General features: G+C 38.5%; 1 protein-coding gene across 1 annotated transcript; it reads right to left on the bottom strand.

Annotated features, from left to right (window-relative positions):
* Positions 1–8,134: 8,134 nt before the first annotated feature.
* Positions 8,135–53,903, bottom strand: LOC139745495 (uncharacterized). Its single transcript, XM_071655917.1, has 12 exons — positions 53,828–53,903; positions 30,863–30,946; positions 26,691–26,917; positions 24,468–24,737; positions 23,845–24,087; positions 23,049–23,203; positions 17,398–17,630; positions 11,849–11,910; positions 10,779–11,024; positions 10,091–10,235; positions 8,796–8,938; positions 8,135–8,401 (listed from the first exon to the last, which is right to left on the bottom strand). Exons 1-12 carry the CDS (start codon positions 53,898–53,900, stop codon positions 8,135–8,137), a joined length of 2,148 nt encoding a protein of 715 aa, XP_071512018.1. The 5' UTR covers positions 53,901–53,903.
* Between the last annotated feature and the right edge of the window lie 9,064 nt (positions 53,904–62,967).

Below are 62,967 nucleotides of genomic sequence, written 5' to 3'. Positions count from 1 at the left end.
AATGGGTCGGTGGGGGGGGGGGGGGGGGGGGGGGGGGGTGTTATCCGCTTCCGATTTTGATAAATGGTATGATAAATTGCCATCTAGAATTCAGATAGACCTACTTGCATTACGTGTTTCTATTCTGTTGTCTTATGTGGAATTAGGTGGTTTCTCCTACAGTACTATTGTCGTGGGGGCAATGCTGTCCGTTTTATCTCTTCAAACTTTTCAAAATAATGTAGGCCCTGACCACTGCTTGTCCAACATTAATTTTCTACTGACATTATCTCATGAATGCTGCTTTTCTTTTATTTTTGTAATCTGCTGATCTTTTTCTCTTTTTTTTAATTGTCATTTCGACATAGGACCTATACACTCACAGTTGTATAGGGTCTATTGATACACATTTTCCTCGGTAGACGTAGGCCTATTGTTGTTGTTGTTTTTATGAAAATTATGTTAATACCTATTTCAGACATAACTATAGGGAGCATCAGTTCTCCTTTTGCCTAAACAATAGTTGATTTTTATATGGACTGACCATGCTGGCCATAAACGCACCTGACTCCTATAGATATTGCATAACATATTGAATCATCATTTCTTCTATATTTGGAAGTCCCTATAGTCATGGCCGACGTAAGTTACAGTGTCACTGAGGTCTAAAAAATACCAGTATTCTTCAAATCTTATTAAAGATTATACACTGCAAAAAGTCCGGTGTTAAATAGTGAACACCGAGCTGGTGTTAAATTTTCGGTGCTCATTTATAGTGTTAGATTAACACCTCCGGGTGTCATTTCCAAATTTTAAACTATTTTTTGAAGAGTTTCTTAGTAACTGCACTTCTTGTTGATTTTTAATTTAAACAAGACGATCAAGAATTTTACATCAAAATACTAGATTTTTGAAAAAATGTGAAAATAAATTTACACCAAAGTAACACCAGCTGGTGTGGTCTCTTATTGAAGCTGGACGGGTGTTAAACCATTGATATTAACACTAACAAATATCAAATCAACACCATGTGGTGTCATTTTTGAATTAACACCAGTACAGTGTCAAAATAACACCAGGTACAGTGTCAAATTGACACTACGAAGTGTCAGGTGAACACTTTTCAACACCATCACAGTGCATTTTTAACACCTGTCGGTGTGGTCCTTTATTGAAGTTTGATCGGTGTTAGATTTAACACCCGTGGTGTTAAATCTAACACCGATGTTTTTACAGAGTAGGTTCAAACTAGTGTATGATTTTCAGCATGCGTGTTTGGGTGGAAATGAGCTTCGTGGCAGAGGTCAGCGCTCTCCGAGTGCTTTTTCTAGTTTGAAATATCATGGTTGTAATCGCGTTTGTCCCCCTCCCAAAAACAAACAAACAAACAAACAAACAAACAAACAAACAAACAAAAAACCTGCCATGGCTTTCTGCAGTGATAGCCTTAAAAGTTATGAATCAAGCGAAATACATTTTGGGGGTATGACACTTTAACTTATTACCTACACTTGACATACATCCTGCAGAAAACATTTGATTTGTTTCAGTGGTCACAGAGAAATGTGGATCTTTGTAAAGTATGTCGTACATCCATCCTCTCCAAGTTTTGCTTGACGGAGACGCATTATCCATTGTGCTCACGTCTTGTTCATTGTCTTCACACACACACACACACACACACACACACACACACACACATACACACACACACACATACACACACATACACACACACACACACACAAATACTCTTTTGAAAAAAAGTGACTTCTTGTTTCTATTCCTTTTAAACTAAAGAAATGAAAAATGAAATGCATAAAAATGATGCAGATTTATGAGGTTTGCAAACATGAGTAAAGAGTGAAAATAAATGATTAAAGAAACATAATTGGAGACTGGATTTATGCATTTTCCATGTTGGCTTTCTGCTTTTTGTTTTCCTGTTCTTTTCATTTACCTCCCCCCCCCCCCCCCTCTCTCTCTCCTTCATCAATGATAATAATAATAATGACAGCAATTACATTTGTATGTTCACATATTGACGTAATGTTATGCGCGGAATTTAAATTCACGTGTTGGTTTTTCTGTCATGCAGTTGTGGGCAAAATATTTTTCATTCATAAGGATGCCAAGCGCATCCAAGTGCTAAACTTGGGAGAAATTGCCCCATGATAATTATGTTCTACGAAGATCCATAGATTATACTTCTCCATGACCACTGAACCAAATCGAATGGGGCTTTCTGCACGATGTCGGTGTATAACAAGTTATTTGTTTAATACTCTGAAATAGCATTTAGATTGTTTCATTACTTTTAAAGGGGAAGGCTAGTAACTGATCTGTGGGAATCAGTGGAAATGCTGGGAGATGATTGTTCCAATCTTTATGGGATTCATTCAAGAGTTCATTGTATATCTATTGTTGTGTGAAAATGATTTGCTTCAGAACGGTCTCATATTCAAGTAATGTGCAGTTTAATGCTTCCAGGTTAGCGTCCCTGGTCAGTGACGGAGCATTATTGGCGTGTGTTAGTGTCAGTGGCGTATCTAGGGGAAACGGCGCCCGGGGCAAGCGCGAAAATTGCGCCCCTAATTTCTGAAAAAGTGTTCAACCCCAACCCCATCCCGGTAGGGACTTTAAACAAAGTCTACATGATATGCTTTTTTCAAGCACTTAAAAGGGGTCTTTTGAGGGTGATTTAAATGTAGCGAATTTTGATAAATTTTGACGAGCGAGCGCAGCGAGCGAGCCGAAAATTTTTGTATTTCAGCTTACAAAACATGGAATTCTTGCCATTTTTTGCTTATCAAATCTTACAATTCTAATCAAGATACAGTGACGGCCTTATAGATAACGATTTATACCAACAAACTGAGGACTTTAAAAAATTAGTGCGCGCGAGTGAGCCGAAGTTTGTATATTTCTGCGTCATCATCACGTTTTGTTCTTATCTCTCTTTTTTTATAATAATATATATAAATTTTGGCGAGCGAGCGCAGCGAGCGAGCCGAAAATTTTTGTATTTCAGCTTACAAAACATGGAATTTTTGTCATTTTTTGCTTATTAAATCTTACAATTCTAATCAAGATATAGTGACGGCCTTATAGATAACGATTTATACCAACAAACTGAGGACTTTAAAAAATACTCTGAATTAGTGCGCGCGAGTGAGCCGAAATTTGTATATTTCTGCGTCATCATCACGTTTTGTTCTTATCTCTCTTTTTTTTTTACATTTTGGCGAGCGAGCGCAGCGAGCGAGCCGAAAATTTTTTGTATTTCAGCTTACAAAACATGGAATTCTTGTCATTTTTTGCTTATTAAATCTTACAATTCTAATCAAAATATAGTGACGACCTTATAGATAACGATTTATACCAACAAAGTGAAGCCGAAATTTGTATATTTCCGCGTCATCATTACGTTTTGTTCTTATCTTTTTGATTCTTTTTTTGCGCCCCCCCCCCCCCCGTATGTTCGAAACCGTTAGCGTCCTCTTTTGATCCAATCGGCGATCGCCTTCAGAACGAAAGAAATTGCAGCCGCTGCTCAGTGAAACATTTTGCCTGCTAAATATTAGATGACATGTGTGAACACAATAGACATTGTCATTTTGTCCGCGTCGTCACGTTTTGTTTTTACCTTGTTTGATTTGGTTTTCTGCCCCCCCCCCCCCCCCCATCATTCTCCCTCCCCCCCCCCCCCTTTCCGGGCGAGTTTTTTTTTTTCTTCGCTTTTTTTTTTTCGTTTTTTTGCGCCCCCAAGGAGTGGCGCCCGGGGCACGTGCCCCCCTTGCCCCCCCCCCCCCCTAGATACGCCACTGGTTAGTGTGTCTTCATTCCCTCAGTTGTAGGTTCCTTTGGAGGCAAATAACATATACCACATAAAACTCAAACGCTCATAAGGGAAGCAAATACACGTAATCAAACCAAAATTAAACACAAATTAAAAGTATGATGGCCAAAATTTACTGGTTCTCTACAATACCTTGATCACTCCGGAGATACAGCTAAAGGAATTGGATTATATGTCTTTCCGCAACTTCATCACAGGAAAAGAGTATCCTTCGGCACTGATTATTGAATGGTTATACAACCATGTATTTATTGATATGAATGTGAAAAAAAGAAAAACACCGTATATAAACAAGAGCATAAAAAGCGTCCATGATATACATAAAGGAATTATTGTTATAAGCTACACTATGCTACACTCATATGATATGCCAAATATGAAACCATGAAAACAAGCCTGTACAACGAGTGATTACCATAAGTCCACACATCTATACCATTTGCAGCTATTACACGGTAGCGATGTGCCACACAAGTCTTGCCAATCTCCATGGATTGTACTGACCATGATCATACGACGAATCTGTTTGCAAAGCTTCTTCACAGCAAAAATACACAAATGTCATCAACGCCTCAATACATTTTCCAGAACTTGTCAGCGCGTAGTTACTGGACATTAATGTGACAGAGAAAACTCTTACTCTTTGATCCCAAGCCCCCCTTTTTTCGTTGGTTTTGGATAAATCAGCCATTTCGAAACCGATCTTAAACACATTAAATTTGTATTCCTGATAAGAGTCGTGTATTTAATTCTGTAATATTTCACGAGCGGTTTCATTATCTCCCTCTCTCTCTCTCTCTCCCTCTCTCTCTCTCTCTCTCACACACAGACACACACACACACACACACACACACACACACACAAACACACACAAAATCAAATTTGACGCCCCATATATCCACCAAATTTATACCATCCCTTTAATTGGGATATTCACTGCGAGATTGTTCAAATTTCACAAAGATGTTTCAATAAAAGTTTCGTTTGTTGACTTACAGATATATACTAGTATATATTTATATATCTGTGTCATTGTTTGAATTTCGCGATAGTCAGTGATTGACTGTTAAAGCTGTACAACAAATCAAGAATAATAAATTGTGAAATCGTCGGTCATGAATATGAGAAATAGAGAAAAGATTTCCATACTAAGTGCAGCACATTTGACATTTAGAAACGCAAGTTTATATATTTCTTTGTGTACAAACTTCACAATGGGATGGTTCATGACCTTTTGCATGATAAGGATTTCATTATGCATGTCACAAAAATGCCACTCTCTCTCAAAAAAAAAAAAAAAACTGTGTTCGCTTGCAAGTTACTGTTGCATGTACAATCATCAAAAGAGATCAAGACCAGAGTGTAACGTATAGTGCCATATGGGGATTTCATCACAAAAACAACCTTCAGGGCTGCAACATGCTGGATATCCCCACCCTCCCCTCTTCACTCAGATGGTAATTCTGCATACACCGCATCCGCATTCCCGATTTTTCGGAAAAGGGGTATATTCTAGGCGCTCAATTCGGGGGGGGGGGGGGAATCCTTGAATAGGGGGACTTTTGCTCTTAAATGTTCTTGACTTATTAGGGGTGGTTTCCAAATCTTTCCCAACAACAAACAGTGTCCCAATCAAGATTAGTTGCAAACCCTAGTAAAATGTCAAAATAGGGGTAATAGGGCTTCTTGGTGGTTGCCCCAATTCTCCTGAAGGTGTTTTCTGTGCATGTTTTGCTGCAGAGCACACCGGGCTGGCCTTCTTTTAGCAGGGAAGTACATCTTTTCTGGTGAAATTTCTAGAGATATTCTACTCCACGCGGAGTAAAAATGCAGACACCCTTCACCTCGGAACCCTTCTTTCATTTTGCTATCTTCCCTTCCCAAAACCTGTGGTAGGGGGTAATTTTGATGGCTTCCCTTCCAAAAACCCGTAATAGGGGATATTATCACAATCCTGACCCATTGATCCGTAAAGGGGTATCTCTGAAGGATCTAGAACAAGTATCCATCATCATAATACATGGTTACAGTCTGAGTGAGGGGGAGGAGGGGCACGACAAAGAAAAAAGAGATTGGTAGGTGACAGGGCAAAATGAATAGCAAAAATAAAAAGAGAAATTTAGATATTTACATGGATGACAAATGAATAGTAAACACACTGTAAAATTCCCAAATAACCTGATTAAAGGTGAAATTCTATTCTCCATGATCAAGTGGAAATAACAGACTATAATGTCTCAAATTCGTATACCGATTCTCTTAATTGACGAACATAATGGAACACGGGGTGTAAATCACAAGGTTGGTGTTTCAAATTCCCTAAACTGCAGTGATTGTGTCTCCACCCCAAAAACAAACAAACAATCAAACAAACAAACAAACAAAAACAAACAAGTAAAAATCGGATTTCCACATTGATAACTGTCAATGCGACTAAACTGTCTGAATGCTGTCTCTGGATCTAAAGATATAACATCTTACCCATATTTTGCAGAAAACCCCACTGGATTTAGATAAGTGGTTGCAGAAAAATGTGGGTCAAGAACGTAATTGCACCAACATAGTGCTGAACGATATCACATCAAACAAAAACAAACAAAAAAATCAACAACGACAGCAATACATATACTGTATGTTATGGACAATATTGCAGCCCCCTCAAAATATAATAGAGGATAACTTAGACAAGAAGATGAAATCAATAGTTTTCTTCATTCTTGTTTCAATTGCTATAACGTGATTAGTGATATTTTCAAGTTGAACCTTTGTTTATTACGTCACATCCGTTTGAAAGTCAATAGATGCTTTAATGTTTCATACCAGTCACCGTCCTGGAAAGTGCGGGCAACTGAGGAACACGACATTGTTAAGATTTTCCTTTTCTGAAAATTATCACAATAATTCGAGAAATCAGACACAATAGTACATGTATCGTGGACAAAAGGCCTAAAACATCAAATAATACCAAGAGGAGATATAAACGAAAGAACTGCTCTTAAAGCCAAGAAAGCAAGATAGTATACGAACAATGACAAATATAAGGACGTGAGAACCAAACACACAGCTGAAAAGAAGGATGAAAACCCGTTGGCTTTTACAAAATCCAAGTTTATGATAGTGTTGAAAATGGCTTGAATAGAAAGACGAGGAGGGCCTATAATAGAGGAAAATATTATCTCAGACGCTGTTTCAGCCAAGAACTTTCAAATGATAATAGATTTAAAAAAAAATCTTCAAAATTAGCAATATTCATGCAGCAATACAGTAGCAAAGCATTACATTGACTTTTTTTTTCTTTGTCGCTTTACTTGAGCGTGAAATTATTCTATTTTGTTGTTAATTTTGCTCAAAATAATCACCGTCTGCCTTTCGTTAGATAGAAAATAAGATGTTACACGTCATTTTCTGTGTATATTGGAGTGACCACAGAATTGATTATTATTTTAGTATTTGTTTTAGAATGGCTTATCAGCTCCGCACATTGTAACCGAGCGTCATTGCAAACACACTTAATGTATGAACACATACAAAACAATAATTGTAGAAGTATCTGTAATTATACTAAATATTTCTGAGGGAAAGGATAGGCAATGATTGCGGTAATACCACTGTAGTGTTATCGTAAGCTGTTCTACCTCATCACCAAACAAACTTTCAAACAAAATAAAACTTAAGGATAATTTTGCAGCGAAGATGACTATTACGTACATAGATTTTGCACTTTGTAAATTGATGATGATGATAATGATGATGATGATGATAATTATAATAATGATGATAATATTGATAATAATAATAATAATAATAATAATAATAATAATAGTAATAATAATAATAACAATGATAATAATAATAATAATAATGAAAATAATAACAATAATGATAATAATTATTATTGTTATTATTATTATTATTACTATTAATATTATTATTCACACGTTATAATTATTATTATCATTAGTATCATTATTATTAATATCATCACATCATTATTATAATTAGGTATAGTCAAAACTCCTACATCCTATTTTCGAACCATTTTTTCTGAGTCTCAATATTCGCCTCACTAATCATCATATCCTATAGAAACCTAACCCTATGTCATACTGGTCCTGACAACTGTTTTCAATTCCTAGACCTAATTCTAATGTTGCACTCTTCTTCTAACCATGAAGCCCTATAATCATACACACCATGGTTCGTGTGGTAGCACGGAATGAGATTCGAACATTACACTTTAAAGAGGCAGAGAGCTAATGATGCATAATGACCGAGCGCCTTGCGCGATAAAACCATCATAGTTTCGTCGCCGATTGCGGGTCGCTGTTGGGTACTCTCGAAGCCTTGCCCCGTCCGTTGCTTTTGTTGGATCTCTGGACGATTACGACGAGGACGATGACTATGATGAGAAGGACTGCTATGACGACGGAGAGGACGATGACGATCAACGATTGAGCGGAGGAGGAGGATGGTCCGTAGTAGTTGCCACATCGGGGAAAGTCTTTGGGTACGGGGGGAAGGTCAGTTTGGTTGCCGACTCGGACAACCAGACCCATTCCAACCTGGACCACGGTCAAGAGAAAAGTACTGTAGTTTTCATCATATCGGACATGATTATTGGATTGAGTGGCGAATAACTAAATTCTACCCCTCCCCCTCTACCCAAACACCACTACCTTAAGCGTTGCCATAACTACACCTATACATTCGTGTGAAGTTGTCATGGTTGTAGCTTTATGAAAACATAGTCGTCACCTAGTTTTAATATTCCTAGCCATCTCTTTTCTCGATTATGTCCATCATGATACACACGCCATACACCTTATGTCAGCGAATTTGTAATTGTAATGTTTTTATGTACAGTATATGCCACAGCAATTTAGTCTTAGGACTACCAGTGTGAAGTTGTGTGACATACGTTTACTACATGTACTGTTATATGAATACATAACCTACCTCAACGTGGAACTCAAGATGGCAGTGTAAGAACCACCAGCCGGGGTTGTCGGCCACAAACTGGATCACGGTGTAACCAGCGCTTGGGGTCATCACCGTATCCTTTTCAGGCGGACTGTTGAAGTTGCGCTTTATCTCGCCGTCTGCAGAAAGACAGGTAAATTATCAAAATATATGCTATTATTCATTGGATATTAGATTTCTTTATCTCTTTACATGGGAAGAAGAATATCACTGGTGTTATAAATATCAGCGACGATGGTTCTATGAGGGACTCGATCAGTTGCACTGAGTGGTAGATCCTGCAATATACAGCAAAGTGTCGTTGACGCTTGTCAAAACAAGATGGATGATGAGGCTTAGATGCATTGCGACTACTGCATTCCATGCTTATCAAAAAACGAACGACTTGTTTTGCTGAAATCAATCGTGAGATATCGCAGTTTGGCTGCCCTGCACGCATTTCATTTACTGTATTCTTATCTATTGGACTTCCTAGGGTATAGCGACATCAGATACAAAGGCTTGTCGTCTGAACGTAACTATTGAGGAGACCTCCACCTAGCTGTCAATCAGGAGTTCCAGGTTCGACGGAAAGTGGTGTCTAGAGAGGAATAATCAATCGACAGGTCATCGTGTCGATTACCGTTGATTTCGATGCAAACACAGAAAGAAAATGATAGTAATCACAATCATAACGATGGCAATGATGATGATAATGATGATGGTGAAGTTGGTGATGATGGTGATGATGATGATGATGGTGGTGGTGGTGATAATGATGTGATGGTTATGACGACGATGATGGTGCTAATGACGATGGTGATGAGGGTGATGATGATGGCGATGAGATTTTGATGATAATAGTGATAATGGTGTAATGGTTATTGTGATAGTGATGATGGTGATAATGGTGATGATGATGGTAATGATAGTGATAATGGTGTATTGCAGATGTTGGTGATGATTGTGATGATGATGGTAGTGATAATGGTGATAATGGTGATGGTGATTATGATGATGGTGATGGTGGGATGGTAATAATGATCGTGATGTTGATGATAATGATAATGAGGATGATGGTGATAATAATGCAGATATGATGGTGATGATGATGATCAGTGATGATGATGATAATGGTGGTGGTGGTGATGATGATGATGATAATGATAATGACGATGGATAAGATGAAGATAGATAAGCGGTGATGATGATGGTATTAATGGTGGCGATGATAGCGATGATGATGATGATGCGTATGTTAGTGATGACGATAAAATAAAATATCAACTCACTTTGGTCCATCATCTTCACCGCTTCCAAGGATGTGTTCGTGCCCAGCTTCGCCTGTGCCACCACTCTGAAGGCGTGGCCATGGAGATGAAAGGGATGGACGATGTCCAGATCTTTGCTTTCGTCTACCAAGACGATTTCCAGCGTCTGCAAAGAGATTTGTGACATCCATAGCTCTCGATTCCAAACGTAGCCTAGTACTAATCTCAGATTTTTATCGCCACTTACACTTTCAACTACTTGCCCTATAATTACACTCCACTGCACAAGTAATGTTTCGAAAATTCGAGAATCTTTGCCGGTAATGTTAATAGTGTGTTAGTAACATTATTTGGTGTTTGTTGTTTTTATAAGGATCTATCTTATTACTGTTAAATCTATTCTGATCTCATTTCACTTCCCCCTTCTTTCAGATCAGCCTTCATTGTCTTTGTTGCGTATTGTCTAGTAGTATATTACTCTTATCCGATGGGTTTGATCGTAAATGGGCTAAGCGGCTTTTTGAACATTGTTAGGTAAGTTCATATCAACAGATCCAATGTAGAGCCAAATAAAACCTTTCCAGCGATACCTCATTAGTTACATATACCAACATCAACTAGGAATGTTTTTGAAGTTATGATTTAAAATATCTCATCTTAATAAAAATGACGTGAACTCATTTTGCCAGCTAACTCATCATGTTTTTACCTGTCCCAGCTCCACTTGGATGTATTGCGGACACGAGCAGTATTCGCGTGAACAGCGCTCTCTATCGACAGAGTCCACTTCGCATAGCTCGTCAAGCATCGTCTGTTCGTCAAACTGCGACAGCGGCGGTATGTCGAGGAAGTGGAAGGAGCGGCGATTGATCTGCGCCGAGTGGTACTCGCCGTATCCCGGCCCTGTCGGCCCCAGTGGGTAAAGGTCTGGTTTGTTAAAGTGGACATTGTTGACCTAGTGGGAAGAGGGGGGAGGGGAGATAATCAAATAATTTTCTTAGGGACATGAGACAGTGACCACAACGAAATCATATTACAATAAAATATCTAGACCCAATTTCACGAACGTGGTACAATCTTGTCTAGGTTTAAAGACCGCAGTTTTGTATGGGGCACCAAGTGTCGCATGGCCTATTTCGTTACGAAATCAGTCATTTCGTTGACGAACATGACTGATGGACAAGATTGTACCACCTTCGTCAATTCGGGCCATTGTGTCAGATGTGAATCCCACTCCGATATGTAAAATGAAAAAAAAAAAAAAGTCGTTTACTAAGAATCTACGAGCGTTTTATTATTTTGCTCGGGACGCCAGGGTGTTGCATATGCATATTAGGATAATCCTGAGTGTTGATGGGGATTTTCGTTTGCTTGTTCGTCTGTCTATCTGCTTGTTTGTTTGTTTGTTAGTATTTTCCTTAATTTCCTTTTGTGCTCATCATCGCCATCGTCACCTTTTGTGCTGATCATCGCCGTCATCAAAATAAAAAGTTGGGAGTCGGGAGTGTTTTTCTCTCTGCCACAGCGCTCCCATGCACGGACGTGACGGAATGATATTTGAGAAATACTCATTTCCTTGAAAGAGATCGTTATTCTTGACATAACGGCAGTGTTGCAGAAAGTGAGTTTGATTTCAATAAAATGATTGTGTAATAAATGAATCATGACTACTGTACAAGTAAGAAGCATATTATACACAGCGAGAGAGAGAGAGAGGGAGAGAGCGAAGGAGAAGGAGGAAGAGAGATTTTGATAACGCGAGGAACTACCTATACTCACCGGATTAAGGTCGTAGGAAACGTAAACTGTTCTCTTGCCTTTTTGAGGAATGCTGGCGTTTTCTAGAAGGAGATGAGAGCAGGGAGATGCTGAAAAGTATTTTGTAATACATGTTTGCATTAAACACATTTATTGACATGGTTCCGCCTTCAAAGTGGTGCGGTATTTGTGACGGCCGTACACAAGCTTTAACAGGATGAGGAGAGATTTTTTTCCAAAAGGTGTCCTGCATTATAATGACGAGAAGACTAGACGGCGGCTACACGTTGTAGATTAGAGAGAGGAGGGTGGTCTGATTGAATGGATCCCTATTTGCTGCCCACTGATTTACACTCGAAAACTACGACTAAACCAGCTGCTATAATATGATAGACCGGATCTGCATGGGCGTCACCGGGGGGGGGGGGGGGGGGGGGGGGGGGGGGGGGGGTGCGTTGGGTGCGAACGCACCCCCCTTCAGACCAAAAAAAAAAAAAAAAAAAAAAAAAAAAAAAAAATCAGTTTGTGAGCGACCTCAACGCCGGACCCTAAATAGTAATCATTTTTTTTTTAATCTATTTCCTTTTTTTTTTTTTGGAAATTATGCATCGGGGACAAAAAAAAATCAAAAACAAAAGAAATTGTGGGCAAAAACAATTCGCAGCCCTGGTTCTGGCAGAACTGATTTTATACATATCTACTAGTATAAGTGTGTATACAGTGTTTACTATTAAGATAGATTTTGGACATCCTTCCCATGCTTGGTCACTTCGACGCCACCTCGCTGGTCATGAACATAAACCGACACCCTTGACTACCAGTGGCGGATCCAGGGGGAGGGGCGCACCGGGCGTTCCCCCCGCCCCCTCTTCATTTCCAAAGCGAAAAAGATATAGCTACAAACGGCAGTTTTTGGACTGTAAAATGTCAAAATTTTCAAGCTCGCTCGCTCCGCTCGCTGGCATTTCGTCGTAATGCCATTCTCCTGAAGTTGCTGCCAGGAATTGCCGGCAGTTCCATCCGGTGCACCCCCCCCCCCTTACTGTAGAAAAAAAAAAAAAATATATATATATATATAGCTACAAACGGCAGTTTTTGCACTGTAAAATGTCACAATTTTCAAGCTCGCTCGCTCCGCTCGCTCGCACTTAAATTCTCCTGATATTGCTGCCAGTCATTGCCAGCAGTTGCGCCCGGTGCGCCCCCTGAATTTCGAAAGCAAAAAAAAAATTATAGCTTCAAACGGCAGTTTTGGGACTGTAAAATGTCAGAATTTTCAAGCTCGCTCTCTTCGCTAGCTCGCATTTAATCGTTATGCAATTCACCTGATGTTGCTGCCAGTAATTGCCATCAGTTGCGCCCGGTGCGCCCCCTCCCTTGATTTCCAAAGCGAAAAAATATGGCTAAGAACGGCAGCTTTTGAACTGTAAAATGTCAACATTTTCAAGCTCGCTGGCATTTAGTCGTAATGCCATTCTCCTGAAGTTGCTGCCAGGAATTGCCGGCAGTTCAACCCGGTGCCCCCCCCCCTTACTGCAAAAAAACGGCAGTTTTTGCACTGTAAAATGTCACAATTTTCAAGCTCGCTCGCTCCGCTCGCTCGCACTTAAAGTGGAAGGCTAGTAACCGATCAGTGGGAATCAGTGGGAATGCTGAGGGATGATTGTTCCAATCCTTGTGGGATTCATTAAAGAGTACATTATGTATCTACTGTCGTGTGAAAATTATTTGCTTCAGAACGGTCTCAATTTCAAGTAATGTGCAGATTAATGCCCCGTCACTGACTAGGGACGCTTACCTGGAAACATTAAATTGAACATTACTTGAATATGAGACCATTCTGAAGCAAATAGTTTTCACACAAGAATATATATTAATTTACTCTTAAATGAATCCCACAAGAATTGGAACAATCATCCCTCAGCAATCCCACTGATTCCCACTGATCAGTTACTAGCCATCACCTTTAAATTCTCCTGATGTTACTGCCAGTAATTGTCAGCAGTTCCGCCCGGTGCGCCCAACTCCCTTAATTTCCAAAGCGAAAAAATATGGCTAAGAACGGCAGTTTTTGGACTGTAAAATGTAAAATTTTCAAGCTCGCTCTCTTCGTTTGCTCGCGTTTAATCGTTATGCAATTCACCTGATGTTGCTGCCAGTAATTGCCCGCAGTTCCTCCCGGTGCGCCCCTCCCTTGATTTCCAAAGCGTAAAAATATGGCTAAGAACGGCAGCTTTTGGACGGTAAAATGTAAAATTTTCAAGCTCGCTCGCTCCGCTCGCTGGCATGTAATCGTTATGCTCTCCTGATATTGCTGCCAGTAATTGCCAGGAGTTGCGCCCTATGCGCCTCCCTTAAATTCCAAAGCGAAAAAATATAGCAACAAACGGCAGGTTTTTTTTTTAACTGTAAAATGTCAAAATATTCAAGCTCGCTCGCTCCGCTCGCTCGCATTTAATTGTTATGCCTTTCTCCTGATGTTGCTGCCAGTAATTGCCGGCAGTTGCGCCCGGTGCGCCTTCCCCCCTTTATTTCCAAAGCGAAAAAATATTGCTCCAAATGGTAGTTTTTGACTGTAAAATGTCAAAATGTTCAAGCTCGCTCTCTTCGCTTACTCGCATTTAATCGTTATGCCATTCACCTGATGTTGCTGCCAGTAATTGCCAGCAGTTGCGCCCGGTGCGCCCCCCTTAATTTCCAAAGCAAAAAAAAAAAAAATAAATAAATAAATAAATAAAATAAATATGGCTACAAACGGCAGTCTGGGGACTGTAAAATGTCAAAATTTCAAAGCTCGCTTGCTCCGCTCGCTCGCATGTAATCGTCAAGCCATTCTCCCAATATTGCTGCCAGTAATTTGTCGTTTCACACCGTCATTCCATAATCCATTTATAGGGGGACAACCCCCTCCCACAACCCCCCCCCCCCCCTCCCCTTGCTCGTTCCGCTTGTTCGGGCTCGGTCGCGCTCATGACATCAGTGTAAGAATTATTACTAGAAATTTATTTAAATTATACCATTTATAGGCAAATTGTTTAATAACAAATTACTTCAAAATGCACTGATACCGTAAACAAGTGGGACTGTTTCAAGTCGATAAAACACGCAAAATACCTGCATCAAATTGCACCATTTACAACATCAAAATGCAAAAAGTGCTCACCGTGGGAGGGGGACACTCCCTCCCACATCCTCCCCCTCGCTCACTCCTCTCGCTCTTGATTGGCCGCGTTCATGATATTCAGTGTAAATATTAAAACAGGAAGTTAATTGGATGATACTTTTTTTATAGGCAAATTGTTCGATAATAATCTACATCAAAATATACTGCTTTACTTTAAACAAGTGGGACTGCCGCAAGTCGATAAAACAAGCAAAACATGCACCAAATCCACCCTCGCTCTCTCCGCTTGCTCGGGCTCGGTCGTGTTCATGACATCAGTGTAAGAATCAATACAAGAAGTTTATTGAAATGATAATAGTTTATAGGCATATTGTTCAACAACAAATTCCATCAATGTACTGCTACCTGAAACAAGTGGGACTGTTTCAAGTCGATAAAAACACGCAAAAAGCCTGCATCAAATTGCAATATTTACAACATCAAAATGCAAAAAGTTTTCACCGTGGGATGGGGGAGGGACATCAGGCACTTCCACACCCTCTCCCCCCCCCCTTGCTCGCTCCCTCGCATACTATCAACCCCCCCCCCCCCCCCCCCCCAAGATGAAATCCTAGCTAGCCGGTGCCCTTTCCCCGCTTGGTTTCCCTCAAAAACAGTAAAAGTCTAGGCATTGAGAGCTTCATATATTCCAAATGTCTGTCAAAAAAAAAAAAAAAAAATCTCGTTACGTTAGGGTCTAAACGCACTCCCCTTGAAAAAAAGCCGGTGACGCCCCTGAACTGTAATGTAGGCCTACTCAGATTTTATGCATGTTTTGTTCACAAAAGTTGACCTTAACAAGCAAAAAAAGTTTGCAGGAGGCTTGTTCGGCCTAGCAGCAGCAGCAGCAGCAGCAGCAACAACAACGACGACGACAACAACAACAACAACAACAACAACAACATCTGCTACTACTACTATATACTGCCATTAATAACATGAATAATAATAATGAAAATAGTAATAATAATAATTACAATAATAATAGATAACATATAGCTTAATACTGACGTTTCTAAGCACTTTGGTATACAGAAAAATAATGAATTAAAATACAGTATTATGTATATAACGACAATATAAAAAAAAAATTAGGATTGAAAAACTGACTAAGCAAACTAAGCAAATTCCTGCCTATCACATGCCTATGGAACTTAATTTGAGGGTGCGAGGAAAAGAAATTGATAGTTCGTTATTTGACTGCTGAAAAAGATACATTCCAATAAATTACAGAAACGGTCTATTGCCCTTATGCGAATATTTTAATCGAAGTATCTATTGGTGATACAGTTGTTCACATATTCAAATGAGTTTATTAGGAATTTTCTACACTGAATATATGATACAAATGAAATACAGTGATTTCTTTTTATTTTCAAGACAATAAAACATACAGTAGGTTGTGTATCCAAACATAATTGAGATATACGTGCAAAGATTGAAGGAAAGAATAAGAGAGCGCGTCGATTGGGAACCACTCGGGAAAGTAGTGAATCAAATGATCTGACTGAATTATAGCGTATGACGTGTTGGGAGTGTGAATGCAGAAGACTGTCGTCAAATAAGCATATAGCTTGAAGATACGACAGCCTTAAAAGAGACGAAAGATTGCGACGATATTGCGACGATTCTCGAATATCTCCGCATCGGAACAGTCTGTCCATTGCGCGAATCTCCATGCTGTTGGGTCTTTCGCTGCACCAAAACGTCAGGTTGTGTTATGTCTTCTTTAAAAGCGCCATATGACGAGTTTACAATGCAAATACAGTTCTCTTTCTTTTAATGCAAAGTAAAATTAAATCTTACGGGATTCATCCAACTTGGAAAAAGGTATGAGAGAGTTATGACACTTCAAAAGCTTGCAATTCCGTGTAAAAAAAAACAGAGAGATATATTTTCTTTTTATCTCTGTGTAAAAAAACAAACAACCAAACAAATAAAAACAAACACACCGCGGTCACGTCGGCCACGCAAAACTACACAGTGGCATGCATGTCGAGCGATGAGCGAATAACCCCAACGCCACAAATCAATTGGTGTGATTTGATATGCAAAAAGACTTCTGAAAATTTGGTCACAATCAACAAGTAATCATAATATTATAGGGTTCAAGGACGTGACTGTGAAGGTCAAACGGAAAGACTTGTGACATGATGACGTCATCGACTTATCGTTTTCACGTCAATTGTTTTGATGAAACTTTACCAATCTGCTTGACTATCTTCGCTTTTTTTTTTGAAGGCCAACTTGAGCAGAGAATGCAATGTCACTCCGAACAAATTACCATCCAGTCCTAGACGCCTGCGATTAACCCTAACAATTTTTTGCTTGAACAAGTCACATAACTATTGTCATGTAAATTAATAATACATTACAAAACTGATAATCGATGAATACAAATTCTTACCCAGTGCCACCAGCTGGTTGACTGTGATAGCGGTGTCAGAAGGGGGCGCATTCCATTCTTGGAAGACCACGCCCGTTCGGTCGACGGTGGGATCGGGCGTCGGGTTGGCGATGGGGGCGCCCTTGTATCGCACGATGGCGTAGCCTTGGATGACTCCCCGAGCTTGTCCGTAACCTTTCACCTTTAGCCAATAGTTACCAACATCTTGCGATGCATCGAGAACAACGTCATACCTGAAATAAAAGCAAAATATTAAGTTCACATTTTGTATTCTAGCAGAGCAGATAAGCCGAAAAATTGTGCAAAATTTGACTACAGCATGAAACTTTTACCAGTGTTAGCACATGCTATAAGATTCATTTTAGGACCGGGAGATAAGTATGATTTGACCTCTGATGACCTCCCAAGGTCGATGAAATTTGCGTCATTGATTTAGATAATTTCAAACATGGCAATGACGTACAAAAAACTCCATCATTTTTTGTTACAGTGGAATTGTCTTCATGTTCCACAGAGCTCTGCCAGTTTTCTACTTTTAACCTCTTATGACCTCCATAAGGTCAATAAACACGGCAATGATGTACTGAAACCATCTTTTTTTTTTTTTTTTTTTTTTTTTTTTTTTTTTACAGTGGAATTGCCTCTATGTTTCACAGATCCCTGACAGGTTTCTACCTTTGACCTCTGATGACCTCCAGAGGTCAATTACCTCAGATTATCAGAATATTGATATTTGATGCAATTTATTAAATGTGACCCTGCACCTCAAAACAAACAAAAAGTCTCCAAACATGAATTTTTAGTTAAAGGACAAGTTCACCTTCATAAACATAAGGATTGAGAGAATGTAGCAATATTAGTAGAACACATCATTGAAAGTTTGAGGAAAATCGGACAATCCGTTCAAAAGTTATGCATTTTTGAAGTATTTGTGCAGTAACCGCTGGATGAGAAGACTACTGCAGTGTGTGAATAACTTAGATGTCACATGCGTACAACAATATAAGGAAAATATAAAGAGAATTTCACAAAATTTCATCTTTTGAAAAAAGTACACATTCGTCCGACTTGTTACCGACAAATGTTATGGGTAATATTATTCCCCCTGCCTTTAGAAAGAGGCAAGTCAAGTGCTCTTTTATTATGCGAAAAAAGTGAAAATATGTTGAATTTTCTTTACATTTTCTTTATACTGTTGTACGCATATGACTCACAAGCTGTAGTAGTCTCCTCATCCAGCGGTTCCAACACAAAAATTTTAAAAATTCATAACTTTTGCATCGATTGTCCAATTTTCCTCAAACTTGCACTGATGTGTTCTACTAATATTGTTGCATTCTCTCAATCTTTATGTTTATGAAGGTGAACTTGTCCTTTAAGACCATATTCTGAAAGAGCAGACGTAAGGCTTTAAAATGATGTATAACTCAAATCAAATGGACTCTCCCAACCTATCTAAATATTGGAAAGAAAGCACAAACTCAGGAAAAGTGTGAACTGAGAAAAGAGGCTCTGAAGTACAGTGTCTATTCAAGCGCGTAATCTTTACCAAACCGTGCGGGCTGTGCGATGAATGGGACAAAAACAGAAAGTAAACCACCAGAGTAACAACAATGAAGGAATTATCAGATTAAAATGAAATTAAGCATGCCTCATTATCACATTCTGTCCATAATTAATGCCAACTTTCAAAGCAGTAGCGCTATCTTTTCAAAAGTTATTAGATTTGAAAATGAAGAGTGTGGACAAGGTTTTTCAGAAATGAGAAAGGGATTCTAAAGACCCACCTAATCACACATTTCTACCAAAAATGTTCGAGATAAACTGCCAAAAAAAAAAAAAAAACACACACACACACACTTTCCTGCCCGTTTTATGATACCAAATTTTAGCATAATGTAAAAGAAGACCCGCTCTTTCAGAAAATATGAAAAAGTCAAGTTCGGCTAGGTTGATTTCATTTCACTTATTTTCAGTCCTCACGCAAAATCTTTGTGTGCGACTTTATGTTCGTTTTGAGGTGCACGATCACAAATATAAACAATGATAACGACATCCTATAATTCATTTGTGTTACAATTAACTGAATCGTTTTCCTACTCCTCAAATCAAAGGAAATAATTTACATGTCTCTGCACTGCAAAAAGTCCGGTGTTAAATAGTGAACACCGAGCTGGTGTTAAATTTTCGGTGCTCATTTATGGTGTTGAATTAACACCTCTGGGTGTCATTTCCAAATTTTAAACTGTTTTTTGAAGAGTTTCTTAGTAACTGCACTTCTTGTTGATTTTTAATTTAAACAAGACGATCAAGAATTTTACTTAAAAATACTAGATTTTTGAAAAAATGTGAAAATGAATTTACACCAAAGTAACACCAGCTGGTGTGGTCCCTTATTGAAGCTGGACGGGTGTTAAACCATTGATATTAACACCAACAAATATCAAATCAACACCATGTGGTGTCATTTTTGAATTAACACCAGTACAGTGTCAAAATAACACCAGGTACAGTGTCAAATTAACACCACGAATTGTCAGATGAACACTTTTCAACACCATCACAGTGCATTTTTAACACCTGTGGGTGTGGTCCTTTATTGAAGTTTGATCGGTGTTAGATTTAACACCCGTGGTGTTAAATCTAACACCGATGTTTTTACAGTGTGCCTTTGATCTATGAGGACTGTGACAGGTCAATGGCCTCAAGATACCAGAATAGTGATAAAAGTATGATGTGTAGTATTGTTAACAGTATACCTGGTGTGCAATCATGCATTATGCTATTACTATTTATGCTACAATAGAAGTGTCTTCTCATTCCACAGAACACTGGTCATTACCTCACGTATATCCAACTTTGACCTCTGAGGACAATGTGAGGTCAGACTTTTAGGGGATGTGGCACCAAGTACAATGTACAATGGTAATCCCTTATTGACATTAATAACTAGTGCTTACACTAGTTTGAAAATATCAACTTAATGATACTGTCCTGATTTTCAATAGGAATTCACTTAAATAACAAAGTCAGATTTAATTGTTATTGGCAATGATCTCTACTCTACTGCCGAAATTACATCCCTCAATTTTGAAAATCTATAACAAAATAGATAAATTGAAAGCACATGAATTCAAAACAAAATTACATCCAACTAATTTCCAATTTTCTTTAATCCCAATATGCTTCAAGAGAATGACAGTTTATATCAGGGGAATTTCTAGTATTTCCGACATTTTGCACTGGTTGACACTGCTTTATGTGTAATGATATGGGGAAGATGCATGGAAAAAAAAGTTTATGTATTTCACGTGTAATCAGTTTCCGTCTGTTGTCTTTTCGGAAATACAACAATCTTGCAGTATTATTATTTTCCCTCTTAACCACGAGTATATATGGAACGTGTTGATGAGAGCTGTTGTGATGTCGGAAAATGTGAGGCTGTATTGCAGATGGCCTATTGCAGGTGGCCTTCAAATTGTTTTTCACATTATATTGACATGTTTAACAGACTGTAACTCACCAAGATGCATCTTGAAAATGTTTTGAAAAACGTCTGCTTGATTTCACATGAGCGGATGATTATCGGTTGTCTTTCTGCCATAATTTTGTGAGAAACAAAGTATTGTTTCTCTTCAAAAGATAGCGTGCCAAGCTGCAGTTACACGCTCTCTTGTACACGTACTGTCCTGCTTTATTGGGGGGGGGGGGGGGGGGGGTCGACAAATTACTCAAATCCAATTTATTGATGTTTTCCTGAAAAAAAAAAATATGGCGCAGAAATCAATCCTATTGAGACATTCCAACCCACCTCCAGCCTAGACATCCGTCGGCATTGTGGTGTCGAGCGGGATCTCAACATCTCTTATAATTACTCGAGACTTCTCTTTTCTTTTCTTTTCTTTTCCCCACTAACAATGTGAAACAAAGTATTGTTTCTCTTCAAAAGATACCGTGCCAATTAATCCGCACTTACGGTGAGGGCTCTATACAAGACATACCAACCCACCTCCAGCTTAGATATCCGTAGGCGTTGTGGTGTAAACATAGTAGAGCGGGATCTTAACATCTCTCATGAAGCGAGACTTCTCTTTTCTTTTCCCCCAAAACAAATAAGTTTAGCAGGAAACACAGAAGCATTCGCACATACGTTTACATTTCCCATCACATGCTCTTAACATCGGAATTTTCATATACACATTTTGCCTGCAAAGAACTATCAAGAACTTTTTAACACAATAAATGTTCAAAAGAAACCATTTGGTTCATACATAATTATAAGGTCACCAGAGGTCAAAGGTAGAAACCTGTCTGTGTTCTTTGGAATATGAAGACAGTTTCATTGCAAAACAGATATGCTTGTTTTGCACATCTTAACCATGTTTATTATTAACTAATAACATCAAAGATCAATATTATGATATTTTGAGGTCATTGACCTCTAAAGGTCATCAGAGGTCAAAGATCGAAACCTGTCAATGCCCTGTGGAGTCGGAAGATACCAGTAGTTTCTTTGTGGTACAAATCCATATTTAGTGTATCGTAACCATATCTAGGCCTATCATTCACAAATGTCTCCAAACATCAATATTTTGATATCTAAAATTCATTGACCTCTGGAGGTCATTAGAGGTCAAATCAGACTTACCTCCCGATCTTAAAATGAATGTTATGGTATGTACTAACACTGGTGAAAGGTCAAAGGTAGAAACCTGTCTGTGTTCTTTGGAATATGAAGACAGTTTCATTGCAAAACAGATATGCTTGTTTTGCACATCTTAACCATGTTCAACATTAACTAATAACATCACAGATCAATACCATGATATTTTGAGGTGATTGACCTCTTCAAAAGTTAAAGGTAGAAACCTGTCAATGCCATGTGGAATTGGAAGACAGTTCCTTTGTATAGTAAATGCATATTCAGTGCATCGTTACCAAGATCTAGGCCTATCATTCACAAATGCCTCCAAACATCAATATTCTGATAGCTAATGTTCATTGACCTCTGGAGGTCATCAGAGGCCAAATCAGACTTACATCCCGATCTTAGAATGAATCTTTTTACTAACACTGGTAAAAGTGTCATGCATTAGTCACATTTTGCACAGTTTCATGATTTTGAGGGCTTAACCGCTCTGGAGGAAGTGAGTCCATTCAAAATTCTCTTTAGCAGAAAATATTTCAAAATTCATAATGTAGACCCTATCTCAGTCCTTACTGCTCACTTAAACAAGCCATCTGGCCTCATATTAGTTCAATACGGCTCCATTCAGTCAAAGTAATAGTGTGAGCCTTTAAAAACCTAATGAATAGCAGGGGCGGATCCAGGAATTCTGTAAAGGGGGGGGGGGGGAGGCGTAACTATTATTTTTGGTGCCACTACCGGGTTTCATTTCATTTTTTCCCTTTATTTCTTTTGTTTTTAACGATAAAGAAAGGGGGGCGTGCGCCCCTTGCGCCCCCTCTGGATCCGCCACTGAATAGCAAAATCAAAGGAAATAATATACCAGTGAGGGAAATTACTTTGTAGTTGACCAATGTGCACAGTTATTATCATAATAGGGATGTGGCGACAGCACAAGAAACAACCAAACAAAACAATACCAAACTAGAAGATACCACAAAAGACATCTACTTCGCCCCATTACCTCTCTCCTCCGAAGAGGAACAAGGCATCCACAGTCCTGGGCTCCACATCCGAGCCATCGGTCGATATGAGCGTGAGGTTGTGGCCGTCCACGGACACCTTCATGGGCGTGTTGGTGATCCCACTGCTCACCAATCGGAACCGGTACCTACGACCCTACAGGAATTGGAGGTATGACGGGAAGGCAAAGAATCAGTTGGTGTGTGTGTTTGTTTGTGTGTGTGTGTGTGTGTGTGTGTGTGTGTGTGTGTGTGTGTGTGTGTATGTGTGTGTGTGTGTTGTGAGTGAAGATACGGTATGGGGGGGGGGGGGGAGTGGAGGGGTCAAAAAGTGGACTTTAATCAAGTTCTCATAGATTAACATCACATTTAATGCTTCGTTTCTTCTCTTTGGTCCACTCCCTAAAACTTTTCCTAACACAGTGGTTTTTAACAAATAATTGTTTCATATACAGATTATGGACTTTCTAATTTCTATCTGTTCAGCTTTCATGTATGTTTATCACATAATTTATTATTTTGTATTGCATTGATTTGTTATATCGATTGTTACATCTGAAAGAATTTTTGATACAATGTATTGGAAATATTGGATTCATAATCATTTTTTCTTTATTTTGCCTCCGCTGACTGCCTATTCAAATTTTATGATTTTGTTATTCAGTCACGCAAATAATTTGTAAATAGTGTGACTCTTCATGATTGTTCTAATAAAACATAAAATTAAAAAAAAATAATCATTATTGACAGAAATGATATTCATAATTCCAATCAGACTCAACGCAGAATAATATTCACCTGTTCTACTTCAAACACTTCCCGAGGAGTGACGTAAGAAGGCGCAGGTGATTCTAAACTCGTGGAATCCATGTACACGGCGAACTGGCCCTTCCCGTTGATGAGGATCGAATCCGGGTTGTCTTCCCCACGAGCGTGATGGTGATCGGCGAAGACCTGAGCAGCCGGTCTGTGTATCCAGTCGTTCATCATCACCATGTGTTCTGGCAGATCAAGATCGTAGAGGGCGCGCTGTCGATTGGTCTTGGAAAGAGAAATGGTGGGGGGGGGGGGGGGCGGTAAATTGGGTGAGATAAAGGTATAAGAATGCGGTAGGCTCCGTGTCTATTCAAAGTAAGATCGCATTAACATATATGAGTCGCTCAATGTTGATGTAGTGGACCCCCAAATATGCCCCATTTTTGTTTTATTAACTGTTTTCACCTAACGCTGTAATTTTCTGTGAAGAAATAGAGAAATGAAATTAAATATAATCAGTAATATTATTCACCACTGAAAATCTGGTACTATGAACTGAAAGTTAGCTAAGCAAATTTGATACAAACTGAAGGTAATTGCCAGTTGATATTTGGAGCTTGTGAGAGCTTGCGTGCAGGTTCATGGCACCGATTTTCTTTTCGTACCTTATCTGGAGGTCGGACGACCAGGGGACCGAAAAGGCCATCCGCCCTGTGCATACCAGTATGCCCGTGCCACATGTGCGTGCCCGCGTGGTCGGCAGTGAAGTTGTAGGTGAACTTGGTGTGAGGCCCAATGGGACACTGGGTCAGCATACTGACGCCGTCCATGTACGGGGTGCCCCTCTGGTAGATACCGTGGGCGTGAATGCTGATGCCCTCGCCGTTGTCTGCGTGGTTGATCACGGTTAGAACGACTTGGTCGTCCTGACAAACCTGACATCATTTAAACAAGTAGAAAAACATATGTGAAATCAACTTATTATTCACTGCATATTGCCGCAAAGGAGACTATGAGTGAAAGGAAGGAAGCTACACTGGACAATAGTTTTGGTTGAGACCTGGGGCCCGTTTCATAAAACTTGTCATCAGTGACAAGTTGTCATAGATGAGACAAACTACTGAAATCCTTGCATCTGATTGGCTGAGAGCAAATTTGTCATAGAAATGTGGCAGTTGTCAGTGATAACAAGCTTTATGAAACGGGCCCCTGGTTTCAGATTTTTATTTATTTTTTTTTTTGCGAGATAATGAGAAACCTCTTATATGAAAGGGCATGTAATTCCAAAAAGAATTCAACGTTTTGTTCGGTGATTAAAAAAAAAAAAAAAAAAAAAAAAAAAAAAAGGTTTTGAAATGGGTGAGATACCCAAACAAAGCGATCCTAAGAAAAGGCGGGACCCACCTTTTTTAATAGGATCGCTTGGTTTTACCTTCTTTTTTTTTTTGATATCTTAGCCATTTCAAAACCAATTTTCAGCAAATGAACTTTAAATTCCTCTTAGAATGGTATGCTCTGTGGCATTTCAGAAATGAATTTTTAGAGTCTCTCAAAAGATTAAAAGCTCATTTCTAATTTCTATCAATAGGCCTACTATACCATAAGGAGCAGAGTGTACAGTTGTTCAATGTTGAGCGGTACATTGCCACGGTAGTTTTTTGTTTTGTTTTGTTATTTCCCAATAGAAAGCATGCAGATAATCATTGCTGGTTGAGCTGGCTCCCTGGGTGTTGGGTTGGGTTGGGTACGTTGAGTTAAATATTCAGTTATTTATGATGTTTTTTTTTTTGTTTTCTCTCTATCTTTCTCTCTTTCTTTCTCTCTCTCTCTCTCTCTCTCTCTCTCTCTCTTGCAGTTCTGTTTTGTTAATTGTCTAAATATAATGAAGTTAAAATGAAATGCTGTAAGGGAATATGGGCTATATGGTTTACATGGAAACTTCAAATTTATGCATTGTGCGTTAACTTTATGAATTTTAAGTGAGTCAGGTTTTGATGTCTGTAGCAATTTAAGAGTTGACAGACATATATGCAATGTATTAATAATATTTTTTTCTTAGTTTTGTTAGGCAGAAAATGACCTCTGATATTTGAATAGAATAAGAAAGGTGGGTAGTTACACATATCTTAAATTGACACTTACAAAGGAACAGTTGTTTTGTTTTTGTTGTTGTTTAGATGTATGCCTGTTAATGAAATATGTATTTTTTTTTTATATTGTAAACTGACTGTTTTGGGTGCACCAGGTGGGTTGGGGAGGATGGCCTGAGGGCCCAAGTCATTCAGCTGGCTCTTTCCAGACCCGGGCTGCCCAACCTGGTGCACCCTTACCACTCCAGTGTGTTCTGATTTCAAAATAATGTTTATGTACTATGATATTTGTGAATGAAAGCCGAATAAAACATAATAATAATAATAATAATAATAATAATAATAATACTAATAATAATAATAATAATAATAACAATAATAATAATAATGATAAAAATAATAATAACAATGATAATAATAATAATAATAATCCCTTTAAATGCCCCTCCAAAGGACTAAGAAACGAGGATAAGGTATCTTGCCCGGGGGCACCACCGTTGCATCCATGAGACCCTATTATAACCATGCTTGGTGAACTCATTGCTGATCATCAGTGGTCTTATCCAAGACGACAAGAAGCACTGGAAGGCAGTCTTTTGTTCATTTGTTTCATATTTGTATCTGAGAAGTTAGCTGGATAGCCCATATTTATCTACACTTGCTGGTCTTCTATGGAGTTACCGGTTGCTAAGATTATCATTATGCTATAGTGTGTTAATAATTGCGCTATATCATCCTGCTTTCATTCAAGATTATAGTTATTCATTACGAAAGATTTTCATCTAAGACGATAGAAACCTCTATCGATGGTCCAGGAAAAGTTCGGTTGGCGACCATGATGAGTTTGGGAATGCCATTAGCCGCCACACAGTCCGGTCTATCGCAGTCCGACATGGTACATGGGCAGTTGTAGCAGGCCTTCGACATGGTGTAATACCACTCCACCACCAACGTGTACTCGCACACAATTGGGCCATCGGCCGTGCTGCAGTCACGTAGGCACGGGTGTGGTGTCCCGGATGTGGCTATAGGGTTAGAAAGAAAACACATGAACATAATTTCATATACATAAACATATATATCCACATGTACATGTATTGACTCATTGCTTTACCAAGACCAGGGGCGTCACCAGCTTTTTTTCAAGGGGGTGCGTTTTGACAATAATGTAACAAGATTTTTTTTTTTGGACAGACATTTAGGATATAGGAAGCTCTAAATCCCTAGACTTTTACCGTTGTTGAGGGAAACCAACCGGGGAAAGGGCACCGGCGTAGCTAGGATTTCATCTTTTACAGTAAAAAAAACTACCATTTGGAGCTATATTTTTTTCGCTTTGGAAATAAAGGGGGGAAGGGCGCACCGGGCGCAGCTGCCGGCAATTACTGGCAGCAACATCAGGAGAAAGGCATAACAATTAAATGCGAGCGAGCGGAGCGAGCGAGCTTGAATATTTTGACATTTTACAGTACAAAAAAAAAAACCCTGCCGTTTGTTGGTATATTTTTTTCGCTTTGGAAATAAAGGGAGGGGGCGCACCGGGCGGAACTGCTGGCAATTACTGGCAGCAACATCAGGCGAATATTGCATAACGATTAAATGCGAGCGAGCTTGAAAATTTTATATTTTACAGTCCAAAAGCTGCCGTTCTTAGCCATATTTTTTCGCTTTGGAAATCAAGGGGGGGGGGGGGGGTCGCACCGGGCGGAACTGCTGGCAATTACTAGCAGCAACATCAGGTGAATTGCATAACGATTAAATGCGAGCCAGCGAAGAGAGCGAGCTTGAAAATGTTACATTTTACAGTCCAAAAACTGCCGTTCTTAGCCATAATTTTTCGCTTTGGAAATTAAGGAGGGGGGGGGGGGGAGCGCATGCCACCGAGCGCAACTGCTGGCAATTACTGGCACTGGCAGCAACATCAGGTGAATTGAATAACGATTCAATGCGAGCGAGCGAAGAGAGCGAGCTTGGAAATTTTGACATTTTACAGTAGAAAAACTGCCGTTTATAGCTATATTTTTTCGCTTTGAAAATTAAGGGGGGGGGGGGGAGCGCACCGGGCGCAACTGCAGACAATTACTGGCAGGGAATAACATCAAGGGAATTGCATAAAGATTAAATGCGAGCGAGCGAAGAGAGCGAGCTTCAAAATTTTACATTTTACAGTCCAAAAACTGCCGTTCTTAGCCATATTTTTTCGCTTTGGAAATTAAGGGGGGCGCACCGGGCGGAACTGCTGGCAATTACTGGCAGCAACATCAGGTGAATTGAATAACGATTCAATGCGAGCGAGCGAAGAGAGCGAGCTTAAAATTTTTGACATTTTACAGTAGAAAAACTGCCGTTTGTAGCTATATTTTTTCTCTTTGGAAATTAAGGGGGGGGGGGCCGCACCGGGCGCAACTGCAGACAATTACTGGCAGTAACATCAGGGGAATTGCATAGAGATTAAATGCGAGCGAGCGAAGAGAGCGAGCTTGAAAATTTTACATTTTACAGTCCAAAAACTGCAATTCTTAGCCATAGTTTTTCGCTTTGGAAATTAAGGGAAGGGGCGCACCGGGCAGAACTGCTGGCAATTACTGGCAGCAACATCAGGTGAATTTCATAACGATTAGATGCGAGCGAGCTTGAAAATTTTACATTTTACAGTCCAAAAACTGCCGTTCTTAGCCATAATTTTTCGCTTTGGAAATTAAGGGGGAGGGAGCGCATGCCACCGAGCGCAACTGCTGGCAATTACTGGCACTGGCAGCAACATCAGGTGAATTGAATAACGATTCAAAGCGAGCGAGCGAAGAGAGCGAGCTTGAAAATTGTGACATTTTACAGTAGAAAAACTGCCGTTTATAGCTATATTTTTTCGCTTTGAAAATTAAGGGGGGGGGGCGCACCGGGCGCAACTGCAGACAATACTGGCAGGGAATAACATCAAGGGAATTGCATAAAGATTAAATGCGAGCGAGCGAAGAGAGCGAGCTTCAAAATTTTACATTTTACAGTCCAAAACCTGCCGTTCTTAGCCATATTTTTTCGCTTTGGAAATTAAGGGGAGGGGCGCACCGGGCGGAACTGCTGGCAATTACTGGCAGCAACATCAGGTGAATTGAATAACGATTCAATGCGAGCGAGCGAAGAGAGCGAGCTTAAAATTTTTGACATTTTACAGTAGAAAAACTGCCGTTTGTAGCTATATTTTTTCGCTTTGGAAATTAAGGGGGGGGGGGGGCCGCACCGGGCGCAACTGCAGACAATTACTGGCAGTAACATCAGGGGAATTGCATAGAGATTAAATGCGAGCGAGCGAAGAGAGCGAGCTTGAAAATTTTACATTTTACAGTCCAAAAACTGCAATTCTTAGCCATAGTTTTTCGCTTTGGAAATTAAGGGAAGGGGCGCACCGGGCGGAACTGCTGGCAATTACTTGCAGCAACATCAGGTGAACTGCATAACGATTAAATGCGAGCGAGCGTGAAAATTTTACATTTTACACTCCAAAAACTGCCGTTCCTAGCCATGATTTTTCGCTTTGGAAATTAAGGGGGGTGGAGCGCATGCCACCGGACGCAACTGATGGTAATTACTGGCAGCAACATCATATGAATTGCATAACGATTCAATGCGAGCGAGCGAAGAGAGCGAGCTTGAAAATTTTGACATTTTACAGTAGAAAAACTGCCGTTTGTAGCTATATTTTTTCGCTTTGGAAATTAAGGGGGGGGGGGGGGCGCACCGGGCGCAACTGGACGATTACTGGCAGTAACATCAGGGGAATCACGCGAGCGAGCTTGAAAATGTTGACATTTTACAGTCCCAAAACTGCCGTTTGATGCTATATCTTTTTTTTTTTTTTTTTTTGCTTTGGAAATTGAGGGAGCGCACCGGGCGCAACTGCTGGCAATTACTGGCAGCAATATTAGGAGAATTTAAATGCGAGCGAGCGGAGCGAGTGAGCTTGAAAATGGTGACATTTTACAGTCCCCAAACTGCCGTTTGTAGCTATATTTTTTGCAGTAAGGGGGGGGGGGGGCACCGGGTGGAACTGCCGGCAATTACTGGCAGCAACTTCAGGAGAATGGCATTACGACTAAATGCCAGCGAGCGAGCTTGAAAATTTTGACATTTTACAGTCCAAAAGCTGCCGTTTGTAGCTATACTTTTTCGCTTTGGAAATTAAGAGGGGGCGGAGACGCCCGGTGCGCCCCTCCCCCTTGATCCGCCACTGGTAGTCAAGGGTGTCGGTTTATGTTCATGACTGGGGGAGGTATGACCAAAGAGGTGGCGTCGAAGTGACCAAGTATGGGAAGGATGTCCAAAATCTATGTATATAGTCAACACTGTACAGAATACACTTGCACTAGTAGATAATTATGTATAAAATCAGTGCTGCCAGAACCAGGGGTGCGAATTGCTTTTGCCCACGATTTTTTTCTTTTGTTTGTGTTTTTGTCCCCGATGCAAAATTTCAAAAAATAAATAAATAAATAGATAAAAAATAATAATCATTTAGTGTCCGGCGTTGAGGTCGCTCACAGACTGAAGGGTTTTTTTGTTTTTTTTTAAAGGGTCTAAAAGGGGGGGGGGGTGCGTTCGCACCCCCCCCCCCCCCCCCGGTGACGCCCATGAAGACTGTAGGAAAAAGCCCTTGAAGATCTCATTGAACACCATTACCGCATCGATCCTACATGAATAACAATTTCTCTACCAGGGTACGGAAAAAAGCAGAACAAGAAAAAAAAAAACAAACTTAGTTGAAACATCATGATCCGACCTCGTGCGATTCGAAATCAACCAGCTAACAGTCCATAATGTTTGTAACCACATAACTACGTTAACACGGGATCTTCCATGAAATGAAGTGCATTCTAAATTGCATTATACATTTCTTTAAGTTACAAAGAAATAAAACATAAAAACCTACAAGACAGAAAAGTTGGAGGAAACTGAGAATGAGTTTCCCAGCTCACCTGAGACTAAAGGTACATCGTCTCCGAAGACACCAGTCTGGGGCTCTTGGTCGGTTGACCTGACACACCTTGCCGCCGCCTCATCTGTGTAGGGCGGAATAGTATGTGCAAAATCGTGTTTCTATGTTTGTTTTGCCTTGTTTTGTGTTTTGTAAACCATCACTACACGCAATCATTTAGATTGTGGAAAGAAATACTGGTGCATAGAAATATTGGTGTTAGTAAATTACTGTTACAATGGGGGAAAAAAATTGCAATCTGACACTCATCTCTGTACATTTTATTCGAGCTCTACAGAAACATTTGCACACTTGTTTTGGGAACATGATGTTAAAGGGATGGTACAGTATTGGCGGAGATGAGAATTGGGATTTCAACTTTTTGCAAGATACCAAGAAAACATTTATGATATAGTACAGAGCATACCATTTTAAGAGGAATTCAAAGTTTATTTGATGAAGATCGGGTTTGGAATGACTGAAACATCCAAAAACAAAGTAAAAGAAAGCGATAGTAATAAAGTGTGGGTCCCGCACTTTATTAGAATCGCTCTTTTTGGGATATCTCGGCCATTTCAAAACCAATTTTTATCTAATAAACGTTGAATTCCTCATAGAATTACATGCTCTTTCATATTTCATAAGAGGTTTCTCATTATCCCACAAAAAAATGTTAGAAACCAGAAATTAGGTCTCAACCAAGACTGTACGATCCCTTTAACCAAAGGTTTATTGCTCAAATACAGGAACTTATGTAACAGAATCAAACTCAAATTATTAGAAGTGCTTTTATACTTGGTTCTACAGAAACACGAAGTTTTTACAAGGTGGTGCATTTGTATGCAAAATACTTTATATTTTCTATAAGAAATAAAAAGAAATCATTACATTTCAGCCAATTTTGTCTTTTTGTAAAGCAAGCGAAGAAAGTAGATGAATAAATGTCTGAAAAAAAAACTAAATGTTTCGTATCTAATATCAATTGGAATCGTATTTACATTATTTAGACGTTTTATTGTAGCTGCCTGTCAATTTTTTTTTTTTATTTGTCTTTATGTATTGTATGTGACATTTACTTTGTACCTGAATGTTTAAGTGAATAAAATTTCTTTGTGGAAAAAAAATACAAATGACAGGTACTGAAAAAGAAGAGAAGGCGGAAGAAGGTTGTGATGATGACGACAATGACAGATGATAAAAGTAAAGCAACAAGGAAAAAGAAGAAGATGATGATGATGTGCAGGGCAGAATATTATGCAAAGTAATTTTTGTTTTGTTTTTGTTTTGTTTTGTTTTGTAAGTCAGCACTACAGACATTAGATAGGGACACATACTATACAAACGACATGTACTCAAAGAAAAGAGAAGGCGGAAAAGGGTTGTGATGATAACGACAGTGTCACAAACGATGAAAAAAGACCACGATGAGATTTAAAAAAATACCTAACGGTATACAGTAAATGGTAAAGCAGTTTGAAGGGAGAAAGAGAAAAGAGGGAGAGAGAAAAATACGTCGTTTACATGTATGATAATACTTTCGCACTATTACCAATGTGTCCCCAAGTATAAGTTTGATTATAATCGCACCACAAGGCCAGAAATTCTTACTTTCTTGTTTCAGTCCACCTATTTATCTCTACTTTTACACTGTCCCTGTCTTATTTTCACTTTTTGGGACTACATAGCTGTGACACCTCCCTGGACAAGAGAAGAGCTGGGCAATTACAATTAGGTCGATTACGTAACGACGCCATCATGCGCGTAGGCGGCGCAATGACTGTTCGGATTAATCCCGGACGCAGTCGCGCGCAAAACGTCCCAACTTTATACGAAACATAAAAATCAACCATAAAACCATCAGTGTGACGCTCCTCGACTTTTTTCATTGTGTGTGTGTGTGTGTGTGTGTGTGTGTGTGTGTGTGTGTGTGTGAGTGTGTGTGTGTCTGTGTGCGGGTGTTGGCACGCGGTACACCGGGTGTCGGTCATTTTTACAAGTCATGCTTTATTTTGTGTGTTTGGTGCAGCTGCAGCTGCTTGTTATTGCGGTGACTTTATTGACCAGAGTAAACGTGATAACCGGTCTGAACGAATTTATGTTTTATAGTTGTCGTACCATTACGTAGTCGGAAAGGTTGCCTGCCCCCTCCCCCTGAGCTACCCCTCCGCTCCTCGCCTCCTTCGGAGCATTATGTGTATAAACTTTAAAGCATAATGGAAGTGTACGGGATACTTCAGAAGGATGGGGGGGGGGGGGGGATAGTGTCACCCACGTACATTTTGGGTGAAGTTGAACGAATGTGTCCGTTTCACACGAGAAACTTTAATTATTAAAATCTTTGGTGCCAGTCAGTGTGCGGGTGGTGAAATAATTCTCCTGATACGTGTATGAATGTGACTGTGACTATAGTTATGTTGTTGTCGAAATTATGACGAAATTTGAGGGCGAAGACCAAGGATGTCCAACTTTTCGATACCTGAAGTTTAAAAGCTTATTATGTCATGTTTCGTCCTCTTTCATTGCCTCTTCTTCCGCTGTTTGGTTTGAATTAACATATGACCATAGCAGCAAGTGCTCGCAATGGTGTGAACAAATTAAGTCAAAGATACACTACATTTTTGTAACAACTATTACACCTTACTCTTCGTAAGATAGAACACCATTCTCTAGCTTCAAACATACTCATTCTTTTAGTCAACCATAATTCGCGCGTATATGGATATAATATACATGTAATACCACGTCAGATTAAACAGTGACTGCATGCCATCTACGTACTGCACAGATGAAAGGGAACGACTATTGAAAAATTATTATCCTTCATGACTCTGAGCTGAAGTTGATCCATTGCTGGAGGGGCACAAGGTCACATTATAATTATAAAGAGGGTACTATAGCTACTAAAGGCATTTAGAGCTGAAACCTTATCATGTTGTTTATCGCCCAACAATTAATTGACCAAGTCAAAATACACTCACAAAGACCTGGGCTTCATTTGATTTCGTAAAACTTCTTATTTGTAACAACTGCTGCATTTCTATGACAAATCTGCTCTCCACTAATCAGATGCAAGGATTTCAGTAGCTTATAACAACTATCTTAACTTGTTATTGATGACAAGTTTTAAGAAACCTAGCGCTGATTATGTCAATGATATCCATACCTCGAGTTCAAGTTATTTAAATGTCCTAAAAGAAGTTTGTGTACTTCGAAACTTTGCTTCATCATCAACAAAGAAATGTACAGTGAGAGAGGGAAAAAATGGTCTGTCAATATGATAATTAAGCACTCTGAAGATAGAATCAGATATCAATAGTGGTTCCATGACATTTGCTCTTGCGACAATTGCTCCCATAAGATATCTGCACACTTTAAAACCAAACATAAATTCTATCCACGAACATAACCCTAACCCTAATCTCGATCCTCACATCAAACTACACCAAAAACCCTATGACAACCTAAAACGGTATCAGAAGCCCAACCTTATAATCCTATGAGTCCTTGGACAAAATGAGTCTTTATGAGCAGTTGTCACCGGAGGAAAAGTCGTGTCACAATTGACGGTACTACTGTCACTGAATGTGAGTACTCTTCTCACATATCCTTGTTGATGTTCCTCACTGAGGCTCTTATCCAGTGAGAGTGTTGATGGTATGTTATGCTGGTAGTCAATGACGTGAATACAAGCAATCAAACTTTAAAGAGAAAGGTCACTCCACGTTCAAGATGACTTCATTTGAATAAAGCGAATTCAATCAAACAGAACCGTAACAGTTTCGTTACATTATTTGAAAAAAAAAGAGGAAAGTGATACTTTGAGTTTTTGAATTGGCACAGAAACAAGTTGGGAGGGAAAATTATGCCATCATCTCGTGAACCTTCCACCGACCTGAGAAGAATTCTTTATTTCCGCATCTCATTAATATGTCGTTTAAAGGCATACTTTATCATTTGCAGATGAAACAAAAACCCACTTTTACTGCTTTAAAATGTTTTTACATGTGAGTTAGGGATAGAAACAACCACTGTAAAAAAATTGAGTTCGTATAATACACAAAATACACAAAATGTGAACAACAGATATGATAAATATATTTCCAGACTAAACCGTCTACAGCTACAGTGTATTGAGAAAAACACTGATATCTCCTTATATTTCAGGTTTCATTGCAAAAATTTTATATGGTATAGGATATTTTGTGATACAACAGACCTATGCATATATGCATCAAATGTTATATCTTGAACATTTTTGAAATCACTATTCCCAAAGGTATACAGGACCTTTAAACCCAGCGAATGTGCTCAATGCAAATCAATTCAATTCAAATCATTTCGATTCAATTCCATTTAATTCATTTAACTTATTCTCATTCTTTGTTTCCCATCAAAACGTAACACAGTATAGTTAATCAGGAATTACATCGTAGGCATACATTCGATTGAGCAAAGGATAAACTGATAGTTAACAAAAATATGTATATGCATACCGGCAAAATACAAAGTCATGTTTAGAGGGGAAAAGAATTGAGAGGTCCACCAAAAAGCGTGTTTATATATTGTAGCCACTCAAAAGATACCTATGAAAATACTTACTTTCAATTACTTCGCACAGAAATGATATTTAGACAGGACGGAACAAAACACGAGAAACACAAAAACATAGCATGACTTGACTGAAGATGTACAAAGGAATGAGGCAAAATAGAACAAATTGAAGAAAGGAATGTCTAAATTCAAATTGACATCTCCTACATGTAAATAATATTATTGTTATTTTTAACAAATACAGTGTACGTCAATACCTAAGATAAAAGACAAGAAACAAACTTTCTTCATTCACGCCCTAATTGAAAAAAGAAAATGCCCTTGACTTCAAGAGAAGGAGACCACTGTGTGTATTATATATACGTGTGTGCCTGCGCGTTATAGGAAAGGGTATTTTTATGTGGGGAAAATTGTAAATCCTAATTCGGACACTCGATTACTTGAATGATAATTCAGTACGTGGAAATGATTTCATTAGGACATGAGAAATCGTGTTTGGTGCTGGAGTTAACTATTAAGACAACAGAAAAAAGGTAATACTGAACACTTTCTATGAGTGTCACATATTCAAATCCAGGCAATGATACTTAAACAACATTTCTGCCAGGCCTGTGATTAACAATTGTTATTTGAATGCAGACCCCTCCAGCATGACTTCGGAATGACAACTCGAAAAAAAATATATTTTCCTTCTTATTTTTTTCTTTATTTCCATACCTTATTGGTGCAACTACGGAGCAACCCCTTTAAAAGACAACAAATGCTTGACAACATGATAACAACTGAAGAAGACAGGTGAAAAACAGTGATATCTCTCTCTAATATGCCATTAGCATGCATTGCTTGGCAAGCAGACACTAGCTGTATTCGTTCCAACTCAATGCCGTACGGCACTGTTCCAGCTTTGATACATAATAGTGGAGCCCTGCTGTGACTGAAAAACGACAACATGTGTCACTGAAAGTGTCGACAAAGATGGTAAGAGAGACAATATGAGAGTCTCAAATCCAATTAGGTCAGAAGTTGCTGAGACAAACAGACAGACAGGCAGACAGACAGACAGACAACAAACAGACAGACAGACAGACAGAGGGAGGGGTGGCTGTCAACTTTTCTCGAAGTACCAGCAGCGGTAAGTATTATCGTGCTTATATCGCTGTTTATATTCTTGTTTATTCGAGTGGGTATAATCCATTAGAGTATAATACATTTGTAAATTATAAAAGCCGTTGCAACAAGCAAGTTTGTAATTAGCCCATGTGAACATTGGACAAACAAGACTTTCCTTGATTCTCAGTGGTTAGTCACTGTCTTTACTCATTGTCAAAACGACATCGTTTAATTTTGCCCGACAGTTCTACATTTATCTAACAATTTTATTTTTATTTTTTATGGAATTCATGTTAACAGAGAATGAACTACAGTATAGTGGAATGGCAATTCAATGTGTGCTTCTATCTGGGAAAGCATCAATTTAATTGTGTTGCATTGAATGCATGAATATCTTTTTCTATTCATTAATATTGCTGAATACCAGACTTGCTCTGCTGTCAGGTTCAAGTGCTATGAAGCGTAAGGTAGATCCTACATGGTTTATAATCACAAATGCTATCGTCACTGAATCTAAAAGCCTACATTTCCTGGATACCACGAATGACATTTTTTTTTGTTCTGCTCATGCGCACAGTGGAACTACGAACTGACTTTTTCGGCTGTTTGCCAGGATGACTCCCCCCCCCCCCCCCTTATATAAAGATGAACGCTTTCAAGCAAATTAAATCGAATCCATTAAATCCAATTCAAGTTTATTATAATATGTTATATATCATAGCTATGAATATCATCAATTATATTCTAATAAGAGCGAAGTGAAAACAAGAGTCACAACTGATATCGCCCCGGCCACGTGAAAACATTGCCTACCAATCAATCAACATTGCAACACATTTCACGTTGTTTCCTGCATGCAGATAACAAGGCATTGACTCTTATTTCGCAACTCATTAGTACCACGGACAATCGTGTGAATGATGTCATCTTAACAGGAAGAGACTTATCTTCATGACCAAGTCACTCGAACTGGCCAAGAATGTTTGATACAGTTAAGTAACGAGAATTAGAGCAAGATTTCGTTCATTGTTTGTTTGTTTGTTGCTTGCTTGTCTTCTTGCAGGCGCCCCCGCCTGGATCCGCCACTGTAGAACGTGCATTAACTTTTGAACCATTTGGACACATAAGAAATTCAAATTCAGTTCAATTCAATTCAATTCAATTCAATTCAATTCAATTCGATTCAATTCGATTCGATTCGATTCAATTCGATTCGATTCGATTCAATTCACTTCAAGTCGATTCGATTCGATTCGATGCGATTCAATTCAATTCAATTCAATTCAATTCAATTCAATTCAATTCAATTCTTTTCAATTCAATTCAAATTAATAGTCTCAGTTGTGAAACAGCCCTCCTTCCGTGTTAATACCCTCTCCTGGATGTGTCTAAAATGTGAACGATTTTCAAAGAGTTGGTACAAACAAACATTCATTTCTGAAGAGAGTTCTAACGAGTGCTATTTGACCCCCTCCCCCCCCCCCCTCTTTCCTTGGTCTCCTCTCACCGTCAACTTGGGGCTGTATCCACTCCCCAAACAAAGTACCGATCTTGTGAAAAACATATGTAGCGTCAAAGTACGCATGACATCGTATGAAGACTTAATCCTCTCTCCTAAAAGTTATAGTTACGGCCATAAAAAGCTGTCTCCCATTACAATGACCATTGGAAGGGAGAAATAAAACCGATAAAGGGGTACTGACCTGTTTTAAAGACAGTAGCATACCGAATATCAAGCTTTTGCTGGAGACATTGAGGCTTACATTCTGCTGATCTTATTCATCAATATTTGTTTGTGTGTTTTTGTTCTTTTTTTGTGGTTTTTTTTCCCTTGGGGAAGATAGAAGGGAGTGCATACGAGTATACAAGATGAAATTCCATTTCCTGTCCTGTATTGAATAGTCTCCATACTATATACTAAAGTCTCCTAAAGTCTTATTTATTGTACAAATCAATGTGCTAATGATAATTATTCTTGTAAAAAAAAGTAGGCAAGCTAAAAATAGATCGACTTGACGCGCGCTTCTGCGCACGCTCAGAACATGTTTTTTTTTTCCTCTAAACGTCCGCGCGTCTAAAGCTCCCTAATATGGCAAAATAAAACCTTTCCAAATAACTAGTTATTTAACAAGGAACATTCTTGACGTTATGACAAGAAATATTTGATGCCTTGTTTTTTGGTTCATTTTCTGAGAGTTCTGGCTGTAAGCTTAACATCTCTAAATCAGAAGCAATTTGGATTGGTTCTTTAAAGGGTTCTCAAAAATTTCCATTTTCGGAGAAAGGTCTTAAATGGAATAAGTCTACTTTTAAAACTCTGGGTATTCATTTTTCTTTGAACATAAGTAATCTGTATGATCTTAACCACAAGACAAAGCTTAAATCCATTGAAAATATTTTGAATTGTTGGCGTGTAAGAAATTTATCTCTGGTCGGGAAGATCTGTGTTATAAAGACCCTATTGCTGCCTCAACTTCTGTATTATTTTTCGGTATTATGTATGAAAATACCAAAGAAATTTTTTAGACAAATAAATATAATACTATATAAATTTATATGGAGTGGTGGAAGTGATAGGGTCAAAAGACACCTCTTGTGTAATGATTACTCTTTGGGTGGTTTAAAAATGATTGATCCATACATGTTTTCTATTGCACAAAAAATGACATGGGTCAAAATGCTTCTTGATGATAACTATCAAAGTATATGGAAATTTATTGAATTATGTATTTTAGATGATTTTAGTGGTAGAAAAGATATATTGTGGAAAGCACATCCCCCTGCATGTATTTTGAACAAATTAGGCTCAAGTCAATTAGTCGAATCTCTTCAAACATGGTACATTTTTAGAGAAAAAATTGGTAAAGATGAATTCAATACAGCTTTTTCTGCAATTGGTTCTTGTCAATGCATTTGGTTTAACAGAAGTATTCGTTCAAAATCCAATCAATACTTCTTGTATGAAGATTGGTTAGACAAAGGTATTGTCTTTATAAGTGATCTACTTAACCCTCCCCATCCAGGTTATAAATTATTTGAAGAACTGATTTTGGATTACGATATTAGCAAAAAGGACAGGCGGAAATACAATTTTTTATTGAAAAATATTCCAAAAGATTGGTTTGTTTCCTCTGATTTAACTCCAGACAAAATATTTGAGGAAATTAAAGCAAAACTTTTAAAGACTCAAAAAAATCCAAAGTTCGCTTACAGTATAATACAAGAAACATGTTATCCAGAAAGACAGACTGTATTTTGGAGTGACCTCCAAGAGTCCGAAGAAATCAATTGGGAAAAGGTTCATGTGAACAACTTTTTATGTACCATAAATACACGTATTCGATCTTTTTATTTTAAGCTATTTCACAGAGCTATAGGTTTGAATAACTTTCTATATATAAAAAAAAAAAAGACTGAGATCAAGTATTCATGCAGCTTTAAGCCTCTCTTACATCCCGTCGTGCGTGTTTAGAGATCGTGCGGATTTGGAGTTCCTGTCAGGCGTGGAGTATATAGTCGCAGGGTGAAAATTAAATCGGAGGGGAAGTATGTAGTAAGTACTTAATGAGTAGGTGTGTCATGCTCAAAAAGTGAGGCCCGCAAGTGGTCTGTACGCCTTTTTGGAAGTAGGAAGAAGTAAGGACCACGTAAGATCTCTACTTCTGTCGCACGCAATGATCGAGTGGGATAATTGTACGTGAATTGCAAGTGAAGCGTACGTTTTCAGAAATCGTACTTACGAAGTAAGGGAAACGTAAGGGAAACGTAAGGAGCATGGAAGTGTTAAGCAAGACAATCGTGCGTCAAACTGGAAGAACGCACGGATAATCACAATAAAATAAAAGGGTGCACTGAGTCTCTTCATCATTCATGTGGACTCACTGCAGAAAATGTCGACGCGGAACTGAAATCACGCTGTCCGTATCAGCTTTTATATAGGGGCACAATGCACCTCAGCATGTCTCGACATAGTACTTCTGACGCACTTTTTATCGTGCTGATCACGTTCGTCGTCTGAGTGTGACGTACTTCACAAGTACGGTAGTAGTATTCACCACGCATTTTGGAAGTAGGTAATACGCACGGAGGAAGTGCGCTCACCCCCTTTTGTTAACACGTACATTGAAAGCAAGTGGAAAGTAAGAGCCTCTTGCGTGGTAAGTACGCCTTTGTGGGAAAATACCCCCCGAAATTGTTGCATGTTTTGCCTGCGTTACACGCACACCTATCGAACTTACTCAGTATTTTTGTTTTGCGTACTCCGAGCGTGCCCCGCAGCCAGGTCGTAGCGAAAAACTGGTTTTCAGTTTTCAGTTTTCAGGCTGCGTGCTGCGGCTGCGACCACCAAAAAAAGTACTTTTCACTTGCGTGCATCTCACTACTTGGTCCATTTTTGGCACGCAAACCACTCGCAGGAGCACGCACGACCGGATGTAAGAGAGCCTTTACCCCAATCGCCAAACACACAAGCGTACACTCACACACACACACACTCCCACCCTCACATAAACATGAACTTATATAAACAAGTCCAATGTAAGAAAAGGAACACAACAAACGCCAAATGTTGGACAGAACGACAAAACAATTGTTGTTTGCCAACAAGCTGTTATGACCCCTTTACCTCTTCTCTAGACCCCCCCCCCCCCTACACACACACATCAATACAGGGCCCATACTCCGCTAATCGCTACTCAAAAACCAAACGGATTATTATGTGACCGTGCATCACAAAACCAACAAAAAGTCGCACGACATCCTTTTTAAATCTATATTTTCATCCTATTGTGTATCTATTTGTCTTTACAGTTTAGTTACAATTCTGCACGAACCTGCGGAAGAACAGTCCTCGGACTGAATTAAGCACATTAAAGAAATGAAAATGAAAATATGCTTTCTTGAAGAAAATAGAAGTATAGAAGTCACAATTAAATTGCAATGAAGTTTCAGGAGTAGGATGTAGTAGATGTCCAACTTTGGTGCGAGAACGTCTTTAAACTTACATGTGGGCGTACAACCAATGTGAGGAGATGTGATGTGATGTGATGACTAATGTGTACTGCTCTTTGAAAATATGTGAACGTGCGCTTTTCATTTTCGATTATTTAATCGAAGCGCTCGTTAACACTTGACTTTGGGCGGGGGTTCCACTTTAGTTTGTGGTTTTATAGTAGTCATAAGAGATGGTGTAAAAACGAAAGCTCAGCAACAATTGTGATGACGAATTCCTACACAACGCTTGTTATTGCAAGTAGTCTGTTGTCCTAATTCAGTTATATTCTTTTCCCAGAATGTATAGCCTCAAAAGTAAGTCTTAATATATTACCCAATAATGTAACCACATTCCTTTACAGAAATTGGTCGAATATTTAGGCTTGGGTGATATGAAAGCTGGACGACATAACACATGCAAAGAAACTTACATGCTTTCTCACACACACACACACACACACACACACACACACATAAGAGGCGACAGGTATAGTCCAGGGAGAGGGTAAGTATAGATATCTCCTCATCCTTAGTTACACAATAATCATTTTTATTATCATGTCAGTTTATCACACTAAGCTCAGAGTGACAGAGTGATGTTGGTAGAATTTCCATGGAGAAAGGAAAAACGAGCCCAAAAGACGAATCAAAGCAAAACAATATAAACTATAAAAAAAGAAAAGAATTGATGACGTAGGTTGCCCCGGGTCATCCAATAGAATTTTGGGTTATTTACTCGATCAGAAGGCATAGGGAGATATAACTCTTTTCAGAGTCGCGCGCACCTTTCAGGGACTGTAAGTACTGGTCGAGGTGGGAATTCCTGTTTTGAATATTCCTAAGCGAGATAATGAGAAACCTCTCATGAAATATGAAAAGGCGTGTAATTTTAAGAAGGATTCCACGTTTATTTGATGAAAATTGGTTTTTAAATGGCTGAGATATAAAAAAGTGATAATAATAAAGGGCGACAGGCCATGCCTTTTATTAGGATCTCTTTGTTTCATCTTGTTTTTGGATATCTCAGCCATTTCAAAACCGATTTTCATCAAATAAACTTTTGATACCCCTTAGAATTGCATGCTCTTTGACATCTCATGGAGTGGTTTCTGAATATCTCACAAAATGTTAAAAGCTAAACCCTCACCTCGACCAGAACTGTACACACCCTTTAAGTACACTTCGTGAAAAAGAGAGAGGGACAGAGAGAGAGAGAGAGAGAGGGAGAGAGGGAGAGAGGACATTTCTGTGCGTATATTATGTATGAGTGTGTGTCTGTGTCTATAATGTTTGCGTATTGGGGAGAAAATAGAGAAACACAATAGAAAGTCGCGGGCTCGTATAGTAATCTGTTGACTGAGATGCTCATGTAATATAATGCAAGTTCTGTCGCGTGGAGTCATAGTCTATAAATCATGATGTCGTTCATTTTCAAATAGCATTAGTGGTCATTTATTATTTCAATCATCATTACTCATCTTCTCGTAATTGCTTATCAGAGTAGACGAAAGAGGATTGTATACCCATTGAGAATACGGGTAATATCGGATGTAACGTGCAATTCAATTTCGAACGAAGTGATCGTTAATGTCCTGTCCAATTAACTTGATTAACAAGAGTTCGCTGGTATCATTATTGCTATCACTGTAGAACAACAGCGCCAGCAACTGCAACAAACATCTTACTCGATTATTCAGTGTCATGTAGTCTAATGAGAAAAAATAATGACGATCGATCATAGTTTTGTATTGAGAAAACTTATCAATTAGTCTTCTTCTTAAAAAAAAGAAAAAAAAATCTTGTGCGAAAGGAAACCTTTTCATGGGCATCTGGCCGAGGCGCTTTCGGAAGATAATGAGAATAATTATGTTTATGATTCAAGAGACAGAAGAAATAAGAAAAAAAATACAGGCAGGCCCTATATGTGGACAGGGTTACAGCTCGTTATTCCAAAGGTTCGTTATTCCGAAGGCTCTTTATTCCTAAGATTCGTTATTCCGACGGTTCATTGTTCCGAATTTTATTTTTGGATTAACCTATCTTCGGAATTACGAACCTTCGGAATAACGCCACAAATTTTCGGATTAACGAACCCTTTTCATTTTCGGATTAACGAACCTCTAGGTATAGGGAATTCGCGTGTTTCGGATTAACGACCCTTCGGAATAACGAACCCTCGGAATAGCGAACCTTCGGAATAACGAACAGCACCCTGTGGACAGTATGATATGGAATTTCATGCTCATTATGATTATGTTAAGGCACACTAGTCACAAATTTTTAGTTCTTCTAGAGATATGCGCCCAGCATTTCCACATTGATCGCATATTACTTGTACTTGTATTCACGTTTGTAGGGAGTAAATGCCATTAAATCCTGAACCTTATGTCGCTATCTGATGAAGCAAGGCGAGTCATCTGTACTTTGGTTCTGACTATGTTGATACTGTTTCTCTATATTTCAATTTCTACGAATTGTCGTGGCTAGTTTTTTTTCCTGGTGTTTGCTTATTTCACGACGGTCTCCAGAGAACACAAAAGACAGATTTGAGTACGAGCCTGCATGTATGCAAAATCAACACTTGAGGAGATCGTATGTTAGAATTATCAAATATCAATTATCTCGCGAATTGAATCGAATAGGGCAGAGTACAACAAGCAGTCATGAAAGAAGAAAAAATATCTTGCCATATGTGCACTGCCCCACATAACCACATCCGTGTCATGCAGGTGATATTTCCTCGAAAACACCTTCCTATACCACATCCGGTATTTAACTGGTAATAGTATTTATAATAATTACAGTGAGAGGGAAGTTTCAGTCGAGGACATCTGGGATTCCTACGAGACAACAGAGTAATCTACCTTCCTTCCCTTCCCGGGATCCCTTCCTTTCATCGAAGTTTATTGCGGGTTTTTTTTTTTCCCAAGACAGCATGACACAACAAAATAAGTTGTCAAGACAACAGACATCAAGGAATGTAGGAAAACAACGACAACAGCAGCGAAAGATACCTCATTTGATTATTCAATGTCACGTAGCCCAATGGGGAATATGACTCTCAGAGTATTTACATGTAGTTCTACTCTCAAGAATTGTAACATCGTCCCTGTCCATCAGATAACCCGTGTCCTTAACTCTGATAGCAATGTAATGCAATTGTTATAAGTTACATGTTTCGGGATGATGACTCAAAATGTAAAATTTTTCATCCATGTGTCTTGTGTTTACGATTTGCATACTTCAGTTTATATTTCATGTTTAGTCCGGATGGATTCATGGTAACTTCCTCTCAGTTCAGTTTAATTGAGATTTATTTCCATTCTTTCAAAAGAAAATCGTAACAACATACAAATCATACATTACACAATTATTATTCTATTATGATTTTCGAGAATATACGCAATAAAAGTATCATGAAGTGTGATAAAGTGCATACATTTCGTAAATGTTTACGATGTATAATTATCCATTCACAATCCTGATACTTTAAAGGGGATGGCTAGTAACTGATCAGCGGGAATCAGTGGGGATGTTGGGGATGATTGTTCCAATCCTTGTGGGATTCATTTAAGAGTACATTATATAGCTATTGCTGTGTAAAAATTATTCGCATATTCAAGCAATGTGCAGTTTAATGTTTACAGATTAGCATGACTGCACAGTGACGGGGCGACCGTTAACAGACCGTCAGCGATTGCCCCGCTTCAATTCAGTTCAATTCAATCCAATTCAATTCAATTCAGTCCAATTCAATTCAATTCATTTCCATTCAATTAAGTTCAATTCAATTCACTTCAATTCAGTTCAATTCAATTCAATTCAATTCAGTTCAGTTCAGTAACCTCAGTTAAGTTCAATTTAATTCAATTCAATTCAGTTCAATTCAATTCAATTCAATTCAATTCAAATGTAACATCCAATATCACAGATTCTTTCAAATACAATCATTCACAAATATAGTTATAATACAAAACATTATTATGACTATTTCAAAAGCATAAGAAAATAATCAGTAAGTGCAAAACTTATGTTAAAACCACTTGGATAAAATCATAGTTCTTGAAAAGTATAGCCAAGCTTGTATAGAGATCTGGGGTACTATCATCGGTTACTAAAAAATAGCAATTGGAGCACACAATGAGGACACACACACATACACACAGGAACACCCGATACATTGTATAGACATTTACTTGTATACAATGAGGCTCACTGCGATTTGCCTATTCGACAAAGGGTGGAAAAAACGTTTCGTATGCCAGACTTTATCAGTAAAGGTGAACGCACTTTGTCATACGACGATTAAAAAAAGAAAAAAAATACAAGGTATGTGCCCGATTATATAGACACCGTTCGTATCAAACATGTCCAAAATTTCACTCTGTGAATGACTAATATAAGACTTAATGGCTAAAGGGAAAGGTGTGATATCTTTGCTGAATAATGTTACCTTCTCTCTCATTGTTTCGAATCGATTTACTATTTGAAAAGCATTGAAGAAGAAAATAGCAAGGATTTCCCTTTGTAAAATTATTGTCCATCATTTAGAGCTCAACCATTATTTATCAGCGCGAAGCCCTTGTAAAGACAGATGATTTTTTTTTTCCCAGAGCATTTTGCCGATCAAACTTGTCCTGCTGAACTATATCCGATACTGAGCGTGCGTCCATTCTGGTCGGCTGCATTTCCCGTACTCTGCATGTATACGAACATACTGACTCAACATGACTTCTTATCAGGGGTTTCTATTTGACGATCTTTCATTCAGGAAAGGAAATTAAGCTAATTGTGTTCATAATGAAAGTTCACACCTTCGTGCTGATAATGTTGGAGTACGACGACCAAAAATTCTGTATTGTGTGCGCGCACCTTGGAAGGTTGCCTCATCACGGATTGCTCTTGTAATTAATTTTTGTCAAGAAGCGAGCGTGGTATAAAAGAGACCCAATACTCATAATTATACTAATGCAAGCAAATGTTTTGTTACTCTCCGTCGAATGCTAATGTTTTTTTAACAATAGCTGCGAGTGTGATTACTACAGACAGTAATGATGTTGATCATTCGAGAGATCTATAGGCCCTACAAGGCCTGTCAATGAGACTATGTTTTTGGCCAACTGAATGTGATAGCATACTCTCTCAAAAAATTCGAGTGAAAATATTCACTCTTGAAGGAGTGAATGCAAAAAAGAGTGAATTTAGAGTGATATTGGAGTGAATTGCGAGTAAAAAAGTTCATTTTCACTCGTTTTGGAGTGACCTCAGGGATCACTCTAAAATCTTCGAGTGATTCCTGAGGTCACTCCAAAACGAGTGAAAATGAACATTTTCACTCTGAATTCACTCCAATTTCACTCTAAATTCACTCTGTTTTGTATTCACTCCTTCAAGAGTGAAAATTTTCACTCGATTTTTTTAGAGAGTACCGATGCGATGACTAAATACTTATTAACGATTTATGTGGAATGTGGAACAGTCTTTCAAATTCTCATTAATGCTCCTATGTCTACATTATGGAAATCATAGTCATAGAAATCCTAAACTGAGAAACTGTCATAAGAGAGAATCTTCGCTCATAATATTATGGGGGAGAATTGGTGTTATATTATTCTTTTCAATTCAATTAAATTCAATTCAATTTTATTCAATGATTTATTTATTTCCATCATCAAAAAACAGAAAAGAAAAGGGAACATGATCCAAAGTGGTACATTTTTCAGTTTGTCTTACATTCTTTTGCGTGTGGATGCTGTATAATACTCCTAACCCGCTATTAGTCCAGTAGACGATGTCATTGACCATGTAAATGATGTGGAAAAGTTTTAAGTACAACGTTTTTATATCTACCTGTATAAAAAAAAAAACCCTGAAAGGCAACCACGCTAAATATACTCCAATACCCTTCTAGAACACGACTCAACAACACCAACAACAACACCAACAACAAAACAACAACAACAACAACAACAACAACAACAACAACAAACAAACCTTGTCCTTAAAATGTTTCCAGGTCTAAAAAGTTTTTTTCTCGACTATACATGTAGATAGTGTGCTCGTGGCTAAATATGTTGTGCTTTTTCCTGTTACAATGTATTGCTGTTACATTATGTCTGCGCTTCAAATGTCGATGTATCTTTGTTATCTCTGTTAACTCTCAACGTGCCACTTGAATTTCATGATGGTACCATATGCTTAAAATCCTTGTGTGAAAATCTTACATATTAGATTTATTGGCGTACAAAGGATTAATGTCATTAATGAGTGTTTATGCTCCTTTTGAGAGTAACACAGCGATACATAATGGGCCTAATGGGTAAGGGGAGTGCACGTTCATTACTGTTCCCTTGGCAGGTCTATTATAATGTTGACTTTCGTGTGTGTTTGTGATACGGGTATCACAAATGCGTTACGTGAAACAAATCAATTATTAACACTGCAACCTGTCTCTAATGGATCTCTGTCTGATGCCATGGTAACATTCTATGTTCCATGCCCTGCGTGGGCCTCTTTACGATAGGTTTGAATTCATTTTTCATAATTTCGATCTCGTGAATGCTTTATGTGACCTTGCATGACGGGATTTTTGTATAACGTTGATTCTTACGTTTCGCAGTTAAAGGGCTTGCTCTTTAGTTTATAATCTCTTCTATTCGATATCGTTCCGTTCCCTCGTAAAAAAAATAAATAAAAAAAGATACAGAATACCATACGTTGCTGTACAGAGTGGTGGCATAATCACAATCGTAATCATATTATGATCGCATAGTGCATTCAAAATAAAAATGAAGATGAGGATTTAAAGGACAAGTTCACCTTCATAAACATAAGGATTGAGAAAATGCAACAATATTAGAACACATCAGTGAAAGTTTGAGGAAAATTGGACAATCGATGCAAAAGTTATGAATTTTTTAAATTTTTGTGTTGGAACCGCTGGATGAGGAGACTACTACAGCTTGTGAGTCATATGCGTACAACAGTATAAAGAAAATATAAAAGAAAATTCAACATATTTTCACTTTTTTCGCATAATAAAAGAGCAATTGACTTGCCTCTTTCTAAAGGCAGGGGGAATAATATTACCCATAACATTTATCGGTAACGAGTCAGGGGAATGTGTACTTTTTTTCAAAAGATGGAATTTTATGAAATTCTCTTTATATTTTCCTTATATTGTTGTACGCATGTGACATCTAAGTTATTCATACACTGCAGTAGTCTTCTCATCCAGCGGGTACTGCACAAAAACTTCAAAAATTCATAACTTTTGAACGGATTGTCTGATTTTCCTCAAACTTTCAATGATGTGTTCTACTAATATTGCTACATTCTCTCAATCCTTATGTTTATGAAGGTGACTTGTCCTTTAAGCCCCACTTTCCTAATAATGAACCATAATGGAGGCTTCCTCGGAGTTATAACGAAAAGATATACATATTGTGCCAGACAGACTCCATGGTTTGGCGATGAGTTTTCGAACGGCATAACTCCTTCGACCTACTTTGTGGTGTGAGAACACGTATCCAGGATTGGGTGCATGGTCAATAACGAGGTCACTGTCCACTGAGGTCTTTGTCCAGCTGATAACCTGCAGTCCCCTGCGTACCAGCTTCCCATTCTAATCGTGGTTCCCACATCGATCAACGCGAATCTGCCCCAATTCGGCGGATTAAATTCTTAGTCTTTGCGACACACTCGGAGGCGCTGTATTGCTCCAATTGAGAGTGCACTTACAGCATGGCATGGTAAAAATGCGATTATATACCACAATCAGTCAAGCAAACGACTGGAAGGCAGGCTATCACTAATCGTCATCATTAGACAAAAGAAAACCGAAACATTGTTCTTAGATTATCAAGTATCCTCTTCCATCATTGTGTGATACAAAAGACTATCACATACTAAAATGACTCCAGCCCTGTTTCAGGGTCCATGACCGTCGCATCCTAGATTTCATGATGCATAAAATCAGAACGCTATAGCTCGAGCAATGTCGAGGCCTGCTTGTTACAAAGGGACAATGCATGCATGGTGATGTAAACTTGATTCCCAGACATTGGTAAGTGTTTTGATAAGAAAGGTGATCTGGGTATAGTATGGTATGATGTTGGCAGGGGGAATAAAAGAAATAATTTTCAGCACCCTTGTAAACTGGCAAACGAATTCGGCGCAGCGCATGTATTGAAGCGGTCCAGCCGAGATGATTGAAAAAAAAAAGTTGGATTAAAAAAGAGAAAAGCATATTATTATTTTTTTTAAAGTTTGATGTACCGCTTGAAATATCTATGTAGACCAACTGTCTTCCACGACTAGTTATATATACTGTCTTCATAGTCCCCATGCATTCGTGTTGTGCTAAAAATAATAATAAACAATATGCTGAAATTTATTGAAAATGAAATGAAATTATTCATCCAGCTTCTAACATTCGTTCACAGAAATTTCAAGTAACTTCTTAATCAACATGATTTACCTGCCGATGTTCTACTCATGAAACTAACGAGACAACTTTCCCATATTAGGGCCCATCTTCTCTATTATTTATGAGTCGATGTATCAAATCATTCTACACTTTGTCGAGTTAATTTCGGGGAAAAATCATGTGCGGCGATGGCAAGCCTGGGTACTGCAATAGTCAACATTTTGTTTCTGATCAGTTGCAACAAATTGTTGTCAGCGTGTCCATGGGTGTGTGTGTATGTGTGTGCGTGTGTATGTGTATGTGTGTGTGCTGTAATGTAAATTAAAGGGTGTGTACAGTGGGCGTAGCCTGTTGCCTTTTATTATTATCATTTTTTGATATCTCAGCCATTTGAAAATCAATTTTCATCAAATAAACGTTGAATCCTTCTTAAAATTACATGCTCTTTCATTTTTCATAAGAGGTTTCTCATTATCTCACCTAGGGATGTTCAAAACATGAATCCCCGCCTCAACCAGTACCGTACAGTCCCTTTAAAGCAGGTATGAATGCTTAGGCGCTGAGCAGCTTGCATTGTCATTTACCCTACACAGGATCTGCGGGTTCGCTCACGAGAAATCGGCACAAAACTGCAGACTTATTTATTGATGCACAAAGTCGCCAAAATCAAATGTGTTTGGTTTGTACAGTATCTTTCATTTCGATCTACTTTTTTATTTTTACTATTCATTGCCAGTACTCCATGAAGAAGAATAAACAAATTTTCTTAAATTGTTTGTTTGTTTTGCTTTATTTTTATTGTATTTTGCCATAAACATTTATTTATTCCGCTCGCACGATTATCATCACAAGACTCTAAATTCATTGAGCTCATTGCTCCCCTTTGCATTGATAATTCACTGTACGAGATTCTGTCTAAAGTAGGGCCCGTATTGGATGTTTCTATTTTGATATACTTTTACTATGGTAACAGAAGTAATGAATTGAGTCTGTGTAGAAAAGGCGCTATACATGTATAAATACTAGTATTGTTTGGTTGTTCCCATTATTTCAATTTTCCTCCATTCTATGATAATAATGAAAACTTGCGAGGTATCAAACGAATGTTATCATGTACATTTCTTCAGCAAATTTCCACGAGGTCCCGATGGGTTAAAAACAAAGTGCATAAAAGGATGCGTCATCAAAAATGACGCATTTGCAGAGCAGGGTCTTAGATATGTCTCTCTGAATTCAGACATTTTCTTGGAAGACGAAAGCGTCGCTGTCTCAAATCTGCCAGGGTTTTGACAAGTCTTGCTAAGTTACTCGGTCGCTACCTTTCGCGGAACATGTAGGCCCCTACTTTGTATACATGTCTCTCCAACGTTTGGCAATTCCTGAACACGTCATTACTTCATCTTGTAATCCATTCGTAATAATTCTCGATTCCTCCATTCCCTGAAGAGAGGACACATACACAATATCCTCTTTTCAGACCCACTTATCAAATTGTTACTATCGTGGGGCTTCCCCCTGACTCATGGCCGTTATCTTGGCCAGTGGACGAACACGCGCACAAAGTGGTACCGTATCAATTCAAGGCTAGATCCACACGGAAGTGATTATTCGTGACGAATGTTATGGAGTTAAAGTTAATAGACAAAAATACAGACTCAAAGACTACGACGTAGGGGTGGAGTTGTGACTTGTGTGAACAATGTATCGCGCTAGACAATTCCGAGAACCCGCAACTAGCTCATGTTCTTCACCAAGGAAAGCCCGGAGACTGCCGCGAGCTATAGGTTAGATTTCTATGCATGATTGTTTAATTTATGGCTCTTCGCCTTTTGTATACAGCATATGGAGAAATGCAAAAAGTTATGAGGATAACGGGGAAAAAATGTTTTTGGAGTCTGACTTTAAAGGGTGTGTACAGTTCTGGTTGAGGCGAGGATTTAGCTTTAACGTTTTGCGAGATATTCAGAAACCACTCTATGAGATGTCAAAGAACATTCAATTCTAAGGGGTATCAAAAGTTTATTTGATGAAAATCGGTTTTGAAATGGCTGAGATATCTAAAAACAAGGTGAAAGAAAAAGAACCTAATAAGGTTGTGGCCTGTCGCCTTTTGTTATTATCACTTTTTTGGATATCTCAGCCATTTGAAAACCAAATTCCATCAAATAAACGTTGAATCCTTCTTAAAATTATATGCTCTTTCATATTTCAGGGGTTTCTCATTATCTCACTTAGGAATGTTCAAAACATGAATCCCTCACCTCAACCAGTACTGTACAGTCTATTTAACGATGCCATTCATATGGCAAGATTCATTTTTTTTTTCTGTAAGTAACATTGTAGTCGCGTTGCTGTTCAACACAATGCTAACAGAATTATGACCTTGGGAAATGAAAGAATCCCGCCCCTGTAGAAAGAGATTGATAGACTAGAGCGAGAATTCGATTTCAAAAAAAGAGAGATGCATTTTGATATTAGCATGCCGTATTCACTTTCGCACACTCATTCATCCAATACACATATGACTATATGAATATAGACAAGAATTTAATTGCGTATTATATGCCTTCATACATGTAATTACAACAATTTATTAAGTACATAAAATTATGAGATACGATATACAGCCATCGCTGGCATGCAATCGTCTTAAACTTGAACAAATGGTCCAGAGAAGAGCTGCGCGATTCACTTTAAATCGCTACCATAACACCTCGAGTGTCACCAAAATGCTACAAGAACTTAATTGGACCACTCTGGAACAGCGCAGAGAAAATGACAGGCTAATTATGATGTACAAAATACACAATAATCTCACTCCTCTTTCAGCACAGGACTATATCATCAAACAGGCTACTCAGTTAACGAGAGCCTCGCAACCACACTCCTATCAGGTACCATATTCGAGAACTGAATCGCATCGCCATTCGTTCTTCCCAAGAACTGTAAGGAACTGGAATTCCCTGTCGTCAGAAATTGTTTCAGCGCCATCTGTGGGATCATTTCGAAACCGTCTAACGGTTGATCACAGTGGCTAGTATTTTCGTCAAATTTTCTATGTGCTTGTAAATATCTGTAAATAAATTGTATTATAATGTAAATAGCACCAGTCTGCAAGAATCTCAACAGTCTATTGAAGGAGGCAGACTTAATCAGAAGAAGAAGAAGAAGAAGAAATACGACATCCAGCTATGACAGACATGCACACACACACGCGCGCGCGTACTCACGCACGTACAAACACCTTAATTAAGACATATGGATGTAATGATGATGATATAAGACAAAATTTCTTCTTCTTCTTCTGATTAAGTCTGCCTCCTTCAATAGACTGAAGATTCTTGCAGACTGGTGCTATTTACATTATAATACAATTTATTTACAGATATTTACAAGCACATAGAAAATTTGACGAAAATACTAGCCACTGTGATCAACCGTTAGACGGTTTCGAAATGATCCCACAGATGGCGCTGAAACAATTTCTGACGACAGGGAATTTCAGTTCCTTACAGTTCTTGGGAAGAACGAATGGCGATGCGATTCAGTTCTCGAATATGGTACCTGATAGGAGTGTGGTTGCGAGTATTTAACAATACTCACCATCATGATAAAGGATTCGAGAATGATGATAGTGGTGAATATGGATATGAATATGAATATGGTACCTGATAGGAGTGTGGTTGCGAGTATTTAACAATACTCACCATCATGATAAAGGATTCGAGAATGATGATAGTGGTGATAATAGCAAAAATATTGATGATGATGATGATGATGATGATGACAATAATCATCATCATTATAATAACAATGGTGATAATGATCAAAATGATATCAATAATACAGGCTGTATTATATTATACAAGATGAATTCCAACCAACCTTGAGCGACTGTCAGCCATCCATCGAGCAGCAGTACAACCAGCAGCCCAGAACAAAGCGTGAAAACTCGCATGCTGCTCCCTAACTCGCCGTTCTTGATAAAGCTCGAGGTCGAGAGTTCAACGAATCAACTTCTATGATATCACGCAGGAGCAGCAGAAGAAAATGAAATGGGCAGGACTACTACTCCACCGATGTACCTTGAACGCGGCACAGCTGCAGGATGTCCCTGACAACAAATGAAAATGAGAAACTTGGCAAGTTGTGATGATTACGTGACGAACGCGCTACAAGTTGTGTTGTACAAAAATATTCGCTTGTATCATTCGTTCTTCGCGAGTTATATGAACGATTTGCATAGGCTTCCGATCACGAGTCGTCGATGGAATCGTTAACTCAAGCGAGCAAAAAGAAAAAAAAAAGTATCTCGCTCAGAAACACTGTAGGGATGTCACGCTTATCAGCCAACGTCCGCACCGTGAAAGTGTAGACCATAACTGTGATTCCAGGGATCGCTTCCAGCGGAGACTGCGTTAGAAAATTTGGAGCTCAGCTGCAATGATAAGCAGTCGACACACTCGACTCAGTAGCGCGTTCGCGCGCGCACTCCTAAAAGGCATTGAGGCAGAGTGGGTCTTTATTTCGGTCTGTTCGTCTCTTTCGCCCAATCTCTTTTTTTTTCCTTCTTCTTCTCTCTCGTTCTCGTTCCATCTCTTAAAACATTTCACACAGACATAGACAAAAACTCATTCAAAGATAGAATAATAACAATAAAGTAAAATCATTGTTGTGTCTTCAAATCACCGTGAGCATTGATTCGAAGAGTCGCTGCTTCGTGACCACAATCAATAGATCTAACTGTCATCTTTGTAACGTTAAACATTTTTGTGTCGTATGATTAACATCTGCTAACCTATTTTAAATCTTTGGACTGTGTAATGTAATGTAAAGTCCTGAGTCTTCATCCACCTTCAGGAAGACGATCGAGGACTCGTGGCTCAGTGGTACAAGACCACGGACTCTTAGGCCCAAATTCACGAAGTTGGTACAATCTTGTCCATGGTTTAAACCATGGACAATTTGTATGGAGCACCAAGTGTCGCATGGCCTATTTCGTTACGAAATCAGTCATTTCGTCGACGAAATGACCATTTCATTAAAGAAATGTTTTCATTTCATTAACGAAATGTCGTTGACGCTCCATACAAATTGTCCATACATAGTTTAAGTCATGGACAAGATTGTACCACCTTCGTGAATTCGGACCTTAGTCAGCATAAGCCTTTTGAAAGCATCGGTTTGGCATGGTCCTAATTCATTTTTACAGCCCAGTGCTGGGGGGACTAGCCGTTGATCTCCTCGTGGTAGCTTGCTCATAACATTTTAAAACAAAACAAATTTATTCGAAAAACTAATTGTAAGGTTAACCTAAATTGTTCAATCGAATTCCTCTCGATTTATTGCCAACTCATCCCAATTGTGTTCTCCATTAATTTTCCGAGGAACCACAGCAGATTCAGAATTTGATCCCGAAACTACCAGGGTGTTCAATTTATTGTTGAATTTCATAAATATGATATGCCTGCCATCAAGGTCACTGTTATTTTTTCTTTCATAACAAATCAAGAATTACGGAAGACCTGTTTATTTAAATAGTCCATTTTCCGCGCTGCAAATATTGTTAATTTGCATGTGTGCGTTTTTGTTTTTTGTTTTTGTTTGTTTTGGGTTTTTTTTTTTTTGGGGGGGGGGGAGGGGGCACGCTTTTAATCGACTAAACTGATGAGACATGCATTGAAGAAAACGCGTCTACTTGTCATCTGTGTGACAGCGCACACAACAACCTTGATATGAGCTTCGTGAGAAAGACTTGTTCCTTTTTTTTTTTCATTCAAGAAACATTACTCAAGTCTGCCTTACCTGGAAATGTAATATCTGATACAAAATAAGTGTATTTGCCAGTCTGAAAGAGCTCAAAAAACAAGAGGAAGACGTGCTCTGCAGAGGCACAACAACCTTGGCCAAGAAGATTTCAACACTTTGTCTCTTATGAGAGGAAAGGCATAGCAACATGCCAAATGATTCAGAAACTGTCAGAAGATTTCGACACATTCCAGTTTTCTATACTGCAGGATTGCGAGCAAAGTTAGACTACCAAAACGTGATTTCTACATTTGATTTGACTTGATTAGATTTGATTTGATTGCGTTTGATTTGATTTGATTTGATTTGATTTGATTTATTCTCTGTATGTCATCGCTTTACACAATACCATCAACTTTCATCAATTTCATTAAACATTACATGTTGTATTAGGCCTACCCAGATTATTTTTTTTTTTGGGTACAATTTCAACGATTTCCATTGTACTGCATACATCTATCATTCTACAACGACATTTGGAAGAGGTAGACGATTATCAATAATCAATTAATGATGTATGGTTGTATTCTATTGCAACCTGTCAACTCTGCCGTGCCTTTGACAGTAAATATCTGAGCGCACGCATGCTTTATTGTGGATAGATCCGCATCGGCTCTGCGTGCGCCCTCCTGAAATATTCCGCGTCTAGCTCCCGCTTGCCTTCGCGTTAATGCCTGCCTGGTGGATGATTTCAGCTGGCAGTGTATTTGAGGAGGAGGAGGAGGACAAGAAAATCTATAAAAAACACAGCATCAATACTGATAATAATAATAATAATAATAATAACAATAATGATGATGATAATAATAATAACAATAATAATAATAATAATAATAATGATAATGATAATAATAATAACAATTATGACAATAATCATAATACTAATGGTAATGGTAATGTTAATAACGATAATATTAATAATGGTAATAATAATAATAATAATAATAAAAAGAACAATTATGACAAAAAAAGAAGAAGAAGAGGAAGAGGCAGAGGAAATCTGCTGGATGTTTTAAAATTCTGTCGATGTCTTCGCGGCAATGCAGACATATTTAAGCCAGAAATTCATTTCCGCTTCTTAATTTTTGTCTCGATCGAAATTTGGATGCCAAAATCTTGCCCTCTCCGGAATTTGATAAAACGATGAGAAAAGTTTAGGAATGAAAAAAGCAGGGAACTTTTTCCCCCCAAGAATATGCGGACAGGTAACGGTTGGAGGAATACGGATTCGATGAATTTGCATTCTGTGTTTTGTCCAGTGCTCTAGTGGACGCCAAGCTCTGAGAAAGTAGGCCGTGAATGAGGAATGTAATTCTATATCTGGATCATTTTACAAAACGCCGCCTTTATTTCAAAGTAGCTGGTCGATCCATGGGTAGTGGTGACTCATGACGTATAATGAGCGCGTAGTGAGTCACCATGTCCCAAGGAAAACTGAGAGATGTAATGGACCCGAGGACAAGCCGACAGATCTTCTCATGGCTCAGTCTCGTGGGGAATGGCGTGATATTCCAAACAACATTCACTTTTACATTTCACCATTTATGTGCATTATAATTTATTATTCATCACTTTCACATACTTTTGTTCTCTTTCCGCGCTTGCGTTTTTCTCTCATGGGAATAATTGAAGACGTAAGATGCAGGATGCAACGCATGTGCTTTGTGTGTGCATGTCTGTTTGTGTTTGCTTGTTTGTTTGTGAGTTTGTTTGTTTGTGTGTGTGTGTGTTTGTATGCACTTGTTAAAACATGGCATCATCATCCTGAAGAATGCATTATTAAACGCCACCTTCACAACAACATGTGACAGAATCAATGTCCATTATTTCAACGTGCTGCCATCAAAATGAAATAACATATTCAGCATCTATACTTCTCGTGTATATGTACATGTATCTCTTGCAGCAGATTTTGCGACTTCACCTCTGATCTGATCTTTGATAGTGAAATAATCATGAATTGATATAACTCAGAGTAAGACACGGTACTGACGAACTGACGAGATCTCTTGATTAAAAGCCTTATTGCCAGCCCCCCCCCCCCCCGCCCATCCCCCAGGCCGACTGGCGTGAAATTGTCTTTCCGAATAGTGCGCCCTATCGCGTTTATAAGTGCATTGCATCACAAACCAAACTAAAACTTGCTAAAATATGATTCTTGAGGACACGCCTTGGTTTCGCTGCCTCAAAACGCCTGAACTAGGTACGCGGAGGAATAACCCCGAATAAAGCCTAAACACATGTTTAATTCCTGGAAAAATTAACAAGGAAATAATTAGAAATTATACCTTTAGAAAATTAAACCATGGTGGTGGATTATGGATGCGAGGTGAGACAAAGGGTGCGTTTATCAACTCTTTTTCTCGGCAGAAACAGGTTTTCCAAACAGCTTTCAAGGAATTTTTACGAGTTGATAAACGCAAAGCTGTTTTGGAAGCCCTTTCGGAAAGCTTTTTCGAATGGGTGCGTTTATCAACTCTCCTTTTCTCGGCAGAAACAGGTTTTCCAAACAGCTTTCAAGGAATTTTTACTAGTTGATAAACGCAAAGCTGTTTTAAAAGCCCTTTCGGAAAGCCTTTTCGAAAGCCGAACATTTGTGGCTTTCCAAACAGGTTTCCTAAACAGGTTTTCAGAAACCTGTTTATAAAAGCCTTTTGAAGTTGATAAACGCAAAGGTGTTTTGAAACGGCTTTGTAGTATTGTACTGCAGTTACGAACAATGCACGCCTTATTTATGTGACCCTGCACCTCGAAACAAACAAAAAGTCGCCATATATGAATTTTTAGTTAAGGCCATATTCTGAAAGAGCAGACTTTAAGCTTTAAAATGATGTATAACACAAATCAAATGGACTCTCCTAACCTATCTAAATATTGGAAAGAAAGCACAAACTCAGGAAAAGTGGGAACTGAGAAAAAAAAAGGCTCTGAAGTACAATGTCTATTCAATCGCTTAATCTTTACCAAACCGTGCTGGCTGTGCGATGAATTGGACAAAAAATAAGAAGTAAACCACCAGAGTAACAACAATGAAGGGTTTATCAAATTTAACTGAAATTAAGCATGCCTCATTAACACATGCTGTCCATAATTAATGCCAACTTTCAAAGCAGTAGCACTATCCTGTCAAAAGTTATTAGAGTTGAAAGTGAAGAAAGTGGACAAGGTTTTTCAGAAATGAAAAAGGGATTCTAAAGACACGCCTAATCACACTATTCTAGCAAAATTAATGATCGAGATAAACTGCTAAAAAAACACACTTTCCTGCCCGTTTTATGATACCAAATCTAAAGGACAAGTTCACCTTCATAAACATAAGGATTGAGAAAATGCAACAATATTAGTAGAACACATCAGTGAAAGTTTGAGGAAAATTGGGCAATCGATGCAAAAGTTATGAATTTTTAAATTTTTTGTGTTGGAACCGCTGGATGAGGAGACTACTACAGCTTGTGAGTCATATGCGTACAACAGTATAAAGAAAATGTAAAGAAAATTCAACATATTTTCACTTTTTTCGCATAATAATAGAGCACTTGAATTGCCTCTTTCTAAAGGCAGGGGGAATAATATTACCCATAACATTTGTCGGTAACGAGTCGGGGGAATGTGTACTTTTTTCAAAAGATGAAATTTTGTGAAATTCTCTTTATATTTTCCTTATATTGTTGTACGCATGTGACATCTAAGTTATTCACACACTGCAGTAGTCTTCTCATCCAGCGGTTACTGCACAAAAACTTCAAAAATTCATAACTTTTGAACGGATTATCTGATTTTCCTCAAACTTTCAATGATGTGTTCTACTAATATTGCTACATTCTCTCAATCCTTATGTTTATGAAGGTGAACTTGTCCTTTAAGCATAATGTAAAAGAAGAACCGCTCTTTCAGAAAATATGAAAAAGTTGAGCTCGGCTAGGTTTGACCCATTTCACTTATTTTCAGTCCTCACGCAAAATCAGTGTGTGCGACTTTATGTTCGTTTTGAGGTGCACGGTCACATATGACCTCTTCTCCTCGGGTCGAATTGCGCAATGCAGCTGTGCAGTGACAGGCCAGTTATCGTCGTCGCGAAGAGAGTTGATAAACGCAACTATTTTGGAAGCCGTTTCTAAAGGGCTTTGGAAAGGGCTTTGGAAATGCTTTGGGAAGGGCTTTTGAAAGCCGTTTAAACAGGGGAAAGTTGATAAACGCAGCCAAAGTCTCATGCCGCCACTCAGAAATTGAAGTATATGCTAAACTGGAGCTGCCTCACAGATAGGAAGACAATCGATTCATGTGGCATTGCATCATGACTCGTCACTCTCAAAGGAAAACATGTCTTTATGATTGTAATTTCTTTTCTCCGTCCCTTCTTTGAAAACAAGCGGCACATTAATAGTACAGGGCTTTGGAAAGGGCTTTGGAAAGGGCTATGGAAAGGGCTTTGGAAAGGGCTTTGGAAAGGGCTTTGGAAAGGGCTTTGGAAAGCCGTTTAAACAGGGGAAAGTTGATAAACGCAGCCAAAGTAATACAACTTGTTCGGACTATTTTCTGCACTATACTGGTAATTGGCAATGTACTTCTACAGATACTCCTCCCCCCCTCCCACGCATTTTACGATTCCATCATATTTACATAAAATATAAGACAAAAAATACAACAAAAGCAACAGCAGATAATTCCTGAAATGAGAATGTCAAGAGATTCAACAACAAGAGTCTCTTTATAAAGAATCAAGTTTGGTCATGCCTTTTGAAAACTAAAGCAGGGTCACTGAAAGCAAGGCAAAAATAACGGCTATCGGCAAAAAGATTATTGATCGGTGGCTATCACACTTTTTTCCCAAGTATACGACATTAAAGGTTAAATTCTTTGCTTTGCCTACAGGCAATTTGGAACATAACATTGAAATGAGGTTCCGATATCACGAAGTGGTTCACTTTTCTGACCCCCACGTGGAAGTTGATATCAGTGCATTAACGATAAAAACAGAATATAGGAAGACAGCGTATCCACGCGGAAAGTATGTAGGCCTACAATTCAAAAGTAGATCGAAAGAAAAAAACAACAACAATAAAAAAAGAAGTATTCAAGACAGCAGTGCATGACTACTGTATGCAGTGGTATGTGTAACGTTGCCCTGTAATAGTGTCATAGTATATCCAAAAATACTAACCAAAATAATATAGCAAGTTTACCATTTCACGGCAAAGACAGGAGTTTCTCTTAAAGAGATGGTGCAGTTTCCGTTGAGATGGGGCTTTATGATTCCAAATTTTTTAACGATGACTTTTGGGAAGCTCTTATGAGATATGACAGAGCAAACACATTCTAGGAATTCAAAGCTTATTTGATGAAAATTGGTTTGAAATGGCAGAGATATCCCAAACAAAGTGATCCTATCCAATGTGGGACCCACCCTTTATCAGGATCGCTTTGCTTGTTTTGTTTTGTTGTTTTGTTTGCTTGTTTTGTTTTGGATATTTCACCCAGTTCAACACCACTCATCTTCCAATGAAAGTTTGAATTCCCCTTAGAATTGTGATATGCTTGTTAACTTTTCATGACGTGGATTCTAAATATCTCGCTAAAAGTTTTAAGCCGAATCCTCACCTCAACACATACTATACGATCCCCATAAAAGTTATCATTTCCCTAAGTGGGTTCGACCAATGTCATGGATGCGGCGACGTGCTAAACATGCTAGAGTTTTGTTTTTGTTTTGTTTTTGTTTTTTGTTTTTGTTTTTTTTACTACCAAAGCCTGATTTCACAACGCTTCTAATTTATGAAATTCACTTGGTGTTATTGATAGTTATTGATAGTTATTGATAGCATATGGACAATATAGTAAATGTCTTTACTTTTCTGTGCCCTGACCCTCATGTTGTCTCCATTTATTTCATTTTCATATTGTGTAATGTGTACGGTACAATGTATTCCTTTGTAATGTTCATTCTGAGTTTTGTTTCATGTTTGTAATGTCTATGATATGTGTACCTGGTCGATCAAATAAATGAATGAATGAATAAATGAATAAATAAATAAATAGTAATAATAATAGTAATAATCGTAATAGTAATAATAATTATAATAATAATGGGAATAATAATGATAATAATGATAATAATAATAATAATAATGATAATAATAACAATGATAATGATAATGAGAGTGGTCAATAGAACGCTGAATGTCCGTGTCGCCTTTTCTCCCGTTTAAACTTTATAGCGCATAGCAGTCCTTTCACCGCTGCCGTCCTATATGTACATTCTCCCTACGTCATCTCCCTCGTTCACTCTCCCCAATTTAGGGTCTTCTTTTACCGCCAACAATCCCTCAAAGGACTGCATGCCTACACATGGCACTTCCAAGGGGGTTCTGATAGCTCTTTGGTGTTCCCGCGCAAACCTGTTCTTTAAAGGACTAATTAAAGGAAGTACCACCTCTTTGGTGTTTCAGCGAAAACCTGAGGACCAAGGAAGCGCCACCCATTTTGTTACCGCGCAAATCTAAGACCAAGGAAGTGCTACCTATTTGGTGTTACAGCGCAAACTTCTGAGGGCCAAGAAGATACTGTATACCTCGTTGGTGTTCCCGCGCAATTCTCTGTTTTTTAAAGGAGCAAGAAGGTGTTACCCATTTTGTGTTGCCGCGCAAACATCTGTTCTCTAAGAGGACAAACTCACCCAAATTAGTATGTGTGAATAATTGAATGAAAGCAGCGATGTTATAGAACACATCAGTGAAAGTTCAAGGAAAATTAGACAATACTTTCAAAAGTTACTGTACGGCCATCGCCATCTCTGGTTGAGAAAACTACTGAGTACTGCAGTTGGTGATGTCACGTGCATACAATGATAATAATAAAACGACATTCCATAAGAACTAACAAAATACATTTTTAGTGTGTGAGTGTGTGTTTGTGTGTATGTGTGTGTGTGAAAAGCACACGTTTTCTCGACTAGTTACTGACACATGTTAAGGGTGATAGTGTTACCCCTGCTTTCTGGAAGAGGTAAGCCAAGAGCTAGCTATTTTACTTCAGAAATATGATAATATGCATATAATAATAATAATTATTATTATTATTAATATGCATATATTGAATTATGTTCATATCGATGTATACGCACATGAAATGACATCACAAGCTGGATTCTTGTCATCCAGTAATGGCTGTACAGAAAGTCTAACGATTCCTAACTTTCCAATTTACCTCAAACTTTCATT

The sequence above is a fragment of the Diadema antillarum genome, unplaced genomic scaffold (assembly GCF_040938485.1).
Source record: "Diadema antillarum isolate AM-2024a unplaced genomic scaffold, OU_Dant_1.0 scf00000004, whole genome shotgun sequence".
NCBI classification, from domain to species: domain Eukaryota; kingdom Metazoa; phylum Echinodermata; class Echinoidea; order Diadematoida; family Diadematidae; genus Diadema; species Diadema antillarum.
Note: the sequence above shows the minus strand (reverse complement) of the source record. Positions and strands in the feature narration are given on the sequence as shown.

Bases quoted from the DNA above. Each gene is read 5' to 3' on its own strand.
- LOC139745495 (XM_071655917.1), bottom strand. From the start codon at position 53,900: ATGCGAGTTTTCACGCTTTGTTCTGGGCTGCTGGTTGTACTGCTGCTC. The intron at 30,947-53,827 runs GTTGGTTGGAAT...CGCCCTACACAG, and splicing joins ATGGCTGACAGTCGCTCAAG to ATGAGGCGGCGGCAAGGTGT. The intron at 8,939-10,090 runs GTGAGTTGATAT...GTCTTTCTGCAG, and splicing joins GGTGAAGATGATGGACCAAA to ACGGCGAGATAAAGCGCAAC.